Below are 72089 nucleotides of genomic sequence, written 5' to 3' on the forward strand. Positions count from 1 at the left end.
TGGGGATACCAAACACTGGAATTTCTATCCCACATGCATTGCTTATTAACTATTCTAAGAACACCCCTATCTAAGATACTATCTCTGTTGACCAGCATCGTGAAACAATTCAGGGTCCTTGCTCCCAATACTTCTCTTTCATAAGAATAAAAATTCACTCCTCTACTTGTTAGAAAAAGACTTCTAATTTACAGTCTATATTTCTTCATGACCAGTCTGTATCTATTTGATCTTGTGCCAGTATTGTTCTTCAACTTAAAATGTTCTCTCTCACTTATATTCATCCCTTGAATGGGTAGTTAAATTGCCATGGCTCATTCATTCCCTGACATCTCTGCTGAGAATGCCAACAAAGGTGTCAATTTACAGTGTTAAATAATTTTATAATGTCCAAGGGCATCAATTTGGCAGGAGATTACTATTAAGAAGAACTGTTCTTATGTTCTTTCCATAGTGAAAGCCATTGTACCTCCACTGCTAATTTAGCTCATTTTGCCTTCAAAATTCACTGAACTGGCTCAGATAACTTCAGATACTTGATTGCTGTACTATTATTAAATAGCTCCATGATAATGTGTTCAGATGACTTGTGAGCTGCACGTAATCAGAGACCAGCTGAGCAATCAAAAAGTAGGTTGAAAGAAGAAGGAAATTAAGTGCAAATTCTGCCTTGCTTCCTTTGGCCATTTCTTAAATAAAACAAAACACAATCCCCCTCTCCTCCCCCCCCAATCCAGAAGAAAATGAAATGTAATTTCTTGTTGATGGGAGGTCCTGTACTGACAGCCCTGAGGACTGGTGTTCTCTATTTAGCAATATGGTCAGTACAGCCCAGGAAGCTTTAAGATAAACTTCTTCCTTCTGCCTACATTTCACAATCTTCTCCTATGTGAACTATATCTCGCAACATACAGTAGAGAGTGTAAAGGGTCATGACACATTGCCAGACTTAGATATTCAGAACTCATTAATCTGGTCCTGAAAATACATGATATCGTCTTAAAAATCCAGAGGTTTTTTTGGTTAATGATACATTTTGGATTATTTTCCTTTGTCTTTTGCTTTCTGAGCCTTTGGAGTGCCCTTGATCCCCATTCTCAAGCTGTTCTCCATGAACTACTGTTCAAAATAACAGGTGAGATTTTGATGCAGTGTCCTGGTGCATACACTGGGGATTGGGAAACCCCCCTCCCAAACTGAGAAACTCATGGCAAAAATGTGAAAGCTGACAATATTCTTGCTAGAAGCAGATACACATGTGCTGCAGGTGCAGCTTTCAGAGAAAGGCAGGATGTAGAAGAATCAGACTATCCAAGGTACGGTAGAGTAGGCTGCCTGGGCAGGATGAAGATCCAGGAGCTAGCTGGGAAGAATGGTGGGGAGTAGTGAGAATGGGATGAACTCCACCAGATTGGTGGACATACACCTTAATCCTCCTTTAATTCTAAAGGCAAGATTGAATAAAGGGTCACTGAAGGCCACTGATGGGTGAGCAGAGGAAAGAGTGACAATGTTAAAATTACAGAACTTGTCATGTAAGGACAGTGAGACAGTTTGTCATGAGTCTACCATGTTCCAGTACTGTATTGTTAGTTTAGGCTGTAAAATGGAAGCTATGACGCAAGCTGGAAACAGTATGCCTGCATTCACACAGCGCTGACCCCAGACAAATTAGCTCTGGCTCAGACTAACAGAGCTAATTTATCCAGGCACGGTGCCACATAAACACAGCCATCCTGCTTCTGGTTCAGAAAGTAGTCTGCACCTAACTCCCGAACCAGAAAGAAAATAGGCATATTCATGTGGCACCAGGCAGCACTATACTGCTTCCTTTCAGCAGACACAACAGCACATTGTCTGGCACTGTAGAAGCACTCAAGGGAAGAGTGATGGAAAAGATCAGCCAATTCAGGACCCTTTTTTCCAATTTGGGACAAAAGTCTCATTTCAAGTATACTCTGAAGACACCAGGACACAATACTGAAATTTGGGACTATTCTGGAATATTTGGGACATTTAGCTGCTTTACTTGAGTCTGATAATGAAATCATAAGCATTTGAAAAGCCCTGTGGGCTGTTTCATGAGTCAGTGAAGTAACTAGCTGGTAGAGTTGTTAGAGACCATTACTGAGCATGCCTGGACTCCAGTACTGCGTGTTGAGAAGCCCATGTTTATCTACTAACAGTTTAACTCCAGGTGCATTCCAGAAACAATGATGTTGCATCAAACTACTTCCCACCAAAAACCTGTCATCTTTCTCCAGTTCCATACACCACACCATCGCAGCTGTTTTCTTTTAAACAAGGTGCAAAGGCAAGTTGCTCCAGATGATGATTACCACTGTTACACAGTTGCATGGCATTTTCTACCAGTGTAAGAGCACTTGAATTTACATACATCCCTGTAGCGTAGCAGAAAGTGATTTGCTAGAGCACCCATACTATTTCTAAGGAATGAAAAAAAACCCTTACTGCCTCTTGCTGGAGAGAGGCAAGAGGGTCTTGGAGAGGTAAAGAAGGATAGGATCAGACTTGTTCCCCAAATGGTACATGGCATATTTAAGTTACTCTGTCATCTGCTCATGGGTGACTGGCAGAAGAAGAACAGGAAGTGAGGCTGTTGATCGTAATCAGCTAGCCTGTTCCATCCAGTTTACATCAGGTGCAAAATCCTGATGAATTATAATATGAATGCATAATGTTTAACTTGTGAAACATTTCGAGATTCTTTGGAATGAAAGACACCATAAGATATGCTAGAATGATGATGGAGGTTCTATACAATGTTCTTCCTATAGGGTTCCTACTGAGGCTGTTTGCCATCTCCATATCGCCCCTTATTTCAACCTCTTGTTCTAAAAAGCTTTTTGGATCCATCCTTCTTTATGACAGTAATTCCTCTCACTGATGGAGCTGCATGTCTAATTCTTGGCAGAGATGGGGAAGCACTTGGCTGCATTTGCCTGCTGTTCATCTTTTCATGAAGTCTTGTGGTGGATCTTCATTATTTTCAGTCACAGCCCAAAGAGAAAGAGAAGCATTGTCTATTTAAAAAATATTGCAAACGAATTTTTTATTTTACTCAGTTAACAACCTTTGTTTGATAGTTCTGTTTTGTAAACATATGGAACCTAATGCATTGCTTTTAAGACAGAGTTGAAACCAGGCATACTAGTGATATACACACATATGCACATTCATGTTACATACACACTCCATACAGAAACTGGACTTAAAGACTAGTGAAGAACTCAAAATTAAAGAAATGCCGAAGTTAAAGTTGTCTGTGTGACCTTAACTCTGCCACTTTTTGTGCATGCATTATAAAACAGTTTTTAATTACAGGGTCAAAAAGTCTACCTTTACTGCAAGGTTGATGCTGTTCAATATCTAGTGCAAATCCCTAGTTGTTAGAAACTGGCATAGCTCCATTGATGTCAGTGGATTTATGCTGATTTACACCAACTTAGGACCTGGATAATATATTTATTACCATAATGTTAACATATACTACAGAACAACCTACCTCTGCCTCAATGGGTCTTGCAAGGCTTTGCTTCATTTATTACACACTATCTAAATTCTTCAGCAAGTGAGATGGGTATTCTTGTCCCTGCCATATTCACTCCCTAACCTGCATACCAGATGAAGCTAGGGTCTTGCAGAGAACAATGATTGTAATATAAATGAAACCTGTGTTGCAATGCATGAAGTAAAAAGGGCAGAATTATATTAACTGAGATAGGGTTCCACAAATGGCCAGGACACTGGTTTTCCTGTTCATTCCAGTAGCTTAGTTGTCTCATCTTCTGATGTGTATGTCAAAAGCCTTTGTGTAATGAACTGCATGATTGATATGGCTTGTTAAAGCCCTAACTAGAGAGCCCTGGCTATTTAGTTCAAGTTATGGAAGCTCATGTTTTAGTTTTGGAGATCTCCAATTCAGTCTATATATATTAACTAAGAATGTGGCTGACTCACTAATATTCCAGTGCAGCACTGGTTTAGAATAATCCCAGGTGGAGGTCTCGCTGCAGAAATTCATTCGCACCATTTCCTGGAGCATCTAGGCAGAAATGATCTGAGCAGGGTGCAGGGCCCAGGGCAAATCAGTTTGTATGGGGCCCCGCCCTGTGGATTCAAGGAAGCTGGTGGCAGATTTGGCAGTGACAGGGTGGCTGCAAGTGGCCAGATGTGCCGATTTCAGCAGCGGATTCAGCAGCAGGGGATGGCATGCTGAGCGGCTGGATGTGAAGCTGGTGACAGTGCAGCATTGCCACGCCACTCCGCTCAGCTTCATGGGGCCCCCCAAAGTGTGGGTCCCGGGGTGGTCACCCCGATTCGTCCCCCCCAAACTAGGGATGGTTCTACATCTAGGTATATCTTCTATGTTAGCTCATGGAAATGGGTCGCTCCATTCAGTGTTCAGGTCATTTTAGAGTATCCTGCTGTTTAAACCTCACAACTTAGTCTTGGAGTTTAAGCCCTTATTGGCAAAGAATATAAAAGAACATTTCAGAAGACCTGTATAATACCTTTGTGCTATAGTTTGGGGACTCATTTGCCTCTAATTTTGTTCCTAATTGGCCTGTTCTCTGATGGCACCTGCTATGATCTCCATAGGTGGGCTTCATTACAGATGTGTTAATGTCTTAGAGATTTGCTGGAATCAAACTGTGAATTTATGAATCATGTGTTAACTAGCTGCTTGGAGTTTAATATTTATTCTTTTAACAGTAAGAAGCCTTGGCCCACTGTGGGAACTGACATGTTCTATCAATATTGGAAGGTATATCCTGTAGTGTGCCATATCATGTCTGTGTAATAATCAGCAGGGCTGTGCAAAGCTTTGGTTCATGATTTGTTTGGAGAAGATTCAGCCTGATTCAGAGGCCAAATCTCCGAATCCAAATTGAATCACTAGAAGCTTAAAACTTTCCAAATTGATTTGGAGCCTTTCAATCGATCTGGTAGAGATTTGGAGAGGAGGTCTTTTCAGGGGAAACAGAAACTTAGAAGAGGGAGGGGAGGGGAAGCAGGGGGGAAGGACTGACATCTCTAGCTGGCCAGTGAGTGTGATTTTCCCTGAGTGCCCTTCCAATCACAGTGTCTGGGGGAGGGACACAGAAACAGCATAAAAGTCTCTGTCTGCAGGCTTTTCTGTGCCTTTTGTGAGCTGTTTCTGCCTGAGCAACAGCATCTGAAAGGTACTGAACTACTGGCTTGGCTTCCTAGTCAGTGGCCTGCTACTTTTTGCTCTTAGAAAGGATTGGATAGGATATAGCTTACTTTAGCTTAGAATCCCTCTACTTTACTATCCAATTCATTTCTTTCAATTTATATTTGTTCTCTTTTTTTCCAATACTTTTGAAAAAAAAGCTCAGTGTTTTCCTGGCAGTGTGATCCATCACTGTGCAGGGAAGCACACATTACACATACTCACACACATCATAGAAGAAGAAAAATAAGAGATCATAGAAGAAGAAGATTCAGATTATATATAGTTATTAGTTATTAATATTATTATAGTTAGTTTACATACAGACTAAAGACAACACAGAAGAAGTCAGATAGAGATTCAGATTGAGATTAACACACACAACACACAAGTCAGAGTCCTAGAAGAAGAAGGAGATATATTATTTTAGGTACACAACACTACACAGTAAAGACAGGAACAAGAAGTAGTCACACATTCACATTCATAGCACATCAGAGAAGAAGACACCATATATAGTTATTAATAATCAGTCATAATCAAGAATCATCATACCAGACTCCAGTACACACACACACAGAGGAAAAAAATCACACAACACAGAAGAAGAAGTAGTAGTTACACATTCAGATTCATAGTACATCACAGAAGAACACACCAACAACACAGAGTAAACAAAAACACAACACAGAAGAAGAAGACACACACACACCTTTTCCAGCACAGGAAAGATTAATATGAAGCGTGCTGGAAAGGCAGGTGCCAGGTCTTCTGGCAGGGGAGGGAGAGGGGCTAGAGGAGGCAGGGGGAGAGCTAGAGCTGCAAGTTCCCCCCCCCCCAAACATAGATGCATCCTCTTCCCTGAGCAGCCATGAGGCTTCTGCTGCCAGTGGAAGCAAGGAGGTGGGAGCAGTACCTGATGTCCCTGCACCTGCACCACCTCCCCTAACTCCAGAAATAGGCACCAGCAGCAGAATGACTGTCTCCTCCACCCCAATTTCATCTCCCAGCATGAGCCTCCCACTGCCAGAGGAGGAGCTGGAGCTGGAACCAGGGGACCTGAGCACCCTGGCTAAAGCAATTCTGGGGACTGAGGGGAATCTGAGTTTGTGCTCCACACCCCTCAAAGTTCCCCTAGATCCAGGTCTCCTTCTCTGGAAAGCACCTCAGAGGAGGTTGAGGTTGTGGAGGCTCAGGCAAGTGGCTCAGCTGAGTCAGCTCCTCCTGCTGTTGTGCCTCAGCCTGCTGAGGAGGGGGATAAGGCAGGATCCCCACCCTCAACCCAGAAGTGGGGGAGTAGTGTAGTGTGGGATCATTTTGAGGTGGCAGATGATCCCAGGTTTGCTATCTGCCAGCACTGCCAAAGGCAGATCAGCCAGGGCAAGGAGGTGAAACACTTCACCATGGTGATGCTGCTGCATCTCAGGAGGCAGCACCCCCTTGCCCTTCTTCCTGCTCAGCCTGGCACCAGTGGGAGCATGCCCAAAGGGAAGTCCCCCTCTTTCCAAAGCCCCCATCCCCCCAAAGCAGAGGCAGGCCACCCTGGAACAGTGGGGGAAAGCTGCAGACAAAGAGGGGGCATTCCCAAGGCAAGCAAGATCACCCAGAGCATTGGGGAGATGCTTGCTCTGGATAGCCAGCCCTTCTCCTTAGTTGAGTGGCCAGGGTTCAGGTGGCTCATGCACTCATGGCCCCATCTTACCAAGTGCCCGCATGCACCACCTTTAGCAGGACAGTGGTGCCCTCCCTGTATGATGCATGCAGGGAGTACTTGAGGGAGGAGCTGCACAAGGCAGGGCCACAGGTAGCCTTTGCACTTCACCTCTGACATCTGGAGCAGCCGGGGTGGAGATCACACCTACCTCTCCCTCACAGGGCACTGGTGCAATCAGTCAGGCCATCAGTGGGCTCTCCTCCAAGCCAAGGTGCTGGATGAGTCCCACATGGCAAGGGAGATCATGGTGGCCATGAACCACATGGTACAGGGGTGGCTTGTTGGGCAGGTGGAGCTCACCCATGGGTTCATGGTCACTGACAATGAGGCCAATATGGTCAAGGCTGTCCATGATGCCAACTTTGTTGGCATCTGCTGTGTGGCACACAGGCTGCACCTCATAGTCAGGGATGCCTTGGAAGAGGACAGGGCTGCCAGTGATGGCACCGCCACCACTACCACTACCAGCCAGCTGATTTCAAAATGCAGGAAGGTGTGGGCTACTTCCACTGCAGCATCAAGGGGGGCAAGATGCTGTGGGAGAAACAGGCAGAGCTGAGCATCCCACAGCACAAAATCATGCAGGATGTGGAGACTCGGTGGAACTCCACATACCTGATGCTGGAAAGGCTGGTGGAGCAACAGAAGGCCATCCATGAGATGGCCTTGCTTGGGGAGATCGGGATCAGTGGTCCCCTTAACAGAGCTGAGTGGGGTACCATCTCCCAGATCTTGGTGGTCCTCAAGCCCTTCCTCAAGGCCACAAGACCCTCAGCACTGCTGGTGATGCCCTCCTTAGCCAGGTGATCCCCATAGTGAGGGAACTGGAGAACCAAATGGAGAAGTTCCAGGGGATCAATGTTCCTGGCTGGGGCAAGCCACTGTCACCAGACATGCAGGCACTGGTGAGGTGGCTGAAGGAAGAGCATCAGGAGATGGCTGGATCCCTTGCAGTCCAGTACAGTCCACATGCTGGCAGGCATGTGCAACCCAAGGGTGAAGGGGAGCATGTGCACTGGCAGCACCAAAACCCTCAATCACTGGATGCAGGTGCTGGTCAACAAAGTCAGGGAGGCAAAGGGCAGAGGTGAGGGGATGTGGAAGAGGGGGATCCACTTTCCTGTGCCAGCACTCCCAGCACCAGCACTGGTACCAGCCAGTCTCCTCCATGCCAGCCACTGCCAATGTGGGCCAAGGGCATGGCTTCAATGCTGGGGTCCAAACGCACCAGACCCCAGCCTTGGGCAGGTAGTGCCGAGGCTTCAGTGGCTACCTATCTCACCGAGGATGTGGAGCCACTGGACTGTGACCCCTTGGCCTACTGGGCAAGCTGCAGCCAGATGTGGCAGGATCTGGCCATGGTTGCCCAGCAACACCTGTCCTGTCCACCAACCAGTGTTCCAAGCGAGAGGGTGTTCAGCATTGCTGGGGATGTTGTGACACCCCACTGTACCTGCTTGGATCCTGGTTTGGTGGAGCAGCTGGTGTTCTTGAAGGTGAACCTCCCACTGCTGGGGTTCCCCAAGCTCCACCTGCAGATGGACTGAGTGCCACCCTCCTCACTCCATCTGCACCTATTTCCTTTTTTTTTTTTTAAAAACCAGTTAATGCCCTACTCTCAGCTGGAGGGGGCACTCACTGCATCACCAGCCATGCAGGGGAAGAACATGTCCCTGCTGAGCTCTCCCCTGTCAGGACAAACTTGGAGGTATGAGCTGGGGCTATGGGGAAGGAAGAGACCCCAGGTCCTGGGCATGACCACTAAAACTGCACCCTGCCATGGTAGGGAGGCCTGGTGAGACTGCTGGAGGCATGGCAGCCCTGTAAATGCCAGGAACAAGGATCCCCTGGTGAAAGGCAGGTAGGAGGTGCCATAACCTCCAGCTAACACACATAGACATGCACACAGTCCTGGCTGGGGAAAGCTCAGATCTGTCACATCTTTGACAGGCCTGAGGCTTTCTGGTTGCAATGGAGCTGTGAAGGCTCCATGTGAGCTCAGCTTGGCTCCCTGGGTTGCTAGCTTTTGCACTGAAAACCCCTTTGTCAGACTGAGGACGCACCTGAAGTTGGTGTGTCTGCTGGTCCTGGATGGAAGGAATAATAAAGAAGTCAGAGGTTGACCTGGCACGCAAGGACATAATAAAGAAAGCCAGTCAGGTTGAAAATGGCATGCAATACAGGCAAGAAAGTCAGTCAGGTGAAAATGGACATGGAGGCGTGGGGTGGTAGGGATGTGGGGTGTGGGTGGGGATGTAGCAGCACAGGTAAAAGTGCAGAGGTACCTGGGGAGTCAGATGTCCAGCAGGTTGCAGTGTGTCAGAATTCCACTGTCTAATCTATATTGAGTTATACATATTTCATTGATTTCCCACTATACTCTATGGCTGAATCTTTCCATTGCTGGCCTCTGAATTGGCTGAATCCAAATCCGAATCAAATAGCTCCCTATTTGCACAGGCTTAATAATCAGGGATCCTGGTTTTCCCTGATAAAAAATTGTAAATTCTCTGATAAAACCCCCAAATCCACGATTAAAATGAAAGGGTCCTCACACTCCCCCACACCCCTCCTCCCCTTCTGGTGGCCCTCACTCCCCCGCTCAACCTCCCCCCCAGCCCTGCTGGTGCCCCATGTCCCCCAGCTATAGTCCCTTGTCTCCCCAGCCCTGCTGGAGGGTGCCCCCAGCTGCCAGGTCCACAGCCTCCTGTCCCAAGAGCAGGTGGCAGCTGCTGCAGAGCAGAGCAGAACCTGGCTCCTCCCCGCCACCCACTGAGGGCTCAAGCAGGGAAGAGGGCAGCTCCCTGCTTCTGTGCAGACTCCCAAGGGGCAGGGGGGATCCATGCCCCCGAGATCTGTGCACAGGGTGGGGGCTCAGGCTTTGTGGGCTCAGGCTCCTGTCCTGCTGCCTTCCCCAGCCTTGGTGCTGCAGGGAACAGCAGGATCATGCAGGGATCTTCTTGCCACTGCAAGCCCTGCACTGCCCTGGCAACATGTCCCCTACATGTGTGACAACAGCGGGGGTGGCAGCGTGGGGTTGTGCCTCTCACTGCTGCTGTCTGTGCAGGGAACGCCTTGCCAGGGCACTGAGGGCAGCATGGCTCTTGCAATGGGAAGTAGATCCCTGCATGGCCCCGCTCTGCCCTGCAGTGCCAGGTCACACCCATTGGGCTTTGAAGGCTGGGAGCCTGGGCCTGCAGTGGGTAGCCTGCCCTGCCCCCACACTGTACACAGATCTGGGAAGGCCCTGGTCCCCCCCGGCCCACTAGGAGTGTGCACAGAGGTGGGTAGCTGGCCCCTCCCCACCCCCTGGACGAGTCACTCATGGCATGGACCATCCCACTCTCCGCTGGGGCCCTGAGGCCACCCATTGCAGCCCTGGGCCCCAAGCCCCATGCACTGCCCAGCCAGTGGGCAGCCCTGACCAATTCCCTTCCTCCCTCCCTATGGGGGCCTCAATTCCTCCCCGCCCACAACTTACCTATGGGAGCTGCTCTCCAGGCTGCCTGCACATGGCACCCCCTGCCTGACCGCTCTCGTCCTGCTCCCTCCCAGCTTCCTGAAGGCTGGAACTCTGCCAGCCTGCAGAGGGCTCTTTGCAAAACTGCAACATCCATGGGCTTCTCTGCTAAAATGAGAAATCCACATTTTCCTCCAGTAAAGAGGAAAATCCATGGTTTTTTCTGTTTTCCCCATGGGAAATGGAAAACCCTGATCCCTGGTAATAATATCACAGAAGAAGAATGCAGTGGTGCCATGCCATTACACAATGATATTGCAGCAGTGTGGCAAAATGTGATGACATATGGTGTGTTCCTGCTGATGGTGCAGCGGCAGCATAATATAGCCATAGAATCATATGGTTAGAAAGTATCTCAGGTAGTTGTCTAGTTTAATCTCCTGCTCCAGGCAGGGTCAGCTTTGCCTAAAATATCTGATACCAATGTTTTTCTAACCAGCTCTTAAAAACTTCTGAAGATGGAGATTCTGTAAGCTCTCTAGGTAAAATATTATATTGAAGTGACAATAGGTCAGGTAACTTTTTCATCCTATGCAGGTCTGGAATCCTAAATCCCTGGTTTAGGATGTCAGAGATGCATCCATTAGGCCTTTGGGACCCAGCCCTGTTTGATAACCTCATGGTGACATGACACAGTGTTACTATGAGATGATGTTGCAGCATCATATTGCAGTGTCCCTATGTAGTTACCTTGGTTTAATATGACACAATAATGTACTAGTTGCAATCTTTCTAAAAGTGAATAATGAGCTATACTCCTGAATATGGCAGGGTTCAATGTCACTCAGGGTTCAATGACAATGATACTACCCACAATGGTATTTTATAGTATGAGAATTTGTTATCACATTACATTGCGATCTTGGCACCTATCTCTCTTATGAATTTGTACAGTGCCTTACACAATCCTGACTGAGGCTCTTGAGCAACAAGACCACACAAATAACAATTAGTAGCATTTCAATTGCTTCTTTCGTTTGAGGCCCTCAGATTTCTCTTGGTAAGTTTAGTTCTCTCTTAAACCAACTTTGTGCCTGGGACACTAATAAGCACAGCTTAGGCACCAGGATTAATGGAACAAGGTGAGACCATTCAGCCTTGTAGCTAGTGTTTTTATTTTGCATTATCTTAAAAGCTTTATTGCTTCTTGGGGGATGGAATATAGTATGTAAATCTATGCACGCTTGTGGTAGCAGACAAGTTACAATGGAAAGTCCATAGATCTGAATACTGTATAGAGAGGTAGAAAGGGAGGGGAGGGGAGGAAGGATCCTGTTGCATGATTGATCATTATTAAGAATATTAGCAGGTAGGTGGTGAGTTGGAGAAAAGTTTACTTAATGTGCTCCTTCACTTTAGTGCTTTTTCTGTATAAGAAATCTTTGGGCTGACATATTTGTAGTTAAATGAGTGATATAAAATAATTAGAAGTCATTTCAGCCTGGCTATTAAGTGCCCAGTTAATTTCACAGTGTGAAATGGATAACAGTGGGATAGGCCACTGTCCAGGCTGCCCAGCCTGCTCCCCCTCCTCCATCGTGGGGCTGAGGCCAGCAGAATGGATGGATCGTCTGTGCATTTGATCTCTGACATACATTCCTGTATTAGACCTGGGAATCAGAATGCTCACCGGCAGTCTTGTCCCAGGCACCTGCAGAAGGAATTCAGAGCCTTCACTTGGGTATCTGTCCCAAGCAGGGTGAGGAGGCCTACCTCGGTATTCACAGGAATCAGAGACTCCACACATCCAACATGACATCTAGATCTGTGGAACTTTAGCACTCAGCCTTGTGCCACAGGAATGGAGGGACACACGTTATAGGGACTTATTGTTATGCAATAGAATTCACTTTGCAGCAGTGGAAATTCCTGACATGACAGGTAATATTTCTAGGTTACAGGAGAGGTTTTCACTTTCTAAGAGGCTCAGGAAGACTGTTACCTACTAGAGATCATCTAAGTCACAACATTTGGATCCAGATCTGGATATTGGGTTTTCCTCCTAAACCTGTCTGAAATTATTTAGGCCCATGGCAGACATGATGTTAAAAGATGCAATGGGATCCAATGTTCAATCTCCATAATTGCATTTCCAGCCATAGCATATGTGCATGGCAGGAGGCATGACTGTGGGATCAATAATCAGATCCTATCACACCATATTGCTGGTGGAGGGGGACCCCAGGATCCTGATCCCAGCTCTCTGTGCACCAGCAAGTAAAAAGCTTCTGTGGCTGGGAGCCTAAGTCAGTTAACAGCTCCAAGTCTCAGGGCTGCACCAGTTAATGTACCCCTGAAGCTGGAAACAATCACCTGATCTGGGCTCCCAGCCATGGGGGCACACCATGCAGTCCCAAGTCTGAGTGTTAAGATTGACCAGGCCATAGGCAGTCACTTAAATGACTGTAGGCAGGCTGGGGTCACACTGGGTATCTGTTGCAGTCCAACTTGTCAGATGGAGGGTTGAGGCAGTACTGCGGTCAGGGCAGATAGTAGATCAGAGCTGAGAGGTCCAAATAGGGCAGGGGCAGGGACTGTAGTGAGGCTGGGATTAGATGGGAGCAAGGCAAAGGTCCAAGAAGCATACACAGGAGTGTTATTGCTGGGACAAATCCCACAGTCAGTAGGAGAGATTTTATAGTCCCACTGTCAGACGCTTGCAATTTCCATAGGTTCCTCCTGGTCACTTGACTCCCCATCAATGTCCTCCTGGAAGGACCAGGCTGGGCTAGGGCTGGCATCTGACCAGCTGCTTAGTAGCACTGTGACTTCGCCTCTGCCCACTGGCTCAGCCACTCTGGGTTTGAACCCTGTGCCCTACTACCGGGAACTATCAGATGATTTGGGCTCCCAGCTGCAGAGGAACATTAACTGGTTAATCATGTCTTAAGTGTAACGTGTGCCAAGGGCTTCAGATCAAGAGCCTGGATTTCATCTATTAAGGAACTGAGGCTGAGCAATTCTGACCCTGACCAGAGTTTGAATTCTCCCCCTCACCCCAAGTGTTGACCTCAGGGCACTTGGTCCAGGCCATTTCTGTTCTGTGAGGGCTGTTTTGTAGGGCTTTGTCCAATTCTGGTTTAAATGTCCTGTGACATGGAGCATCACTGCTCTCCTGGGAGGTAAGAAAGCAGTGGGGTGGTTAGCTGTGTTGTCCTTGTTCAATTCTAATCTGAGTAAGTACATCCTGTCTCCCTACTTTCCATCTTCAATTTAGGATATAGACAGAATTGTATTCTTCATTCCTGCTGAACAGTGTAATGTGCTCTGTGAAACATCCCCCATACTGCGCAAAGATGGTGACTGCCTATCAGTGTAAAGTTATTCATATTGCTTTATCCATCTGTTTGCCCACCTGTCCACCCTTCCTTCTATGCTCTTTTTTTGTGTGTGGGTATTTTGCTGTGAAGGATGCTGTAGATAAGATAATATTAACAAGAAAATATTAGGTCCACTGATTTTTGGATCAGTCATCTTGCACAGTAGTAGACATGTCATGCTTGAGTGGGATAAATAAATTAATTCTCCCTGTCTCTCTCTCTCTAGATTATACACATACAGCATCATCATATTTTGGTCCTTCCTGTCCCAGTGGCTCAGCTGTTACCAGTTTTGCTTCAGCTGCCTTGATTGTTCTTTCTGATGAGGCATTTGGCTTTCTTCACTTACCTCTGTCACTTGCATAAATGTAGGTGCCTTCAAGGTGTCTAATTAAAGTCACAGGGAAACTGTAAACAAAATGCTGACACTCACAGTGTTGCCATCCTTGATTACTGCTCTTATCCCCTCATCACCAGTGCCAGTGCTCCCGTGTGCCTGACTCACTCAGGCAGACTAGCAGGCCTCCTCCCCTCCTCCTAATATGATTACCTAGCATAAGCTGATGTTGCATCCAGTGTTCTTACACAAGTGGCTCTTTTTCTTTTGGGTTAATATTTTCCCAAAACTGCCTTCCATCCTTGTAGTTTGAGGTTAATTCTATTGGTTACAATGTTACAACCTCTTGCTGCCAGCCCCTGCATGAAACCAGATGTGTCAGAGTGATCTCTGCATCTTAGCTGCTGCAGTATCACATGGGAAGACAAGCAAGTCTTTGAGATCCCTGGAATCCAAAACACTATAGCACATTAAATCCATCCCTTCTATAATCAGCGCAGAAATATGGTTATATGTAGATTGGGCCAAACCCTGAAGATCATGCTCAGTTCTTAGTTGATTTTTTTCTTAGTTACAAATCCCATTGAAGTCACTAGGAGTTTGGGATGAGTCAAAACTGTGCCCATATTTCACAGTTGGCTTTCATTGTTTGAAAAGTGCTTGGTGATCTTTCAAGAGAAAGCAATGAAAAAAACATTCCCAAGTCCTGTCCCAAGGAGACTGTGATGTCCTTGTTTCCTGCATACTTAATCTTAGGTTTCTAACAGCTCTGCTTGTGATGCAGAAGCAGCATCCATTTTGTTCACAGAGATATGGTAGCCTGTTAGAGAGGGGAAGTGTTCACTCTGCTGTCCCAAAGCACCTTACCAATACTCTTTTGTTTGGTCATTCCCCTTATCCCAATTAAAAGTTATTTGGAGAAAGTATATGGGTGCCCTTAGGGGATGGAAACTATAAAACAGATGGATGTAAATCTGCACTTCCCCATGGCTCCAAGGGGAGGCTGTGGAGCCAGTGCTCCAATTCAGCTTTGCAATTCCTTGTGTATGAAAAGAATTCTGCTGCGTTCTAATGAACGGATCAAGCTAGGGGTATTCACCGTATCACTAGCCCTCCCAGGCCTGCTCAGCCGGATGCTGTGAGAAATGGCAGAATCTGGTTTCTCGCAGATACGCCATGTCAGGGCATATGCATTCCTTTGTTGACTGGCCAACAAGCGACTGTTCTGCCAGCCCTCAGCCCCCCGAGCTGAAACTTCCACACTTCTCCAAAGTAGACGCACTTCACAGTCTGTCTGCAGCCTGCTGTCAGTGTTTGAACATTTCCCTCTGTGCCCAGGAGTTAATGGGAACATGCTCTGTAACACAAAAACCACATTTGGTCTCATAAAACATGAATAATCCCACCTGGCGAGGACATGTTCTCATAATTTGTGTTTCAGGTTCATTTCCATGCCACTTACCACTTACCCAAGCCTCTCGCCTGAATTCCATTGGTTAAAGGTAAGCAGGGGAATAATTTAGGTTTTAAAAATTAAAAAATGATCTCAGACTGTTTCCTGTCCTGGCTGAACTTAGCAACGGGAATACAAAAGTGAGAGAACCTCCATCATCCCCCCAGTAACATCTCAGCAGCCACTCTTCTCGGAGCTAGCCATTCAGATGTGCTTGTGTTGCATGCCTTAGAGCTAGGTATATGCCATATGCATGAGAAAGGGCTGCAGCTGGAGTCCCCAGAAAAACCTCGGTCTCAATTTCCCTTCTAGGCACTGGTGTAGCACCTTCTCTAGACCTAAAGAGGCTGTGGTGAATTCATTTCCTGTGCTTGGGTGGCTCTGCAAGGCAAAGCAATACCTTCACTCCCTTTCAGGCACAGGCTCTGAAAGGGGAGCACTTCACTTTCCAATGAAATTCAGATTAGCACATACATAGGGACATAAACTGAGTAAATCTTCTCATGCAGCCATGGGCGAACATGTGGTCCCTTGACTGTAAAGTATGTGGGTTTTAAATAGAAAGGCAAAAGGGAGAATGTGCCCTGTGGCATACCTGTAAATTGCTGTGTTCATTTGCAGCACCACAAAAACAGTTTTGAATAATTCACAAGTAGTAATTTCTATGCCAGATTTAGCCTCCTTTTCAGTCTGAAGAATGTCTGTGAGTAGATGGGGATTTCTATGTCATTCTAGTTTATTCAGCCAGTATCTTTCCACAGGTTTGAATTTGTGGATTGACTGCAGCTCTCCAGAATTGCTGTGGTATTTGGCTAAGTCGCATGGCTTTGCTTCATGATCAGATGAAAGGTGCCTTCTACCAGAGATTCCTGCCTGGGACTGTGACATATACTGGCTGTGAACATTTGTATCAGTAGCTCAAGATTTCAGTACCTCTGCCTGTCCAACTCTGCACCCATATTTGCGCTGTACCTTTTTAATGTTATAGTATTGCTGCTTTTGCACATTTTCCACTTGGTGGCAGTATAGCAACACTAATTACTACAGAACCCAGGAGTACAGACATTTTGAGGCTCACACCATAGCTACAGTGAAAATACATTAATTATGGTAACTACTTACTTACATAAATGTAGCCAAGTTAAACAAGGTAGATGGGAGCTTAAGTTCTACCCTCAGGGCCCCAGTTGTGGGATTTCAGTAATGCCTGCGTCCTGTTTAACTTGGCCAACAGCAAGACTAACCTTTTGGCTACTTGGCTGTTTTTGTAGCTCTTACACCTCTGTACAACAAACAGGAATCATTACTAAGTAAAAGTGTGCATCAAGGTCCCTGGGTCTGTGAAAATGATGCATCCTGCAAGGTCCTCTGAAAACCTGGAACTTCATCTTTAAGTGCAGATCTGGAGAAAGCATTGAAAAGCACCTCTTGAACTAAAAGGAGTCAACAGTACAGTACCTATGAGACAGCTGAGCAGTGTCTCCATGTGGCAGAGCTCAGTGTCACATATGCCCTGCAGCCAACTCAATGCACTTGAAGTATGGCTTATTATGAAAATAGGCTCTTGCATGCTCGTGCTCTCCCTCTCTACAACTTTTGTTTTGGTCCTCAAAAGCTGAACTTCTGACTACACTACCCTCTACCACTTTTTCATTATTTTATTTTAAAAACTGGCCCCATGCAGTGGATAAATAGCAGTATCCATATTTTTCTGCTCCAAGGGATCTTTATATAATTTGAAACTGTATACACTTGTCAGCACTAAAATAAAGCTACTTCTGGCATGGATACTAGACTGTTTTTAGCTAAGAACATACAGGCAAATCCTGATTTTTATTAAAAGTGTCCTGGGAGCATTCATGTTCAAGAAAGAAAACCAACCTATGTTTTGAAGCTATCATCTGAAAGGCCCTAAAACAAAACAAACTGCTTAGACCTCAATTTAGTTGCTTCAGAATGATGAAAGGCTGAGGCAGCCCTGTCAGCATCTGACACTGACTCCAGGAGTTTAATTATGTCAAACCTGATGATTAGACTCTTAAGTCATCCCTTCCGGCGTTTTAATTAAAGCAATCAGGCATAGTGCTGATAGCAAAACAGCCAATGGAGAACATTTCCAGCTGAGACTGGAAATTAAAGGGCGAGTGGATGGTGTGGAGCAATGGAGAAGAATTCCAAATGGCCAGAGCTGCAAGGAGAAGACTCTTGTATTGGTGGGGGGACTATGTAAAACAAAGAGGAGGTGGCTGGTGGTGTAAAAGGGAGACAGAAGTGAAGTTTTCAAAAAGAAAGAATTGTTCAAACCAGGACAATGATGAAAGTGCATAAAGAAGGGGCTGCTTCCCTCCCTGCCTTTTGCCTGTTTTTAACCTACCCACCTACCTGCTATCTCCTTATATCTCTTCTTTGCTGACTTCTTTGTGGTCTCCTTTCCAGGAGAGGCAGGTGTTTTATGGCCCTTTTCTCCACACTAGCAACTTTTCTAGGGAAACAAATGTACCAGGCCTACACCTACGAAGGCAGGAGCAAAGTTTAAACATATATTTGTATCTTAAGGACATGCGGTAATGTTTGGAGTTGGCAGAAGCAGCATTCACATATATTTCCTGTAGCACCCTCCAGTCTAGCTTCTGTGCTGTGCTGGATGTGAGGGTTAAAGCATCCTACCCTCAGTCTCCTTCATTATTCTTCCCTGCCACTATCCTGCCTCTGACCTGTCTCTCTTGGCATCTTTCTCCTCAGCTCTCCCCAGCCTGCATCCCTTTTCTCTCGATTCCCTCAGATGCCCAGACTTTCAAACACAGGGTAGAAACAGATCATCTGGTAGAGAAAAGATACTGAGGCATTGTACTTGGCTTAGGAAAATTGGGACTTAAGTCTGGGTGTTGTGGATGAAATGATGGCTTATAATAGATTGAATTGAAAAAATTGCATCCAGCTGTGCACTCCCAGAATTTGTAAAAATGTGAATCTGGATCCAAATTTTTCAGCTCAGTCCATTTCCACATCCAACCAATGGAACTTGGGCTGAAACGTGAATAAAGTTGGGCTGAGTTTCCAAATAGCTCATTTATGGTTTCAGGCGGAAACCAGGAAAAGCTTGATGGCTTTGGATAAAATTTGCTTTAGGTTTTGGTTCAGTTAAACCCAGAAGCAATATTGCCCACATGAAGTATTAAAAAAACTATCCTGGCATGACATTTTAAATAAACAAGGTTATTATTTTGTCTTGGGTTCTTCTTGACCCTTTCAAATGTGCTCCAGATGTTTTTCAAGCTTTATTCCATGAGGACTAGAAGCTTCCTGACTATTAAAGCTAGGATTCTCACATAGTCTTGATTCCAGGATGCTACACAAAGGGACATTAGATATCATACGACTCTTGATAATGTCTCAGAAATTGACAATAGTATATTTCAAAGCAAAATTAAGGCCATGATAATCCTGGGTTTTCCAGGAACCCTTGCAAGTTGAGACTCTTAAGCTTTGTCCAGTCCCTTGCTTTATAATATAGTAAGGTAAAAACTATTCCTCATTTCACTGTGCTAAGGTCAGTAGTTTTCTATTGGATGTAAGGCAGTGTTAGAGCAGAATTTGCCCAAAGCTTGAACTTCCAGTTTTGCTTGTTTCACAGGGTGTTTTAATCTTACTAGAATGAAGAAACAGTCAAACTAGAAATAGTAAGGACCAATAAGTGTGCTTTTTGATTGTATGTTTCTTCTTCCCTTCAGTGAAATTAATAACATATTTACTTGCAACTTTCACATCATTTTAACTACCCAAAAACAAAACATCATGTACTGCAATTTTCTCTTTGCTGTTCTTTACTCTCTGAGTTTGCAAGGGACACTTTAAATATGTTCAGTTCCTGAAGAACCCATATCTCAGGATCACACAAGAAGATATAAGTCTGGAATTTGTACAGATGTTTTATTAGAGGGAAATTTCTGTGAATGGAAAGTAGCAGTAATCACCAGCTGCCCAAGGTGATAAGCACATTACAGAGTTGGCAACTTCTCTAGTGGGTTTAACAAATTGCTGCCCTCTCCAAGGGTCTTCAAGTTCAAAGGAACTTGCTGAGAGCCAGATGCTGCCTTTTTAATTTAAAAGTGGATCTAGGGCTGTAGAAAAGGGCAGTATGGAGAGCGCCAAGGAACGAAGGGTTTTTTCAAACTATTCAACAGGTAACTGTGAATCAGAGACAGTATAAGCTTTCATCACTCTGTCCTGATAAATGTACCTCTGATCTGGAGCTGGAGGTAGCTTCATTGTGTTTATGTGTCCTCACTGAGACTTCCACTAAGAATTAGATGGAAACCACCTGCATCTTTTAGACAGGTGATAGTACAGCCATTAGACCAAACAACACACATGCCTGGGATAGATCTGTACAAGTCATAATGCAGTGAAAGGCTCTGTAGTTTATTAACAATCACTTGAGCTGTGTAAATCCCTTAGCCAGATGCTGCCTCTTATTTGGATGATCTTGGGTAAAAATAAACGATTAAAAAAAGAAAGATGTGAAAAAATCGTAAGGGGAGATACAGCTAGCCAATAACCATGAATAAGTCATCAGCTTTGCTGCTTATTGTGCAGGTGGTTCATCCAATGTCAGTTGAATTTGTAGACTATCTCTCAGCATGTAAGTATAATTCATCCTTTCTGTGCATCTATTGACATATGTACACACTCAGGTGTTCCAGGAGTGTTTCAGCTACACTAGAGCAATGTCATCTGTACATCTGATTTCCCCTTCTCACCAGAGCTCAGCAGAGAGAGGATAACAGTAGGTCTTGGCATAAAGCAATCTATGTATGTTTCTGTAATTAAAATACCTTCCCAATTTGCAGACCATATGTTTGAAGAAACTTCAGGATAGAGATTAGACTTTCATGTGGAAGTTACATGACTTGCTAGTTTCTTGCCTGCTGGAAACACAGTAGATTCCACTTTGTTCCATATTGGTTATTCACATATTTTGAGTTGTTGCATACTTTTTCCTGTATTACAAAAACGTTTGTGACCATTCAGTAAAATTTCACCTGGTTATTTGCATATTTGCCTTTAGCATATTTCAGTTTACTGAATATGCCAAAATTAGAAAAAGGAAGCCAACAGTGAGTTAGTGGAATATGGCTAAAATTGAGCAGTGCAAAGAAAAATTTCTGCTCACAATAGACAATTTCTCATAATGTTTCAAGTTATGAAACATTTATGTAATCTGGCAAATGATTACATATGGCTTTTCGTTGTCTTAAATTAGTGAGCATTGATGTGTCCTATCAATAATTGCTGTATTGGCCATATAAGTTTCAAAGATATCTAAGGGAAAGAGGACTGGTTTATTATGTATGGGATTTTGCTTTCATCATTTTCACAGATGTGGTCATATAAGAACATAATGGGGTATAAGATGTGATTGAATGGCAATTGCCATAATTTGTAATTTATTTACCAGCAAGCAAGTATTTAAGAAATGGCAAAAACATGCATGTAGCAGTTTGAAATGTAATGATATGATTGGCAATTATGCTACCCATTTCCAGTCTGCTTTTTTTAAAAATCCCATTCCACTCATCATCGAAGCACACTTAGTTGCATAGTTTTATTGGCAGAAAGGGTATGCAAATAACAGAACTAATGGTACAGAAAATAATGACCCTCTTTGCCATATATTGCCTCTCCTTCTTTAAATGTCTTCCCATATCTTCGTTTAATCTTTCTGTCCCCAAGTGAACAACAAGTCTGGATGTCAGCTTATTTCTTTTTTATATTTAGTCTTATATTTGTTTTTTGATGCTAAATATAAGCAAAGCATTTTTTTTGCTTATATTTAGCATGATCTTTGTTTTCATGTTCTGTACTGATCTCATCAATTCATTCTATGTCTGTTGGCCTTGAAGGCACCTCTGAAACAAAGGAGCTATTTTTTTAGCACTTCTGTGTGAGTCATATATGGTATGCCCAGTTTTGTTTTTATTGGGGCATACTTCAGTTCATGCTGTTACCAGGGCCTGTGTGTAATTTATACATGTACTGATCAATTGCTGTATTAATTCATACTTGAGCAAGGCCTACACAGTGACTTTAACTGATTAGCCTAAGGTCACTCAGTGAGTCAGTGGCAGAGCTGAGAACAAAACCTGATTCTTCTGACTTCCAGTCTTGGGTTAATCACAAAAGCATCCATGGTATTTTTCCACTTGCACATAGTCTTCTTATCCTATTTGTTATCTATTTCCAAATAGCTCCATTAAAATCAATTTACACTAGTTGTTAGAAAAAAGGAAAATGTGACCTTTCCTCCTAACTGCCTTCTGTGCACTTAACTGACTCTACACTGGAGGGTTGATGTATTTCTGCAGCCCTGAGAAATTCAGTTTCTCTTCAAAGCTGGTTCATACAAATATTTTCTTTGGTTCCAACTCAGGTGGTTTCTCAATTCTGACTTCTTTGTGAGTTTCAAGTTTAAAGAATTTCAAAATACCAAAGGAAAACAAGGCCAAGACCAAAGTGTTTCAGTCAATGAAACAGTGTGAAAGCATCAACTTTGTCATAAAACAGCCAGTATCCCTTTGAAACTGGACCCAGGTTTGTGACCCTTTTAATAAACATAGTCTGAGTTTTGAGTTTGTGCAGGTGAGTCCTGTGTAGCTCAGAGTTCCATCAAAAACAATCCACATCAAGGAGGCGTCACAGGAATGTGGGATCTGCTTCCAAAGAACCATCTGGGATAGATCTACAAGTGATCATCAATGTTAACAAATATTTTGCTGTGACCTGCAGCTCATGGAGCCTTGGATACTTGACTGACACATGTGGAACCTTAAACGTCTACCAAGTAGATCAGCAGCTAGAAAAATTAGTTGCTTAGACTGAGGCTAAACACATGACTATGATCAAGTTCAGAACAGACTCAAAATCACACTCAAGCAGAATGATCTGCATATAACCTTGTCCAGGCAGTATACCAAATGATTAACCTGCACCTGGAGTGCTAGCAGAATCATGAAATTAATTCACAGGTGTTTCCCTAATTGCCAGATTAGCTTTTTCTTCTATTGCTGTATGTAAGAAAAAATTTGAACTGAAAAGGAAAGGCAACATGTCCCAAATTCACTGTAATCTGATGTAAACTTCTGTGGTGTAGGGAGACTGGTCATAGCAAGAAAGGTAACATGGGAGTGTAAGAAAAAGTAAAGGAGTGGTTGTCATTGATTTATCTGGTGTCATAGCTGCATCTTCTCCAGGGATTTTTGATGGCTTAAAGCTGAAGCCCAGAGGAAGATTCGAGAAATTAAGAACAAATGGTGAAAAGAGAAGGTGAAAGAAATCCAACAATTTGTTGACACTCATGATATGTGGAAATTTTCAGTGCAATCAAAGCTGTGTAATGCACCAAATTCTTGCAGACTTACCTTGCTCAGATCTGAAGATAGTAGTACACTCCTCAAAAATGATAAGTCCATCAAAAACTGCTGGAAGGAGCACTAACAAAGTTCCTGTACTGAGAATCAATGGTGACTGATGAAACCATTGACTCCATCCTGTAGCACCCAGTAAGAGAAGTATTGGCCAGTCCACCAACCTTTGAAGAAGTCCACCAGGCAGTAAGACAGATGAAGAACAACAAAGCATCTGGCCCTGATGTCATACCAGCTGAAGTCTTCAAAGTTGGTGGGAAAAAGCTCCACACACTGTTTCTTAAAATCTGGAACACTGAGGAAATTCCCACTAACCTAAGGAATGCCATTTTTAATAAGGGAGATAAGTCTCTCTGTGGAAACTATTGAGGGATTGCCCTCCTCAGTGGGAAGATCGTTGCTTGAATTCTGCTGAACTGACTGCTGAGGAAATCCTTCTTGAGTCTCAGTGTGGCTTCCGATGATTGCAAGACACCACAGACATGGTATTTGTGGCCCAGCATATCCAGGAAAAATGCCAAGAACAAGACCAGGAACTGTATATGGCCTTTAACAATTTCACCAAAGCCTTCAACCCTGTAAACCATAAGACTCTATGGAAGATCTTATTGAATTTTGCCTGCTCAAGGAAATTTATCACCATCATAAGACTCCTTCATGACCAGATGACTGCCTCCACCCTAGGCACTTTCAAACTGGCCTCAGTCAGGTCTGCATGATCATACCAATTCTGTTTTCCATTTTCCTCTGGTCATCAAGATGCTCATCTGTGACCATCTGCCACATGGCATCAGCATCAAGTACAGGATGAATGGGAACCTTTTCAATCTTTCCCATCTCCATGCCAAAACCAAAGTTACATTGGCCTCGATTGTGGAATTCATTACTCTCATGATTGTGCTGCCATTGCACATACTGAGGAGGACCTACAGATGGCCTTTAGCTGCTTCTCTCAAGCATACTAGTGCCTGGGACTGACCCCTAACATTGGAAAAACAAAGCTGCTTCCCCAGCCTGCTCCAGGCCAATTATCTTCCCTGACAAAGATTGTCATGGACAGGCAGGAGCTGGAGAATGTTCATCAGTCGTCTCTCAAAGATGTCAGTGGTGTACTGATGTGGGGGGCGGGGAAGGGAGCGGGCCATGCCCCCAGGTGCCGGCCTGGTGGGTGCTGGCCAGGTCCTCCACAGGGTACTCAGTCCCCACGGCACTTCCAGTTTTGCTGACAGCATTTTCAGTTTCGCTGCTGGCATTTCCAGGCTCAGCGATCGGCCGCTGGGGGACCCTCCCACCCCGTTTGGCGATTGGCCGTGGATGGGCGGGGGTGTAAATGCAAGTATTGCCCCCTGGGTGCTGGAGAGCCATGGTATGCCTCTGAAGAATGCTAGGGTCGATGAGGAGATAGGATCCAATATGTGTAGGATTCAATGTGCCAGCTCTGTCTTCAGAAGACTATCTGTGTGGACATCATGATCAAGATCAGTTGAAAAGCTTGGAATGTCTCCCCCAGTGCTACCTCCAGAAAAGCCTTGGCATAAAGTGGTAGGATCATCATACAAATGCCAATGTCGTTACCAATGCTAACACCACCAGCACAGAAGCATTGATTATTCAATATTAGCTGCAGTGGATATTGTGTGTGCATGCCTAATGTACGTTTACCAAAACAATTGCCTTACTCTCAACTCAGCCAAAGGCAAAGGACATGTGGGGGCCAGAAATAATGCTTCAAGGACACCCTCAAGGTGAACATCAAGAATTGTGGCATTGACATCACAAATTGGGAAAAATTAGCCTGGGACAGGGCTACGTGGTGATGCCTTGTGAGAGCGGGTATATCTTACTTTGAGAAAAACCATCTTACTAGAAAAGTGACAGAAATGGGAGGAAAAGAAACAAGACTGAAAAATCTGCAGTTCAACCCTCCCTTTAACTACCACCTCTGGTATCTTTCAGAGAGTCTGCGGCTCTAGGATTGGCCTTCTTAGCCACCAGCAGACTCATCTATAATCCTTTACTTGACCCATGGGAGTGATAATCTTCAACCATGAGGATCACCACCACATCATAGTTTGTGTTTGTGCTGATAACTTTTACTGATACAAACCTGCCCTTCCACTCCTTTAATATATGAATTCAATCAGTGTACTAATTTGTAACACAGCCATGCCAGTTTGGTCCTGTATGTTGGCTCCTGCTTCTCTACTTCTAGCTCCTGTCTATATTGCTTTTGGTCAACTGTGTAGTACTATACATAGGGTGGAGGACAGCATAGGAATCCATTCATGACCATGCTGTGATAAGTTTGTGCTATGAAGCACAGCACAATGTTAGCCCATCAGATGTTGAATCATTTGGAGAATGTACCATGTACCATAATTTTCTCTCTCAGCCAAGAAATTGGTTTGACTGATGAAATAGAGCAGTTGCCCTTCCAAAAATCTCAGTTTTGTATTTGAATTTCACTTTTCACTATTATAGCAAATTGGTCAAAATAGTGAAAAACTTGTAGGCGAAAGATAGATCACCCCAGGTGTGGTAACAAGGCAAATTTGTATAATTTTTAGTTAAATAGTTTCTCAAATGTTCTCCTCTTATTTTTATCTAATCCTTCCAATGATTTTTAGAAGATGCACACATTCCTTTACAAGATGTTCATCTGTGATAGATGGAAGATTTGGCTTCTGATTGATTTCAGTAAGGATGAAGTTTAAATAGTCATTTGCCACAAGTAAATTAAATGTACCTGCCAAAGCACAAACATATTGTGTATGCTCAGCAGCTATGAGATGGAGTTTTTTCTTTTTCTTTCTATCTCAGTACTTAATGTCATTTCCCTAAAAGTTTAAAAAATATCCAAACCTGCAGTCATTTTATTACATAATGTCATATAATTGCTGTACTATATGCATGCACAATTGTACATCCTAGATTACCTAAAAGCAAGATAAAACCATCTTGTGTGGAAGTACACAGCATGCCAAATGTACTTGCTGCCAAGACATTTGATCAGTGTTGTAATAAATGAGTTCTCCTCTTCAATTCTGGTTAATACTGGAAAAAAGGTTGTAAAAATGGTGCCTTCTTATTCATCAGACTGTGGGATTAATTGTACCCTGGCTTGCATTTTTGTACCATTGTTCATGCCTGCACAAAGTGGTTGTAATCATCAATGGAGCAGAACGCTCCACTCCATTATACTTCTGGTAGCATTTGAAATCCACTTTGCACAGTATAAATCATAACAGAAGATGCAAGGAAATCAGACCCCATTCCAGTGTTTGCTTATTGTGATGTAGAGTACCAATCTTTTCACTATCAACTCTCCACTACTTTTACATCTAAAGACCCAGGACAAGGTAGGTTCTCTTATGCCCTGTGAATAATTCATCCATTGTTCTTGAGGAATCTTTATTACTAGTAATGAAGAAAGGCACAGGAAGAATAGAAATAGATTTTCAAATTCCAGGTCAAATTAGAATAATTATCCTGTAACATGTAAACTCAGGTAATTTGCTCAGGAATGACTGAGATACTGGAACCCCTCATAATGTTCTGGCAGTCACATTCTTGACTATAGCCCAAATTGAGTACTGGCACCAACTAGCAGAGAAGTTGGCAGCAGAAAGTTCAGAGGCAGAGAGTCTGAAGCAGCAATCCATTTCCAAGTTGGATTCATGAGGGACCGTTTTTTCCTACCATGGAGGGAAAAGGTAAATGCATGGCCAGCTGTTATAGCTCCTACAGCTCAAAACTCTCCACTCCACAGTTACAGTTGTTTCTATTCACAGCCCTTTTGCTCTCTGCGTCCCTGTCCCAAGCTGTCAGAACAGAAAAATACCTGCATACAACAAGCCTGGATCTTTGCCCTGGGCCATAGGGGATAAGATGGTTTTGGGACACAATTGACAACTTGCAATACACTGTCAAAGTCACCTTTCTCATGTCCTCTCAGTGCACTTACATTAATCATTGGCAACGGGGATCTCCCAATACTTGCTCACATCTGTTTAGGTTTTTTAGCCAGAAAAGAATTAATGAGTAATTTGCCAGGAAAAAATTAGACATAGAGTTCACAGGTTCCAACAAGACAAGTGGCATCACAGCTGGTGCCTGGGAAACCCACTGAGATTCTAGGCTGGACTGGAGAGGAAGGTGAAATTTTAAGGAATGGGAGAGGACCACCAGAGGCTCAAACTGGGCACTGGTGCCAGGGAATGGCTTTGACTACTAAGAAGAGCAGAGCTTAAGATGCCAGCTGGGACCTCACACCAGAAAGTGGAAAACCCAGCAATCAGTGGAATAGTTGCAAGGTCTGAAAAAGAGCCTGGAAAGTGTAACCCCCACTTCTCTACCACACCTAGAGTTAGTTGAGAAAAGATCCTGCCAGTTTCTGGATGGAAAATGTTGTCTCATTTGGCAATTCATCTGTCTAAATCGATCCACTGTTAGTATCTGGGAACAATCTTTAAGCATTGTCATCTTGGCTCCATCCAGCCCTTTGGGACAAAAGCCTGGGCTGTGTGAGCACCTGCTATATGCAAAGAAAAAAGTCTGTGTGCAAGAACATCATCTTTTCATAAAAAAGAACGGGGGGTTTGGTTGGTTGATTGAAGGAACAGGAGATTTACAACTAGGAAGTCTGAGTATTGATTATCACCTCTGGTATTTCTTAATTGGGGGATCAATAAATGAGGTTGATCACATCCTTATTACAAGCAGCAGCACTTGCAAGCCAGACTCTTTTGACTTTGTATTTAACTCCAAGGACTCACAGTCTGGATTCAAATGAGCACCTGGGTGAGCATCATCAATACACCTAATACATACCAGTGTCATTGACATCAAAGCTCTGCCAAAGCTGCTGTCCTTGGTGCTGGTGATTTTTCATACTGACAAAGAACTGCGCTGCCTTCCTTGCTATCAGAGTAACATTTCCAGCTAGGCTTCCAAGCTTAAATACTCTCCCTGAATTTAGATAGGAATTTTGATTAGCATTATTTTCTTCCAATGTGCCTGTTTCCTATATTGGTGGTATGAATGAGTTCATTTCTTTGCATCTGTGAGACAGTGATCTTTATTTTCAAAGGATGTATATGGGAAAGAACATCAATTAAAATGGTACATTTTAATCTATGGGCAGGCTCATCTGATAGAAGAAATGATGTAATTAACAATTAATGAGATCTAGACCAAATTGGGTTAAAGGAGTTGGAATTGTATAACAAAGGGGAGGTAGGTGGTGAGACTTTAGATGGCCCTATTTCTACCTCATGACAGCAATGCCAGTTTTCTTTGCACTAACTTCTGGGTAGAAATAAAGCCTATAATTTATCTGTACATTTCACAGAGTGATTAGCACTCACAACTGAATGATTACTGTGGACACAATGATTCAGTCTGTAGATCATTGAGATCAGTGGGGTTGTGAGTGCCAATGGAGGTGCAAAGGTGTAGAACTCTTTTGACCCTGGAAATAGGTCCAGTTATTTCAGTGATCAGATACCTTACTAGCAGTATGCAGTGACATGCCACAGGAACAGACTGATTAAAGAAAAATTGAAACATGATGAGTGGAAAGATGAAACAAATTCAGTGCAACTGTCCTTTGCCGATTAGTTATTTGAAACACAATGAATTCTTCTAATCAGAACATTGATGCATACAAATCCATAGCAATATAGTTGTTATTATGGCCCAAATAACGTATGAATAGAAAAGATATCACAGATTGCAAAAAACATAAGAAAAAAGGGAAATAATTAGCTCAGATGTAAACATTTTCCTACAGTGTTTGTAGCTCTTATGCAAGGTGTTGAGAAAGTGAAATTAATTAAAAACATTAGTGAAATTGGCTAGTCTTTCTGTATTATTAAATATGAATAGAGTGAAAAAGTGCACAAGCAGATTAACTAGAATAGCAAATCAAATTTTTAAAAGCTCTCTTTTAATAATCAGTCTTATAATTATGAACCAAGGACATTTTATTTTTAATTTGGAGCTCTCCAAGGAAACCAGCATGTATTTCCTGAATGGAAATACCTCCATTATTGATTTACTGGTAATCTCAAAGGATAAAATCCATTCAGGCTTGAAGAGTCTAACCTGTAACTTATCATACTCTACTGCTAATAGCTGGGGTAGATATCTCTTTGGTAGCTAAGTCCATCTCCCTAAACAACATTGGTAACTAAATTGCCCCTGCCAAAACTCTTTTTCTTTATGGCTTCCTTTGCAAATTGCTAATGACCTGGCAACCCATATGCCAGACTATTCAGTGACCTTCCAATTACAGTTGGTTAGACATTTCTGGTTTTCATGGAAATTTTTTTGTTGAAAATTTGGTTGAAAACTAGAAACCCCAACACTGAAAAATTTGGCCACAAAGAGATGAACCCCCCTTCCCAGCCACAACAAAACAAAACAAAATAGTATTTGGTCCCATTCAATATTTTAGCTTTTCTCTTTTCTCGTGAAAAATTTCAAGCATGGTAGATAATTTTATGTGAAAATTTTCCTGTAGTCAAAACCCCAATTCTCCATTGAAACACAGCTGTGAGGGACCTTTCAACTAGATTTTATACTAATGTTGAAAAATCACTCCCTAATGCATGGACTTCTTTACAAGGAGAAAGCCACCTACAGCAGCTTTTCATTCTGACAGTATCTCCCATGTATCTGTATCAGTTTGTCCTGTGTGTCTGTCACAGTTTTCTCTGCACTCAGATGTGCCTCAGTAAGTGAAAGATTGAAAAGACCTAATAGTGTAAATGGTCTCCAGGGATGATGTAGTTCCCAGATTCAATACTGATGGCCTTTTGAGACTGATAGAACTGATCTATCATCCAGGGATTTATTTTTATCACCTGTCATGGGCTCAGTAAGATATTGTGATGTGTGCACTTGGGGTGTCTGCTTGACGCTTTTATGATACCTCGCCTCCACAATAACCACCCTGAACAGGATGATGCATATCTGTACACCAGCATTCTACATGGGGGAGAGGAGCTGCCACAACACTGATTTCTACTTCCTTTTTTGTGTCCTAGTGACAAGGGATTTAGCAGAATTCACAGATTTATTGGAATCTGATAAGCCATGCTATGAGTGCTTCTGGCCTTGAACATGGGACCCCTGGGCTGTCAACTGTGTGTTTTAGAACCTGCACCTGCACCACCCCAGCTTCAGCCCAGTGATTTTTATTGAAATCTATGAAGTCACTGTAGTGTAAACTATCTGCAGGTTAAAAGAAAGTCTGTCTTGCTCTGTGTGGCTTAGCAGCCAATGTAGAATAAATTATGTGATCAACATCCTGAAGTTCTCATCCTGGCTCCTTCTGCTGATTTAGGTGAAAATTCAAACCTATTTATAACCTGCCACCTTCGTATTCTGTTTTGCCTCATGATCTCTGTATTAGTGAGCTTATGCTTTCAGGCACAATTTCCAGGAAGATAAGTTGCACACAAGAGATCACACAGACACACATTGGACTCTGACTTGAGTGCTACCCCTCTCACCTTTTTGACCTAAGGAGAGAGGTTGAAAATAGCTACACTTCTGCCTTTGTCTTGGAGCCTCTTCCAGCAGCTATAGTCTTTTGCAAGCTTTGTGTATCTGTGTGGGTGGTGGTGGTATAGCATGCATCCAAGAAGCACTGTGACATTGTTTTATTATTTCAGCTATTTCACAACTTTGTCAATAACATCTGTTACATGAGGCCAGCTTGAAGCCAGCTCACTTATCTCACATACAGTGATATTACTCACACAAAGCAGTCATTTACTGCATAGGGAGTCACACTGCCTTCATTAGGGCTACTCATAGCCTAAGGTACTGTTCAACATGAGTGAGGATATCACAGTTTGATCCTTTGAAGAGGCCCTTTGTTTTTCCTCAAAGTCAATCTTAAAATTACTTACTATGACTGTATTATGATAGCACCCAGAAGTGCTAATAAAGATCAAGGCCCCCTTATGCCAGTGAGCAGATATTGAGTAAAAACAACAGTGGTCAGTTTGAACATAGTGGAGGGAGAAGAACACAGTCATCCAGGTGTACTTTTGAACATGTGTAGGAGATCAATCCAGCCTCTGCATAACTGGACAGCTTCCACTGACTTTGGTAAAGTTGTGCCAATTTATGTTAGGGATGACCCTAGAAGAATGATGATTTTTCAGTTAAAGATAACATCTTTGTTTCTGTGCATATAAGGTAAGTCCCATGTTAAGTTACAATTGAGCAGAGACCTGGGAGCAGAAAGTAGCTGACTTTGGGGCCTCTGGCATATTTCCCCCACAGAATAATGAACACCTCACATTGATAAAAGGATTCAAACACTCTTAGTCATTGTAGCCTCATTTTTGGTTACCAGCTAGAGTTGGAACATAAGAAGACAATCTGAGAAGTCAGAGTTGACCTTTTCTTGATTAAAGCATTAAGCATTAATGTTGTATAGGAGGATAAGAGTACAAGATAGCCAGAAGCAGAGGACTATGAAGGTATGAGAGAGAGATTCTCCTTCCAACAACCCATCCTATCTGTTGAACATTTTCATGTCATCTCCAAATTAAGGCAAACTTAACTGAAGCCCAAATGAAACATTTGATTTAAAGCAATAAAACAACTTTCCATTATATCCATGTTATATCTGAAATGCCTAAGAGGTGACTTGCTCTGTGGAGGAAAACTTATATTTAGCTGTACAAAAATGGCAGAAAGCTCTTGTCTCCACTGGAAGTGAAACATGAAACTGTTTCTGTCACTGGATGTACATCAAATAAGCATTGGTGTGCAGTGCTGGAAAGTGCTTTGGAGACATTTTTTACATTAAAAGCTGGGCAAAATCCACAACACGTGTGGGTTTTGGTATCTCTTCCTACAAAGTCAAAGAAAACTGTTCTGTCTGTGTGAAAAGGTCTTCAGCAAAAGAAGATCTCCTGTAAATAAATCTAGATGAAACTGAATCAAAGTCTCATTATGATACTGCCATAAAACTCCAGATCAGGGATTGGTACCAGGCAATGTGCAACTATATAATAAAGGCAGTATGTGCCCTGAGCTTGAGATTTAAATAGAAGAATGTTCTTCCATCTTAGACAGTACTGAATTAATTCCCCAGCATGGTTTTATGGAACACTATGCTGTTGGCAGTTCCACCATCGTGTGCAAGCTCCAGATTGTGGAATCTCCTTCACTAGAGGTTTTTCAAGAGGAGCCTGGATAAGCATTAGACAGGAATGATTCAGGAGCAGCATCCCTGCCTTCAAGCAGAGGGTTGCACCAGATAACCCTTGAGCTCCCTTCCAGTTCTGTGAGTCTATGATTCAAAGATATAACAAATGAGGTCTTGACTAGCTGTAATTATTAATGATCCTGTGGAATTTACTGTAAGACCCAAACTCTTAGCTTGGTTGCCATGGACCTTTTAATTTTATCTGGCAAAGTTTCTCCTTCAGTTTAAACTGGATTGTCATGTACTACAGTGAACACATTTCATTTCAAAAGTGGCTACAGTATAGTTATTGTTAAAAGGAATCTTTATATCTTGCTTGATGCTCTGGGTTGTAAATTCTTATAAAAATGTCCTTGGAGACATTTACTTAAATCTAAACTTTACTGTAGATGTATTTCAGATCATTAGATAAAGACTGAATGCAAGACTGAATTTCTTAGCCTTTTCAGTTGTCAGAATGGAGTGCTCTTCTGGAAACAAAAATGCTCCACCAATAGGAAGACATCATAGCCCCATTCCCGAGCTGGGATGCATGGAAGTCTCATGCCCATTTATACAGTGGTAAAGTCACATAATGTATCAGGAACTATATTTAGCTGGATCATTTTTCTGATTAGATAATTTTACCAGGCTTTTTTCATCACACGCATCAACAAAACAGCCAGAGCACTAGATATGGTTCAAAGTCTTTTCATTAAGGGTCCTTTCATCTCTAAGATTTCTGGGTTAATAACTGTGACTAAAGTGAACTTTCCCCTAGGCAAGGAACACTGGCTGAATGGCCATTTATTCTTACCAACTCCATGTGGGAAAAGTTAAGCTTAACTAACTTGAAGCTAGAAGAGGATAAATACGTTGAGATGATGAAAAATTAATCAGCTAGTGCTGAACTGTGCTTAGCATCTGGGATGTAGGCCAGATTCCTAGGTGCAGCTCTCTCCTCTGCCATCCTGTCTGAACTAGTGGTAATAATGAGATGGAGAAAGAGAACCAAATGCTCCTTCATGCTGCATGGTTTTCAGCTAATTTCTCCCCTTTAGCTGGTAGGGGAAGTAAGGGCAATGACTTTTGCTTATTTTTCCCTTGGTTTGCTTTCTGTATGTTTATTTTATACCAACCTTAGCACAAGCGCCATTCCCATTGAAGATGTAGCATCCGTTGACTTCCATAAGGAATGGAATGGGCCCCACATAGAGAAGAGGTGTGTCACAGGGTTGCAGGAACAAAAGACCTGACCCCATGTTGCCAGGGAGACACTGGAGAGTGCCCAGGCAGGAGCATTTCAAATAGGAGGGAAGCTGGAGGGATTCAGGAGCAAATATTGAGAAAATAGCTCAGCTTGCTTCCGCAGTGACTGAATGGAGGCAATGGTACTAAAGAAAACATCTGAAGGGTATAAACTATAAGGAGGGAAAGGAGTGCTTATTTTGATGTAACAGGGTGCAATGAGGAGTAATTGGTAAAATTAAGAAAGGGGAAATGTAGGCTGAGTATCAAGAAGTGACAAGGAGACCTATTAGACCGTGGAATAAACTCCCAGGGGAAATGATAACTACTTGACCGAGACAATGAACTGTAAAAAATGTGTACAGTGACAGTTGAATAGGCTAGATGGGACATAATAGACCACTTTTGTCTAATTTTGTATGATTCCATGGAAGAGGAATAGGATGCTTACATGAACTAACTCATTTCTCTGCCTTATCCTTTGTAATAACCAATACATTCCAGGTTACTCTGAGGTTTCTGGAGCATGTACAACTAAAAATTCTAAAGATGCTAAAGCAAATGATGCAGAACTTGAATCCAGATTTCAAACCTTCTCCTAGAGTTCTGAGATGTTCAGACTCCAATAAAATCTGGGTCCCACTGAAATCAATGAGAAACTCCCACTGTCTTTAATGGGATTTCATCCCAGGTATGGCTCAGTGCTGCGCTGGGCACAAAAGAGAGATATCTCCTGTCTTCAAGAGTATTCAGGTGAAGAGACAAAAGAGTGAGGACTATTGGGTTTGAATTCTACAGCTTTCCTTCCAACGTTTAGAGCTGGTTAGATCTATTGTCTCAGCTGAGCTATAGCTTTAAACTCTGAGAATTTGAGAGGTTGCAGCACAAGATCATTGATCAAGCCTGGAAAAAAATAGCTCAGTAAAAAGTTTGTTAGTTCATGAGCATCCCAGAGCACATAACAAAGGAGAAATCCTAACTGGGTAGAATACTTAAGGGAAAAAGAAACACCAGAAATATACATATCATAGATTGCAAGGGGCTGGAAAGGAGCTTGTAGATCATCAGGTCCACTAGGCAGGAAAAGACAACTGGGGTCAAGTGACCCCAGCAAGGTGACTGTCCAGTCTCCTTTTGAAGATTTCCAGGGTAGGTGACTGCACCACCACTGGAAGGAGTTTATTCCACAGTCTGGACACCCTGACTGTGAAGAAGTTTGTTCTGGAATTGAGCCTGAAGCCACCTTCCAGGAGTTTGTATCTATTGCTCCTGGTCTTCCCCAGGGTGCCCCAGTGAACAGCTGTTCATCGAGTTCTTGATGTACTCCCCTGATGTAGCAATAAGCCACTACCAAGTCACCTCTCAGCCTTCTCTTCCGGCTTGTTGAGGGGGAAGCCCAGACATGTCTTTGTTGAAGTGCGGTGTCCAGAACTGGACGCAGTACTCCAGCTGCAGTCTCACCAGTGCGGAGTACAGTGGAAGTATCAATTCCTTAGTTCTGCATGATATGCAACAGTTAATGTACACAAACATGTTGTTTGCTCTGCTGGCCACAGTATCGCACTGCCGGCTGATGTTCACGAGATGGTCGATCACTACCACTAGGTCCCTTTTGGCCATTGTGCAAGTCAAATTGGTGCCACTGAGCCTGTAGGTATGTTGGGGATTGTTTGTCCCCAGATGGAGCACCTTACACTTCTGAGTGTTGAACTTCATCTGGTTCTGGTCCACCCAACTCTCCAGCCTGTCCAGATTCACCTGCAGCCTACCATCTGGCCACCCACTGAACTGTTGAGCAGTTAAGCCCACAATCTTCCAATTTTTCCACAAGGATATTGTGGGATACTAGATCAAAAGCCTTTTGGAAGTCTAGGTATATAATGTTGACCTTCTCTCCTATGTCCAGGTGGCAAGAGAAGGTTCGTAGAAGGAGATGATATTGGTAAGACAAGACCTACCTGCAACAAAGCCATGCTGGCTGTTGTTCAGAATCTTACCCTCAATGAGCATATTGCACATAGATTCTTTAAGGAGTTTTTTCCAGGATTTTCCCTGGGATGGGGGTTAGGCTGATTGGTCTATAGTTGCCCAGATCCTCCCTCTTCCCCTTCTTGAAGACAGGCACAATGTTGGCCCTCTTCCAGTCCTCATGGATCTCCCCTGTGTGTCACAATTTCTGAAAGAGTTTTGCCAGGGGTTTTGCAATGACCTCAGCCAGCTCCATCAGCACTCTTGGGTGAAGTCCATCTGGTCCTGCTGACTTATGTCTAGCTTTTCTAGTTGGTTTTGCAGCAGCTCAGCATCCACAGTGGGAAGGCTATCATTCCCAACATGCCCCCTGTGATCCTTTTCTTTCTCCTTGGTCCAGTGAAATACCGAAGCAAAATGGGCATTCAGGAGTTCATTTTCATTAGGCCAAGGCTGAATTTGGCCCTTTATTTAGTTAATTGTCACTACAGCCATGTGAGATTGATAATGTGATTCTTGTTTTACTGATGGGGAAAAGTGAGGCTAAGGAGGTAGGATTGCTAAGTCAATGGGAAAGCTTGCCCTGGCTTAGATTTCAATTGCATAAGTCACTAGACCTTCCTTGCCATGAGTTTTAGCAGTCAGATAACCTCCATGGCTATAGCCAGGTAGAATTCCATCCTGTTCAGCTTTCAAAGAACTCAGGCCTAATTTCCAAAGGCACTGAACAGCCTTAGAAGTTAGGGGAAGCTGAAGATGCCAGCACCTTTAAAAATCAGACCTCTTAACTTCTGTCTCTTAATTGGCATTTCTGGGAAATAGGAATCAGTATACTACTTCACATCCAAGACCTGCTTAGGCCTGTCTTTCATAGTGGCTGGTACCAAATGCCCCAGATAAAGATGTAAGAACCCTTAAGCAGATATGAGATAATCTATTCTGTTCCCCATTCTCATCAGGACACATCTTGATCTTGAAGCCTAAGAGTTCCTGAAGACAGCTAGCTTTAAAGCCACCTTGATTAAGAAGTACTCAGATTATTCCTTTGGTGAAAAATGGAAACCTATTGAAATAATATCAAAGCTCTTAGCTTGCCCTGCTTCTGGCATACATAGTAAAATGCCATCTGCCTGCCACACAAGGAGAACAAAACTGCTCACATGAGGCATGGGGTAAAATGGAAAAAAAAACAGGGAAAGGGGAGGGAGAGGTATGGAGGAGAAAAAAATTCAATCCTCAGCTTAGAAAAATCTAATTCTCTCAAGGTATATCGAAGTCTGCACAGCAGTTATCTTTCTGAGTGGCTAGAAGTGACCCAGTAATGTATACTTTAATAGCCTTGGTGAGATTAAGTGAGGTTTCAGTGATTGTGGTGGCATGCCCAGGTCACAATGTTGGCCCTTGTCCCTGTTTCCCAGGCCCTTGCAGCACAGTCCCACATGAGAGTTTCCCCGTGGCTGTAGGGGAAAATGAGCCTGACAGCTTTGAAGGAAATGTTTAATAAAAATTGATAGAAATGCCTGAGAAGGACACCATTCCATTATTCTTGCCTGGGGTAAGGTTATTAAGCCTCGATGGAGTCAAAGTTTCCTGTTGAAGTAGTTTGTGCCTGAGACACCAATGTTTACTGGGCTTAAAAGGGGAAGGGGTGGGATAGAGGAAGGTGCACAAAGGGAAATTGCAAGGGAAAGTAATTTGAATGGTAACTGATGGGAGATTGCTGATGGGAGAAAGCACAGATATCTGAGGAGGATCTCTCCTCCCAAAGCCAAGGCACCTTCCTAATAAGTAAAATATTCTTCTGAGTTGCACACAGAGATCTCATTGACTCCTTGACATGAAGCAAGAATAAGACTATCTGAGGTATAGGGGTAACCACTCAGAGAGGTTTTACCCCCAATTTTTACTGTCCCACTGATGTGCTCAATAATGTTATGGATTCATTTTTGCCTGACATTCAAAATGGGCCACCGAGTCAGATGATACGAATAATCCTGATACCTTTTTCCCAGGTGCAGAGCCAAAGCAAGGACAGGGCTGGGACAAGCCTTAAGTAGGAGCAGACATAGCTAAGATGATCTTAAAATTTAGTAATTCCCCATGCTTGTAGCTATGACAACTATCTTATTTCAGAGCCAATCCAGCACACAGTACCCCTTAAACAGAAGTGGCACATGGTTCTTCTTTGCTTCTGAATTCCCAAATAGCTGCAGGGGCCACTCCTGGTTCCACAACCCCATGTTTCTTTTTGTGTATGGCCCTCTTTTTCCAGTGTAATATGGGACTGAAGAATTCACCAGTACTAATGGGAGTTTGACTTGATAAAGAAAGACTCAAGAATCTACTGTAACATCCATTAATTTAAAGCCAGTTTAACCTCCCTCTTGTTCATTAACATCTATCATGTTCTATTTACCTACAACAGTAAACCCTGGATTTATTATCATCACATCAGAGGCAGCTTCATTATTTTTAGAACTGTTATGGAGTCTGGTTTTATTTATATGGAAATAGACATACAAACAATTCACTGTGAAGTACCAGTCAGACCTTTACTGGACATCAACCACTCTGTAGTGATTGTCCATGTGCACGCTTTTATCCCAAAGTAATTCTTACAGGCTACTTCAGTTTACTTTCAGCTTACTACAGGGTAAGGAGAGATGCATGGGCAGTTACCACAGATCAACAGAAGCCTGGTTAAGCCGTACCCCTATTTATCATATTGTAAAACATTTATGTGTCCCTCAAGAGTTAAAGGATATTGTATATAACACATGTTCTTCAAATGTTCCTAACATCACTACCTCTACACCTGGAAATTAATACTAAGCAATGAGGGGAAGGGACAGTCAGACATGTAGGATAACTCCTTAACTTGAAGCGTGAAGTTTAATATCTTTGCAAAGTTTGTGATAGCATTAACTATTAGAGTGGGATATTCCTGATATCTCTAAATGGGAATGTTCTTTTGGAATCTTGCTAAGTTCTTAACCTCACTAGTTTCCTGTGGCAGTAAGTTCCATAGTCTAATTCAGTGGTTCTCAGCCCTTTTAGACACCAGGCAACTCTTGCTAAACTTAAGGCACCCCTTGAAAAATGCCAGCTCTTAGCTTTCATTTGCTTTTTGACTATGGAAACTTCAATGAGCCCTCTGTTGCAAAGAACTCATAGTAGTTTCATAGTTCCATAGTTTCTAGGGTCGGAAGGGACCTGAGTAGATCATCTAGTCGGACTCCCTGCCATGGCAGGAAATAATACTGGAGTCAGACGACCAGTATTATGGCAAGATGTTCATCCAACCTCCTCTTAAAAACCACCAGGGTAGGAGCCAGCACCACTTCTCTTGGAAGTAGGTTCTAGATCCTAGCCGCCCTGACCACAAAGTAGCGCTTCCTGATATCTAGCTTAACTCAGAAAGACTGCAAAAGGCCAGAACACTTTTGACATTATGGATTCTTATTTGAAATCTCTGGGTGCATCCAGACAAGCATGCCTGTGTGTTTCCCCAAAGACAAACAGCAGCGGCACATAGTTTGTCCCTGGGGAACACCCATGCACACACACTCTGGTGTGTGGTGCATCAGGTTGCCCTGGGTGGGGTAGGGGAGGCTGGGGTCAGCACCGGGGCTGGCCGCAGCAGCCTTACCTGTCATGCTGAGGCCTTCTGGGCAGCAATCTGGGTGCATGGATCCTGGCTGGCAGCTGGAGTGTGGCTCCAGCTGGCCAGGCTCAGGTTTTGGGTGACCCACGCTACTGCCACATTCCGCCACTGGATCTCCTGGTGTCAAAAAACTCCACTGTGCTGCAAATTAGCAGTGTGGCAAATGCCTGCATGTGTGCCACATGCATTTTGCAGTGCCACAGATGGGTCTGGAGTGCCACAAACCACATGTGCACACTTGTCTGGATGTACCATCTTGTAAACCATTTGTAGGTGTTTGCACAGCTCACAGAGCTAATATTGAGCAGCATCCCAGAGCACCCTTAAAAGGATCACACAACATGCCAGGGTGCCATGCCACCATAAATGAGAATTAATGATCTAATTACACATTATGTGAAAAACCTCTCTCCCTTAGCTAGTTTTGAATATGCCACTTTTCAGCTTAATTGCATATCCCATCTTAGTAGGAGGGGAGAGAGAGAAAAGATGCTTTTCATTGGCTGTCTCCATACATTTAATTATTTTATAGGCTTTAATCATGTTTCCTATTATTTTTTTCCTTTCTGATATAAAACATCAGATATCACATATTTTCAAGCTCTCACCACAGGGGTGTTTTTTCCAAGCCCTGATTAATAATCATCAACCGTCTTTAAATATATTCTAAAGTTCTGCACTGGGGAGACTAGCACAGTACACTGTATTCTTGTCCTTAGCCCTGCTGCCCTCTATGTGGGAACATAGAACAGAGAATATGATGGGGTATCCTGAATCATAAAATCAGGGGTGTCAAACTCATCCAGCCCTGTGGGCTGGACTGGACCCACAGACCAGTCTTGCATTCAAGCATTTGTCCTGGAGTGGATAGTGTGGGCACCATGTGTGGCCTGGTCCTTCTCTGGCCACTCCAGGGCTGCACTGCACAATGTGCAGCTGCCTCCACATGCTGTATGGCTCTGGAGTGGCATGCAGCCACTCCAGGGTTGTGCTATATGCAGTGGCTGCTCTGCCACTCCAGAATGTGGACTGGAGCAGGTGCTGCATGTGGCGTCAACTGGTGGGCCTTGTGTACTGCCTTTGGGTCACTCTGAAGCCCAAGGGTAGCACGGGGGGCTGGATAATACCACTCCATAGGCTGGATCTGGTCTATGGGCCACATCTTTAACACCCCTGCATTCAATCAAGTTCCCTGCTATTGCAAGCAAACATATCAGGTAATTACTTTAATAAATATATCATTTTAAGTCTTAAAATCACTTTGGTTTCTTGCCACTACTACTCCAATTGGAAAGCTTTTCCAGAACTTCACTTCTCTTTTGATTAGAAGCCTTCTAATTTTCAGCCTAAATTTATTCCTTGACAGTTTATAACCATTTGTTCTTGTGTCAATATTGTCCTCTAGCTGAAATAGCTTCTGTCTCTGTTGAGTGTTTACCACCCTGATATATTTATAGACAGCAATCATATTCCCTTTCAGCTTTCCTTTGCTAGGCTAAATGTGCCAAGCTCTTTTAGTATACTCTCATAAAATAGTTTCTCCATTTACCTGATCATCTTAGCAGCCCTTCTCTGCACTTATTCCAGTAAGGATAAGTCTTTCTTGAGACTGGATGACTAGATCATATTTTCATTGTTAATGGCCAAAGAAAAGTCCTTTCTTCTCTTACAGAAAGAGGGCATACTTTTCAAGGGATTTCTTATGGAAGTAAAATGGCTCTTCCACAAGAAAGTTAGATCAAATACCCACCACAAAGTTCTGCCTCTTCGCAATATGACTTGAATACCTGCACTTCTCTTGGGTCTTGAGGACACCTAATATCCCACAGTTTTTTGCTTTCCCATATTCCTTCTAAGGGAGAAGAAGAGAGAGCACTGGCTCCCCAGTAGCCTGCCCCATGGGGACCCTGCCTTGACTCAGTTGATTGGCAGGAGAAGGGGGCATTCTTCTGTGGTGGAAACCTTCTTGGAATGGATTCCTGCAGTGGAAGAATGCCCCCCATCTTCCCCAGAACTGCTCTAGATTGGCACCACGGGGAGGCAGGCTACTGTGCCATGGTGGCAAGGCTAAGAAAGCCTTGCTTCTGCAGGAGAATGCCTCCCCACCCCTGTGGTCCTTTGGGTCGGCCCAGAGGAAGGAGCGCACAGAGCGGGGGGTTGTGTGACCCACCAAGTCTCCTAGATTCTTCTCTGTAGTGCTGCCATCCAGCCAGCTGTAACCCATATTGTATTTGTCTTTTTGATTATTTTTCCTGAAGAATAGCATCTTGCATTTGTCAGAATTGAACTTCATCTCGTTGGCTCTAGCCCAGCTTTCCAATCTGTTAAAATCCTTTTGAATTACTTTCCTGTCCTCCAGTATGCTTACAATCCTTTCCAGTTTCATGTCCTCTGCAAATTTGGTCAAAAAGATGTTTATTTCAGCATCCACATTGTTAATAAATGGGTTGAACAGCAACAGGCCCAGGACAGACCCCTGTGGGGCTCCACCTGATACCATCCTGCCATTCTGGCATGGATCTTTTTATAAGTACCTTTTGCTTGTGGCAATTACCTATCCACCTTATAGTAGTTTTATCTAGCCTACATTTATTTGTGTGAAGGTCATGTGGCACTTTGTGAAAGCAGTGCTGAAGTTCAGATATACTGTATCTGGCACAATCCCTTCACTCACCCAGCTACTTACTGTGTTGAAGAAGGTCAAGTTTGTCTGGCATGATTTGTTCTTAGTAAATCTATTCTAGCTGGTTGTGATCAGGCTTTCCTTCTCCAGATGCTTGCAAATGACCTTCCTTATGATTAGGGACCTACAGAAATTGCAGCAGAAGTGGGCTGCATTGCAGCTCCTTTAATTTTGCTGTTTCCCCCACACACTCCCCCCTGAGGATTGGGGATGAGGCCCTGCTGCCCACCACTTGCTGCTCACTCCTGATGGGTAGGGAGGCAAAAACCACGGTTTTAAATATGGCAAAGTTTTTTCCTTCTGCCACTGATTGGCCAAGGGGTCCTGGTGGCCCCACTGCTCACTGTTAACCAGCCAGGAGGTGAAAACTGCACCATATTTAAAACCATGGATTTTGTCTCCCTACCATTCAGGAATGAGCGATGAGTGGTGATTCCTCTCTGCCAATAAGCGGCAGGGGGAACTGCAAGATTAAAGGAGCTGTTGCACAGCCCACTTCTGCTGCAATTTGATTAGGTTCCTACTTATGATATACTCCAGTAATTACTTGGATATCTAGGTGAGGCTAACTGGTCTATTTCATGGATGCTCTATTCTGTTTTTTTAAAAGAGGGTTGCTATTTTCCCTTTTTCCAGCTATCTCGCACCTTGCCTGTCTCCCATGTCCTTGTAAATATTTTGTCAATGGCTCTGAGATCTTGTATGCTAGTTCTTTTGGTACCCTGGCATGAAATTCATCACCTGATTACTTGAATTCATTGAAACCAGTCAAGAGCTCTCTGCCTCTTTTGTTATCTCAGCCCTCAGCTTGTCCCATTCCTTGTCCAAGTAATCCTAATTAGCTGGCTGATTGCAGCTTAATTTTTTTGTGAAGACTGATTTAAAGTAGCTGTTGAAGAGTTCAGCCTTCTTTGCATCTTCTGTTAAGAGCTCACCCTAGCTATTTAACAGTGGAACCATACCTTATTTTCTGGCCAGCACATTTATATATTTATGGAACCTCTTCCTGTAGTCTGTAACTTCCCTCATCACATGAAGCTCATTTTTTACCTTTACCTTCCTGGTTTTATCCCTGCATGATCTTGCTATTTCCTGACATGTTTTAGTGGTACTTTCCATTGCCTACATGGAAATGGAAGTCCATTACATTCCTTTGTAATTTCATTACATTGCTTTACTTTTGCATTGAAGGCATTCTAGAAGCTCCTGGTGTGGCCATATCAGTCTCTTGCCATTCTTTTTGCGCTTTCATTGTGTTGGAACAGCTTCTTGTTGGGTTTCCAGTACTGAGCTCTTTATGAACTTCCAGCCCTCTGGCACACCTTTTTTCTTCAGTCTGTCCTCCCATGGCACCATGCTAATTATTTTTTTTAGTTGGTTGAAATTTAACTTTTTAAAATCATTTTGCAGTGCACAACAGAGGCAGATAGAGAGCGCACAAAAATGAGAATGAAAACTGAATATTTAGATACATGGTAAACAAGCGCAATGAAAGCCACAGCTTCACGTTTTTTGAAGCTTCAGTTCTGCTGACCTCATGCTTTCCCATCTCAGGATAATAAATTCTATCATATTGTGATTGCTTCTTCCCAAGTTTCTCATTACCTCTGCATCTTCCAGCAGTTCTTCCCTACTAGTCAGGGCAAGATCAAAGATAGATGATTCTTTAGTTATATCCTCAACTTTTTGGAATAGAAAGTTGTCCTCCACACAAGTTAGGAACTTGCTTGACACCATCTGTTTGGCTATGTTAGTCTTCCAGAAGATATCTGGAAAATTGAAGTCTACCATGAGTTCCATCTAGTAACTGGTACATAATTTTGTTATCTCTTTGAAGAGTGCCTCATCCACCTGTTCCTGACTTAGTAGCCTAAAATAAATTCCATTGTATCACTCTGAATATATCACTACACTTTTTATCTTAACCCAGATACATTCTAATCTGTTACCTGCTTCCTTCTGAACTAAAAAACAAGTGTATGTATTTTTGACATACAATGCAATGCCATCACTTTTTCTCCCAACCTGTCCTTCCAAAATGTAATATACTCCTTGATGCTGATGTTTCAGTTGTAAGAATTGTTCCACCACGTCTCTGTGATATGATCACAGTTCTTTGACTACAACTTCCAGCTCACCTTGTTTGTTCCTCATACTTCTCACATTCACATTTTGAAATACTTGTTTCTGTTTTGCAAGTCTTATTGCTTTCCTGTGGCAGGCAAGAAAATCTACAGAATCAGAATTCCCAACTGTGTGTCATGGGCACTATAGTGTTCATAACCTATGTAAAGGCCTGGGTAGCTATAATATCTATCACAGTGGCAGCTGTGAAGCTCTGGCTTTGGTTGCTTTTTTTTATCATGTGTCTAAATAGCCAGTTTGCATTCTCATTTTCACTCTCTCTTTGCCTTTTTCTCATTGTGCACTGCAAAATAAGAGTAGATTTTAAAAAATCAACCCTTATTCTAAATGGAGGAAGAAATAAAGATGACAGAATTTCAATAGATGTCAAAGTTCCTGCAGAACAAATACATTTATAATACAAAAAACAAGTATTAAAGCCATAATTTTGAAGCAGGGAAAATATACATTCAGAAAGCACTCTTAAAAATATTCCCCTGCCCACAGGCTCTCCTGTGGAAGGTAGGGATAAGTGACACAGTTTTAACTTCTTGATTACTGGCATTGGCTCTTGTGGCAATGTTCAAAAAGTGATTATGGTCTTATGCAGACCCCTTAACAGAGGGTCATATGAGCATAACTTTGATATGTAGAAAGGAAGAACTAAAGCATTACAGGTATTGCAGACTGGCCTTGGTTGCTAGGGTGAGAGTAGAGTAGATGATCATTTTCACCTACTGCTTTTTGTTAGGCTCCAAAAGTGGTACTGCATTTGTTTAAGAAAATGAGGATAGAATAAGCCTGCCTGACCTTGCAGTACATGTAAATTACTGATGGAGCAATCTCAAAAGGGCTGCCTTCTAGGTGAAGGTTTGGGTTAATGCTTATTTCATCTGTGTGTCACATTAAATGCATTTGATTTTGATGGATCTGATACTTTCCAGCCTGCAACAGACTTGCCAGTTTGATTGGAGTGCAATTGATTAGCCTGAAGTTGAAGCCCGACCCTGGCTGAACTGTGGAGATTCCTTGCATGCATTTTATACATTATTAATATGGGAGGAGGGGGGCAGGGAGACCGAGCAATAAAGATGTTTAAAGATGGTGTTTCAGGACTCCCAGTCTGAACACTCTTTCAAATGACAGGATTCCATCCTACTGGATTATTGACCTCCTGGATGGCAGCTAATCTTTTGGAGCCATTGCATCTGATCCTGTAAAATCCTTACACACAGAAAACTGCTTGCAGCCCCAGGTCAGCACACACATTCACTCTCAATATTAAAAGCCTTTTCAGAGGACCCTGTCATGGAATCCTTGCATAGGCAAAATTTCCAGTGACTTCTGAGCAAGGTCTGTTGGCCCATGGTTTGTTTGAGACAGGTTTATTGAGGAAATTGTCTTGGTGGCCCTTTGACATTTTCTTTCTACAAACCTGAGCTGGGAAACTGATGGGCATCACAGCTAGGATGAGCATGTAGGTCTCATCATTGCTGTGTATCTTCACATCACTGCATGCTTTAGTGCAAGCTGCTATCTAAGCCAAATACAGTTCAGCACCAAGGTACACTGGCAGATGTATATGAAGAACAGAAAGAGGACTGGAACAGCAGAGGGGCTGAAAGTCTGTGTGCAGGTATGCTGGTACAATGGTGTGTGACAAGGGCATTGCGCTTGGCAATGCAAATCTTAATATATGTCTCTCAAAAAAGGAAAGAAGTCAGTGCCTGGGCACTCTTTAAAAGAATTCCAGTCCTTTGGTATTGAAATGTATGTGAATTCCTTTGGCTGATGTACAGAGAAAGGTCAGGGAACAGGTGCAGTGAAGGGTACCCTGGGATTTCTACTGGCCTGCTTGAGGTCTATCAGTAATTTAGGAGGCAACAAACAAAACATATGGAAAGAGGAAAATCTGCCAAAGAACAAATTCATTCCTAACAAAAAGGGGATGTAATATTTAATTCCTAGGAGTGGAAAAGAGAGTGAGACAGACGGAAAAGAAGACAGGACAACAGAAAAGCCTGGCCAAAAAATACAAATCACTGGTGTGGATTATTCTGTAGTAAGGGCAACTTTGCGATCATTAATCCTCATTAGTGTCTGCAGCTCAGTTGGCTACATTTATTTAAAGGCATGGCTGTGGGACTGTGGTTATGAGTAATTCAGATGTCACTTTCTAATGTTAAATATTGTTAATACTTTTATAGCAATTTCACCTTTGGGTTTGATAGTCAAACTGTAAAGCATACCGGGCCAGTTCACCCTGGCATACACCCAGTATCCCAAAGGAGTTATATCCAGGATGGTTCAGTTGACTTACTCAAAAGCTGGCTCCATCACTAGTAGTTCCTTGATTACTGAATCTCCATGCATCAGAGAGCACTATGCCAATTAAAATGTCTCTCTCTACTGGTATTGGGCTTATCAAACAATGACATCAAGTTTGTATTTCCTGCAGGGTTTATGTGCTGTAGGGGCTCATTGGAAGAGTTGTGTGTGGGATGATTTGTTTGTGTATAAAAAAGATGCTGAACATCAGGTAAGCAGAAAGTGAAAGCCATTGTGTTTTCCAAGTGTTTTCTGGGTTTGCTCTAGATTGATTTTATTAATTAAAAAAGCCATTTTTTTTCATGCTAAGGACAGAATCATTCTTGAGCTGAAAAATTATGCAAGACTATGCATGAAGGAAGCATAAACCTTTCTTCTTTTAGAGGCTCCTGGGTGTTTTATTTGACCTCTACCATCATCCCCTGGAAATAGCCCTTGTTTTACAGCTGTTGGTGGTGACAGAAGCCAATTGGTGTAATATATTCAGAGAACAGATGTAGCCAGATGCACTTTGAGGATGATGATTTAGCTACAGCTTATTCCCAATGTCTAAAATTTGGAATGTATCCAGTATGATCATATCAAGCTGTGATGAGGCTTAATAAACCCCACAATGATGAGAAAGAGTTAATGGGAACCTGGGAGCTCAGTTAGTCCTGACTGCTGCAGCTGGGTCAGATAAATGAGTTATCAGCTGCACCTGGAGAGGAGTAACAGTTCTTTAAAAATGCTGTGCAGCTATTTAGTTGGTGAGGATTGGGATGTATGTATGTATGTATGTATGTATGTATGTATGTATGTATGTATGTATGTATGTATGTATGTATGTGGTGTTGGCAGTAGCTTGGGAGCTCTAAAAAAAAATGGGAAGCTAGAGTAGTCTTAGATGGGAATCAAAGCTTTGAGTGGGTAGAAATGACTGAAATTTAGTTGGGGGTTTTGCTTGACTGTTGTTAGGGGAATCTAGGTGGGAAGTCTTTGGTCTTTTTACTCTGAGAAGAAAAGTTGAATTCATGAAGTAGCTGAGACTTGAGGAAAACTTGATCTTACAGACCTTTAGTTGGGTGTAGTCCTTCTGCTCTGCAGTACATAGTCTTATGAACTCCAGGAAGGGGAGGGGATAAACATGACCTGGCTGGAGGGCAGAATCTGTAGGTACATGGCTGCAAACCAAGAACAGCAGACTGATGTGTGTCAGATGAGGGTGTAATTTCCCATGCTTGACTACTATTTGTCCCATGAACCAGTTAGCAGGATTTTGTTTTTCCTATTCCTTTTCCTATTTCATTGTGCTGAATTTGTACTGGTCAGTAAGGAGATTGTTTGAGGAAAGAGGTAACTGAGAAGGGTTGCTTTAAGGCCTGGAAAAGTATAAATGGACCAGTGCAGTAGGACTGACTGTGCTAACTGAGGAAACCTTTAGTGAAAATTCAGGGGCTGGATGGGGTTATTCACATCCCACGCAGTGCTGCTAGCCTCAAGTGCCACTTTTCATGGTATATCTTGGACTGTAATTGTTTATCATCCCAAACAGACAAACCATCTTCATGCAGGCTGTTTAGGTCATAAGATGTCACCACACCTGACCATCAAATCCATCATGTTGGGCTAGCCAACAGGCAGTGCCTCGTATTACAAAGCATGTCAAAGTGGCAGCACTATTTATCTTTGTTAGATGTGACAGATCACTCCTACAGCTTCAGATTAGTCTGCATTGACACAAGCCCTATATATTATGATCCATCGGGGAGATCTCCTTTTGAAACCTGACTTACAGCTTCTGTAGCTTGAGGATTTTTGTTTTTGTTGTTGAATTTGGAACATGGTGACCATGTACAAGAAGGAAAGCATCTTTTGAAATGCTAAACTATAGCATTTCATAGCTATACTGCTGCTCTGTATTCCTAGCAATTCTCTTTATTGCTGGATGGTTTACCCTCCCACCCCCTGCCCCATTATTTTTTTTTTTTTAATATCTTTGAGTGAATTTCATACTGGTAAAAGTTGTAGGCTTGACAGCTGGGGGAGTGACTGCCTCTGTTTGTTCAGTGATACAGCCTGGTGCTAAGTTTCTGTGTGCATCAATTTTCTGTTTCATGTTGTTAAACCAGCCTGGAGGGGCCACCAAAAAGCAAAGAGACAAGTTTGGTCTCCACAACCCTTTCAGTGTTTAGACTCCCTGCTGAGAGAGACAAAGTTTCTAATTAAAATTATTATTTTAGTGTAGAGGATGCTTTTCCCTTGGGACTTAAACTAAGACCTATTGAACTAATTTTAAAGCAGCTGTCACATCTTTATCTGTTTGTAGCTGCCTTAAAGGAGCAAACTTCATTTAATGACCAAAAAAGGAGAGTTTCTTTGCTACATTTATGATTCAACTTTCTTAGCTAAGTATTTTGGAATGCCTAGCACAAGGCAAAACTTGTTCCCTTTTTTACTTCGTTTTTCTCACTCAACTTCCATTGATGAAATGGCAGCTGGAAGGGTTAATGGATCAGCTATACTTACATTTCTGGCTTAAGAAAAGCATGGACATAGTTCTCTTAAGGTAGTTAGCATTTTACAAAACCTGAGATGGGAGCAGAGCTGCCGCCTGAAGCAGGTTTTTAAAGAGCAGTGAATGCCTGCTGGGGAAACAGAATATTCTGTTTGCAGGTTATTTTGCTTATGTATCACATACTCCTTGTTCAGTAATGCCCCCTCATCTTATATTACCAATTCTGTGTGAAAACAGAGTGGTTGGTGCAGCCACAATCATCCACCTCAATCCAGAATAATTCTACCATGATATCTGCAATTCCCCCAGATTTGCACCAGTATCCCAGACAGCCAACTCTGACCTGACTGAAGAGTCTTTCATCGGTTGCCCACTTCTGGTATCTGCGTGTGCACTTCTTTCTCTCTTCATCTGCAAAAATCATGCAACAGTTTTACAAAGTGCCAGGGATGCCTATGACACTGATGCAAATAATATGAGTATTTAATACGTAATAGCCTCAATCTATGTAGAAGTCAACTGCAGTACCACAAACTAAGCATCTTGGATCTTAGCTCCTAACTGTTTGAATTGGTAAGAGCCAGTGAGCCTAGTGGAAGTGGAACAGAGGGAAAGAGGATGTGCAGAATGTGCCACATTCTCAATGTTCCTGCAGGGTATTTATGTATTGTAATCTCCATTTTGCAGGGAAACTGAGGTAAGGAGGTCAGCAGCTGCAACTGTGATTAAATAATCTCCTCCTCCTCATTTGTGCACTGTTTTCAACACCTGTTTATTACCTCAGGGTGGCTGAGCCATTGATTCTTCATTTGTTTCAATGGTGACAGGTTGATATGATGTGAGAGCTTCACTGGAGGCTGGGGAAGAAGAAAAGAAGGGAGAACAATGTTTTATTCAGCTACGAATGCTGCTTGATAATGAGGGCTATGGAGAAAACTGCTGCCAAAGTGAATGGGACAGTGGCAATGCAGTGAAGAAGGAGGAAAACTATGTTAAAAACTGTGATACCATAACTTGGTCCAGGATGGGGGTGTCAAACATACAGGTAGGATCTGGCCTGTAGGGCTTTCCACCACAGCTGCCAGCAACCAAGGTATAAATACCACTGCTACTCAACACCCAGAGATATGGCTGCTGGAGCCACAGTATCCCTAAATATGCAGCATGCATCCCTCTGATTGCTGCCTACACTGATACCTTAGTTCTGGTTGTTGTGGCTTTTGGGGGTTGACTAGCAGGGGTGTTAACTCCTTGGCTGCTGGCACACAGCAGCATTGGTGGCTGTGGCTAGAAGCCCCACGTTCCTGATGCAGGGCCAAATGAGTTTTATATCTCTGCTCCAGACATGCATACTGCTGCATTCTCAGTGTTTCCCTTCCTCACAACAAACAATCCCCCATTTTTTGTGGCTTGTGCTGGATGAATGGTTGGGACATAGGATTTTTGGCTAACTTGGCTAAATTCAGGTGATTTTTGCAAAGATGGCCAAGGAAGCATGTGAGGTACAACAGCAACAAATTTGCTGCATTTCAAGTCCCTGCTCCAAATTGCAGCAGTGTTTCAGTTTTTCAGACATTTCTAAAAGTTTAGTATGGGCAAAACAAAGTCCTTTCCTTAACTCTGAGAAATGACTGAATTGTTTAGATGAGTCTTTTCCTAAAAAATCAGCCCGAGGCTGACACTTGACAGAGAATTTCAGCCCAAATAGTTAGTTTGGCAAACTTAAAGGCAACTGAAATTGGGATCTTATAATGGAAAATGTTGGCACCATCATCTCCACCTATAATAACAGTTTGGTTTAGGAACTGGTTCTGGTACTCCCGCAACCTGCCATCTCTTACTGTTTGTTCAGAAAGAATTATTTCTATTCAAGAGGAGCTCTTGTTCCTTCCTATGGTGGGGGATGTAGTCATTAACTTAGCTAAAAGGTGTCCAACAAGTGAAGCACAGAATTATTCACTGGAAGGTGGTTAAATACCTGAATGTTCATTAAAGTGAGGTAGCCTGGTACACCTCAAAGTACTTACCCGGGCTGCTGACAACTGGCTTCCTGGTGCACTCATCAGTGCTGGCATGTGTGTTTCTGCTGAGGCATATGTAGTACTGTCACCATTTTCTTGAAAAGAAAAAGAAATTTATAAGCTGTGAAAGATTTCAAGGCAATTTTTAAAAATATTCTGTTTGGAGGCAGTTGTGTTCCTCTATGTGCATGAGATGAAGGGCAGGGGGGTGGGAGACCTGGGTGTTATTTTTGATTTTTACTATAGGCTTTTGTGATACCCTATATGTGTCTCTATTCCTCACTCTTAGAGGAGCTGAATACTCCTCTTTGAATGCTCCTGGTCTAATTTAGGTTCAGTGAAGCTATATGAAAAAAAAAGTAGTTGGGAGTGTGGCGTAATGATTCAAAGATGAGGGTAATAACCAGGTCTTCTCCTGATGCTGACTTTGCCACTGGCTTGTTGTGTACATTTGGATGAGTCACTTTACTTCTCCTTTGTTGGCAAATGCATGGCATAGTTGCAACAGTTTCTGGTCCTTTATCTAATTACCTGAGGAAGTGGGGGAATCGGACAGCTTAAGTGGGTGATGTATAACTGTGTGATGTTGGGCAGGTGGGCAGACTGCTTAAATGGGCAGTAGGGGCTCTGTGAACAATGCAACCCATACCATAAACATGATAAAACTCGTGAAAACTGGGGATGCTATAGGTCCAACAAATAAAACATCCTGAAAGGGATGAAAACAATACCTGGAAGGGGGGAGAAGGGGTGCAAATCATCCATAGAAGATCAAGCAAAGAGAACTGTGAAACCTTTGCCCCACCTGCCAAGAAGAACTGCAGACCCCAGAAAACTCCTGAACACCTGGCTGCAGGGAAACACTCTATCCTTGCGACTACATTAGACTTGCATAAAGTTTCTGTTGTGTCCTAACTTAGGCAAAGTTTTCTGTTGTTTCTTTGTCTTATGCTTAAAATTGTAAATTGCTATACTCGATAAATACTTTCTTCAGAGAACAGATTATTCTTGTCCAAGCTGTTTTTGTGACTTTAGTGCTATCATCTAAATTCTGCTCTAAGGTTTGGTAGCATTTTTGGGTTCAGTTCTGGCCCCCATCTGTAAATAATGACTGGCCCTATGAAACCGCTCACATGCATAATTTATTTGTGCCTTTGTTCCCATAATCCACGACTATGCATAATAGAAATGCAAATTCTCTTCAGGGAAGAATTTTAAGATAGAGGATTAGGTCAGAGTTTTAACCAGGAAATATATGAAAGTTTATGTAGTGGTACAAAAGTCCTTTAAATTTAGATTAATTTGGCCTTTTGATAAACAACCACAAAAGGAAAATATTGCATTTCTGTTGTACTGAACTGAACACAAAGTGAAAGCTTAATGGGTATAAAGGCATCAAAAGAATAAGGTGGAGAACTAACTAGCTTTCTTTCTTTTTTTGCTTGAATTACAACAAATAAATGCTGTTCCTGATTTGTGATATCTTTTAAATGTTAATGAAAAAATCAGCTAATTCCTGATTTGCTTCTTGAGCCTTATTTTCCTATGAGGAGAGAGATATGGTATTATCTGTGGATATACAACTTTTTCCCCAGAGTAGAAAGAATCAGACACAATTATTAAAACTATTGGACTCATTTCTGATTCTGAGTGATAAACAGCTCTGTGATCCTTTAACTCTAGGCTATTAGTCTGAATCGAGCATATTTAGGTGGTAACGCTAAGTTACAGACCACTAACAGCTCTTTGGTAGTCTATGCGATATGATTTAATGCATCACAGTTCATTTAGGTTAGGCTAGAAACTTTTTCCTGAATAATAATGGCAGAAAGGAGCATGATTTAAAAAAAAATTTTTTTTTAAAGCAACATTTCTATACCATCAGAAACCTGGGTAATTTATACTGGCACAACAGTGTGTTCATCTCAACGCAGATACTTGTGCTCTGAGAATCCATATAATGCTATGGCAGCAAAATCAATTATTATATTATCCTCCCCCCCCAGGATAAGCAACACCTTCATGGGATAGTTACACTGGTAAACTTTGCCTAAGGTAGAGGTGGCTGCCTGGAAAATGTGTTCATGTTATCAGCACCACTGTTTCAGCTGGTAAATGTGCTCGCAGACACAAAAGTAGGGACAGAAATGACACACAGACTGGTATAAGTGATCTGAAACCTGTTTAGATCTGTAACACAACAGAAGTTCAGTGCATGTCAGCTGCTTTCAAAATGGCCAAAACTGGTTTAAGATAAACCTGGATGGATGTAGTATCAGCCTTAACTGATTTAGGTTAAATTGGTTTATTGAACTTCTGTCCCAGATCAAAGAGAACTGAAAGTGCCTGTTTCCTATCCATCAGGTTGAGAAGGAGGTGTACATAGGAAGATGTCACTCAATCCTTGACACACCTACCAGATTGGTAGACAGCTATCATACTGTCTCTTAGTTATTCGGCCAGCTCCCCCTATTAGATCATACTTCTAAAATGTCATTGACATTTGGCTGAATGACCTTGTTAAATGTTTGTGTAACTCACTTTTAAACACCTTCTTAAGGTGCAGCGTTTCCTTGAGTTTCTTCTGTAGTGAATTTGTGCATCAGATGCCCTTTAAAGGGACATATCCAAAACCCAGTGAAAACAGGGGCAAGACTCCAGTTGAACTCAGTTGGGTATTTAGAACTAAAATGAGCAAGCCCAAATAAGGCTTTGTGAACAGCTTTACAATATGTGGAATAGTCCTGGATCTAAATGCTATTTAACACAATGAGGAAAGTTGCATGTCTGTTCAACCCTGGAGACCTGAGCTCTACTTTAAAATCTAAAAATAGCCCATACCACAAATTAAAAGGCAGTCTTTGCACTGATTTTTAGAATGGGGCTTCTTACCTTTTTCATGTCATAGTTTAATGACACTTATATAGGCTTTTCTATGCCTGCATAAACTGGTGGAAATAATTACATGGTGTTAATCTCTACCTGAGCTAACTGTGCTGGAAATATTGATTTGTATGTTTGTTCTCTGCAATAAAGCTCATCTTATGAATTACATAATCATTTATTATGGCCACAGTTTCTGGTTAGAACAGTGAATGTAATGTAACTGACTGGAAATGCTTTAAATAATTTACGCCTATTGCTATGCATAAATACTAAGTAAACCTTAGTATCTTTTGCTACCTGAAAATCCCACATCTTTATCGGGGCTGGACATCTTAAAATTTTGCCCTGATGAAACCTGTTTTTCTCATCTAGATATTTAAGCACTTCTCAAGTAATCAATAATAATCTCTTTTTTCTTTCTCTGCAGCTTTATCTAGATTAGTGTATAATTGCTATTGTATATATGCTCTTTGTGCCGAGATCTTGTGTAATGAAGGCTAAGTCAAAATGTACTTTTATATGAGTTATGAGATCTATAATGGGGCAGGGGCTAACATCTGCATAGTGATGTAAATTGTGTCTAAGTGTGGCATAGTAAGGCTCTCTGATCATCTGTCCTAGATCATTTTTATGAGGAGTCTTTTCCTTAGTCCTGCCACCACCTCCTCTGTTTCCTGCTACTTGTGAATACCCACATCCAAGAGCTGCTTTGCAATTATACAGACTCTGATGTTACTCACAGTTTACAATAACCAGTTCACTAAACTGCTCTGTCACTTTGAGCCCACGTAAGAAGCAGACTTGCCAAATTCTTCTTATGCCTATTGTATTGCTATATGATTTATACAGTTAGTATAGCATCATCCAAAGATAGGAAGAGTGCCTAATCCATCTGATAGGCATATGGGTGACTTTATATGCTCCTGAGGTATAAAAGAACTTGTTTTTAACAATTATAAACTGTTTTAAGGACAGGAAGTGAAGCAGAATACAATAGCCATCTGAAACTGGAGGGACATTTTTCAGAGAGGTAGACTGTTATTCAGCTGCAATCTGCTCAGCACATACAGTTCACTGCATTGAGCTTTTTTAAAATTGAAAACATACAATCAAGACTTCAATGCAGATCCATTTTTAGACTTTCTGAACAAATGGTCCCAGGTCTGTGGTCTCTCAGACTTTCCAATCCAATGCATTCCATTTACAAGTAAAAAAAAAAAAAAAAAAAAGACTTTTCTAATCGCCAGTCCTTCAGTCTCAGTCTGAGATGAGATTCCCCCTGCATGTTGTCACGAGACATAAAGGTTCTGCTGCCCAAATTTCTAGCTTCAGTGACATCTGTGTAACTCCATCGGCTTTGGTGAGGTCGCCCAGGTGCAAGGGAGTGGAATTTAGCAAATAAACCTGTTGGTGTAGGATCTGGAATGCTTCTGGCTGTGGTGATTCTGCAAGACTACCATCAATCCAAAAGCATTCATACCATATCCATATTACTTACTCGGCAGATCTAAATCAGATGTGCCCAGGGAACAGATCTATTGGTAGAAGGAGGAACCATTTTTGCATAGTAACTTTTCAGGGTCCAACTTCACTTTTCATCTAAATTGAAAGGCATAATTTTGGGGCACTGGGTCCAATGGACTCAGAGCCATTTTCTTAATTTTTACCACCCACTTCTGCAGCATAGCAGATGCATCAGGATTTAATAGTAGTTCAGTCTTTGCTCAGAGGTCCTGCCTGACGGGTTCTGTTTAGTTAAGTGAAAAGTTAAAAAGAAGAGACATGACAAAAGTTCAAAAACTAGCGAGGGAAAAGATGGTAAATCTAACGCTCAAATTTATCCTTCCTCCTAATAACAGAATAAGGGGACAGTGATTCCTGTGTGTGTGTGTGTGTGTATCTATATATAATTCAGAGTCTATTCATAAGTTCTGACAAAATAGGTTGTTACCTACCAAAGATGAATGAATTAGTGTCTAAGGTGTCACCCTATTCTACTGTCTGTCTGAGGGGATACTTTTTTAACATTAATTGTTAGAAGGTGCTTCCAGGCATAATCCACCAATTAAAATGATGGTTGTGAGAATGTCACAGATTCCCTGGAGGAGCACTGGCTTAGGACATTCAGCTTTACACAGTCTGTTGAAGTACCCTTGGAAGCCGGCCCAGCTGTAGCTTCTAGAGAAAGTGCTCCCTAGGCTTCCTGGATTCCAAGACCTGAGCTGTTGTTTCTTAATGCCTCTGGATATCCATAGCCCCCTAGGCCGTGTCCAGATGACGTGGCCATGCAGTATGTGTCTCTGCAGACATGTCTGTGGTGCTATGCTATGCACTGCACATTCAGCTGTTCTCTGTGCTGCAAGGTAGCAGCACAGGGTTTGTTTTTTTTTTTTTTTTACCGTAGGCAATCCTGGGGTCAAAAAAACTTGTGCAAAAAAAAAAAAAGTGAAGCTATGTATGTGGGGGCAGTGCACAGTACCCCAAACTGGACCCTGGGTGGCTGGAGCCACTCTTTGGCTGCTGGCTAGGCTTCAAGCTGCTGCAGCCCTGGGAGGCCTCCAGAACCCTGGTAAGGCTGCTGGGGCCAGCCCAGTGCTAGTCCTAGCCTCCCCTACTCAACCTGGGGTATGCCTGCATGCCAGAGAGCACGTGGTACAGGCATTCCCTGGGGACAGGTACTAGCAACATAAGATCTGATGCTGCATCTTGTCCCTGGGGAAACAAACATTCATGCTTGTGTGGGCATAGCCCTAGAGTCTTACCGTCTGGCTTAGCTCCTGGAGAGAGACCTCACTTCAAAGTGCTGGAGTGCATCTGATGTCACATTAATCGAAAAAAACCTTTTATTGGTGAAGAACACCACAACAGGAAGAGTCCTTGGGCCCTAAAGTCCAAGCAGTCTCTGTCAGCAAATCCAGTCCCAACTGTTCTCAAGTCTCTCAGGCTCGTCTTCTGCCTATTTTTCTCTCTCCTTGTGTCTAGGAGTTTCCTTCCTGAAGACCCTCTCTTTGCACTGTACTTCTCTGAAGTGCCTTCCTGTTATCAGAAACAGTAGGATGCTGAGTTAAAGTCCACTTGTGCTGGCATAGGCAAATAAGTTCATTATTGCTTTATGGCCCATTCTACCCTAATAGAGCATGCAAGCAGGTCCCCACAGGTCTGCCTCCAGATACAGTTTACCACTTCTGCCTCTGTATACAAGATAGTCAGGGAAACAGGCATGCAACATTATTGTAATATACATAAACACATTTCACCCTGAAATATTATAATATTAACCGTCATGGTATGTCACAGGAATAAACCTCCCTTGAAGGGATCTCTCTCCTAGTAATTCACAGTGGGCTCATGCACCTTTAAAGAATCTTGCTGCTCCTAGTCAGAGACAGGTTAGATGGGCCCCAATTCTGATTTAGCATGGCAACTCCTGTAATGATACTTAATCTTTAACGTCAACACTTGCAGGAGTTCAGGTTCATTTTACTTGGAGGACTTGCCCCCAAGTACTTACTAAGGCAGCCTAAAACTACTGAACCTATCTCATTTGGACATATTCATAGCCAAAGTGATAGGACTTGCCTATGGGCTGATACAAATCTATTGGAAGTTTTCAGAGGGCTTCAGCTCTTGTGGAGAATGGGGGCATGGAGCTGACAATGGTGAGTTTCCTGAGGAGTCTCGGTGAAATGCAGAAAAGGAAAAATATTTGGTTACAGAAAGATAAATGGCATGAAAAAAATCTCATGATAATACAGCTTAGGAAGGAAAGTTTAAAAAAAAAAAAGGTTTTGATTATCCTTTGTGCTTAGTCAATGTCACAATCATTCCGTCTACTTGCGGTTAATGTCCTTGGCCTTACGGAAAGGAGGACAGAAATCTTTTATCTAGAGGCTATTGCATTAATTTTAAATAAGTGCTTCTGAACAGAGCACCTCTCTCCTAACTCATCAACACAGTCATCATGGAAACCAGAGTCAAGTCTGAACCAAAGTAGAGATGCTCCAGGTTTATAAAACAGTATTATTCAGTAAGTGCATATGTTACACCCCCCCCGCCAGCTACACAGTTTACAGTTGAAGTATGTGAGCAGTCAGGAGAAAAAGAGCAGCCATCATAGAGGCATAGCAGATGGACTTTATTGTGTAAGTGTGTTTTCAGCAATGACTTGGAGAAGGAAAATGCTTGGTTTATACAGGATAATAGCCTTGTTCCAAGCCAAGGCATGGTGTGGAGCAAGGGGTGAAGTCAGGAGATACAGGGCTGCTTTACAGAAAGAAGGGGAGGGTGTTAAATAGAAAAGAACAAAGAGAGAAGCAGTGTCCATTGCAGTGGGAGCCAACCTTTTTGGCATGCAGATCACAAATTATCCTTGAACCCTCTTTGCCTCTTTTGCCCAATCTGCTGCTCTGCTTTTGGTTCCTGCCCTGTGCTCCTGGCTTGATTTCTTGCTTTGCCTTCTGCTGTCTGCTCTATTAGCTGCTGTGCTGCCTGTTCCCTCCCTGATCTGTCAGGTGCCACACACAGAGGCTGCCCATGTTTCTTGTGGCACTCATGCCATAGGCTAGCCACTAGTCTGTCAAAAGACAGATAATTGAGACAAAAGTAACAGTTAAGAGTTTGGATTGAGAGGAGTATGGATGTTGTAGGAGGAAATGACAGCAGTTGAAATTAGAGCAGGGGTGAAACTATGCAAATTTGCCAGAGGTTTACAGGCTTAAAAACCTGATGTCGTAAGGGACAGGAAATCAAAGGAAGGCTTAAAGAACAAGTGAGAAGATCAGACTGGTTGCAGTGGAGATGACTTTATCAGTAGCATTACTGGGAGGAGAGTGGAGATGGAAGGCAGGGAGGTTTTCAACAATGAATAAGAGTTGGTGACTGAGATGGAAAATGTGAGGTTCCACATGGAGTAGGGGTGGCTATCCAGATGGTAAGTTCAAAGAGATGTGAAACCAGGAAGAGTTGGGGTAAAGAGGTAGATTTGGAAATGATTGGGCTAGGAGTGGCAATTGAACTTATGGAAATAGATGAAATCACCAAGAGAGGAAGAAGAGGAGACTGAAAATAGGAGGCTGGAAGTTGATAATGTTAAGAGAAGAATGAGGAACCAAGAAATGAGATAAAAGGAATGATCAGAAAAGCAGGCAGAGAACTAGGAGAGCTGCATAGGCCAGGAGGAGAGAAGATGAATAAGGAGAAAACAACTGTTAAAGGCAGAAGCGAAACATGGAAGGGATGGGACAGAAAAGCACTCCTTTCCGTTGTGAGGTTAATGAAGATTTGGATCTCACGCATTCCCTGGAGCGGAGAAAATTCCACTGCTAGAGCTGGGGAGGGAATGGTATATCCATTACATGGCTGATTTAAAAAAAAAAAATTCCTTTCTGCTGGTCCTTCAGTAAAACCCTTCAAATGAAAAAAAATTCTATATAAAGGGCCTGAAATGCTGGTCCTGGATGGAATCTTTCTGGGGAGTCATCTTGGACCCAACCATCCTGGAAGTGGAAGAATCTCTAACTTGGAAGTAGTACCTCAACCAGGAATTTGAAGAGCTGGGCAGGCATGTTGTCAGGAAACCAGGAAAATTCAAAACCTGCATAGCAGGTAAGGGTCTGCTGGGCTGTTGCTTGCAGTTCCATGTGGACTCTATCAGAACTGATCATCTTTGCAACCTCTTTCCATTTCAATCAAATGAACTTTTCTGACTAGGTCAACACCATCCTTATTTGTAAACTCCCAGACAAGGCTGACTATAATGTTGTTGTCAAAACCATAGGATGTTGACCTCATTTGGGTAATGAGCAACAGGAGCATGTGAAACTCCTAAGAGGCAAAGATCCTGTTTTCATATAAATGTCCTTGATACAAGAGGGAAGAGAAATGCAGAAATTACAGGTTATGGGAAACAGATTTTTTTCTAAAGGGAAATGCTTTTTATGGGTCCCTGAGGCACCTGCGGTTCTTTAAATTGCTATTAACTAGCAAGCCCCTTTTATTTTTATGCACAGAAAAAGTGCATTTTTTTTTCCTTTTCTATTCTTTTTAAAACCTCAAAGTAACTTGGAGACAAAGATTCACCATCTTCCTTCAAAGATCAAGGGTGGTTCTTTGAAAGGGCCATGCTGGAGATTTAAAGTGAAAAAAGGAAAGAAAGGAAGGATTTTTAACTCCACTGAATTGACTATTTTGTTCATTTTACAGTATCCTGCTTCTCTGACATGTTTACTTTACAAACACTCCAGCTTCTGGCCACGACTTGCTTATTTTGAATGCTAAAGTATATAATTAATGTCAAGGTGAAAGGCGATTATGTTAGCGAATGCTGCTCTATGCCCTCCAGAAACCACTTATGAAGCCAATTTAGGTCACATATGGTTCAATCTCTTAGAAATCTTTCTTAATAAAGCCCCAAGGCACTCTCTTTTACTGAGCAATTAGTAGAAAGTCAAATCCTTGAGTTATCCTGGGGAAATAATATTTGGTGGAGGGAGAAGGGGGATAGAAAGGGAGTTGTGTGATGGACAAGAATGTTTTTGAAAGCCACACATGCAGTTTAATGGGCAACCAAGGTGGCATACACAAGGCCTGATCTACACTAAGGCTGAAATAACTTTATTCACTACTGTATTTAAACATGGTGGTTCTCACCAACTTCTAGAAGAGGCTGTTTTACAGGCTGAACAGAGACTTTTCTGAGAACTGTGCTAATTGAATCCTTTTATAGAATCACAGAATTGCAGAAAAATAGGGCTGGAAGGGACCTCCAGAGGTCACTTAGTCTAACCCTCTGCATGATGCAGGATTATCCTTATGTAAACCATCTTATACAAATCCAATGTCTAACTTATTAGCAAAAGAATACAGCCAACTCTCACATAACCACAAGACAAAGCATTCTCACCTACCACATGTGAAGCAGCAGGACCATGGCAGCCAATATCCTGCTATGGCATGGTTGTTAAAATATGCTTGAGAGATCTCAGGAAGAGGGCCACGCTGCCTGCTACAGAGAAAGGCACAACTCCCCCAGGCCATGCTAATCTGACCATGGGGTAAAATTCCTTCCTGACTGCAAATACAACAATTGGTCTGACCCTGAGCAGAGGGGCAACACCCTCCAGCCAAGAACCTCCAGGGTTAAGTCCCAGCAAAAGCATTGGCATACTGCAATCAGAATCCCCAGCCAAAATCCCCCAAACTTCTGAGGAAGGCAAAAAAATCCTGCCTCTGATGCATGTAGCAGCAAGAGGGGAAAAAATTCCCTCCTAAGACCATGTAGTAACTAGCAAAACCCAGAAGCATGGGAAATACTCATAGAAGAACATAGGCATAGCTACACCTAGATCATCCCTGATGAATGCTTATCCAACCTCTTCTTGAAAACCTCCAGTGATGGAGATTCCCTCCTAGGCAGTCTCTTCCACTGCTTCACCATTCTGACAGTGAATCACTTTTTCCTGATATCCAATCTAAACCTACTTTGCTACAACTTCAAGCCATTGGGAAGCATCCTATGCTATGCAGCAAGAGAAGTAAATGTTTTCCCTCTTTTTTATGGCAACCATTCAGATATTTGAAGATTACTATCAAACCCTTTTTAAGGGACTTTTCTGGAAGCTGAGCATACCCATTTCCTTCAATCTCTCCTTGTATGGCTACTTTTTCATTTTTGGGCCCATTTCTGCACCCTCTGTAACTTCTCCACCTCCTTTTAAAATGTGCATACCATTCTCTGAGGCCTCAATAGATTGGTGGTTCCTAATATTTTTCATATAATCACAACCTACTGCATACTATAAAGGCTTGACCTTCCCTATCCAGCCAGGATTTAGTCACGTGGGTAGACCTTGGCCATGCTGATCAACTCCTGGTTTGAGAAACCTTGCCTTAAACCCCCTAGGACAGAGGTGTCAAACTATTTTGGGCCTGTGGATCAGATGTGGACTGCAGGGCTCCTCATGGGCCATCTCTGGGCCCACCTCCAGTGGTGGGGTGAGTGGTGGCTTTAGTAATGCCCATGGTTGTCTGAGTTACTGTGTCAGTTCAGGGACTCATGGAGTTTAATATCAGTGCTGCTTTTCGTGGAGTTTAATATCAGTGCTGCAACCCTGGCCCCTTCAGAAATCCTATGGGCTAAATGACATGGGATGTATGTTTGAGACCCCTGCCTGGTAGGGCAGTTGTCCCCAAACAAGATATCACTACCCCAAATAGGATTGTGAACCCCGGGGTCATTCTATTGAAAAGTCTGGCTTTTAGATGTGGTGCTGTGGACCCAGAAGTTTTGGGAACTGTAGCCCTAGGGGGCACATCCAGATGAGTGCACACCCCAAACTCCTTTGAGGCAGGGCAACAGGCACACATGGGAATGAAAAAATGTTCCCCGTGGGGAGAAAATTAGAAGTTTAAAAAACTTCAAAAAAAATTGAAGTTTAAAAAAGCGGGGCAGGCAACCGGAGGCAAGTAGCCCTGAACTACTTGCCAGGGCGACTTTTTAGATTCCTGGGGCCAGGACGAGGCAGCTTTTTATACTGCTGGAGGACAGCACAGGTGCTGGCCTCAGGCTCTATCTCCCCATGACTGCAGATCCGGGAGGAGCTAGGCAGGGTTATTTTGCCCCATGAGGCACAATTTGCTCCACACCAAAGTGCATGTCCGAGCATGTGCACTGAAGCAAAAAGCCCTGGCTCAAATTCGCACCGCTTTTATTTGAGCTGCTGCAAGCGCATGTGCTTGCATGTGTGGATGTGTCCAGGGAGTCTAAAACCAGGTTATTTTGTTTTCACTGACAAGAAAGTCATGTAGTAACCATATTATCATATGACATTTCAGCTCTGGATTTGCAACCTGATATATGAAAACACATCTGTTGGTCTTACCCAGTTTAGCTACTTAGAAGGACAGGTAGTTTGTCTGCTTAAGCAGTCAGTATTCACGTGTGGGCCAGGGCTGAAGCTAAAGATGCTTTGGCTGGTCAGTCTTAAGTGGTTCAGGCAGAGACATTTTAGGTAATTTGAGACTGGGATAGCAGGGGTCAGTCTATGCCAGTGAAAGGACAAGACCGTTACCCTTGAGATACTTAAGTAACAACAAGTATATGCTTCAGCATTGAACTAACAAAGGCCTTGCTTGGCCCAGTACTAGCATCATATGTTAACTAATGAAGCTGGAGCAGTAGATTTGTAGGGATGCAGCAGCTTTGCCATCTGCTGGCTGTACTCCAGACTGCCACCTGGCCTGACAAATGCTTGACATGAACATTGAATTGTAATACAAATGGGACTGCTGATCTTGTACTGTGGGAGCACATTTCTGGAGAACATACAGAAGCTAAGATAGTTACTGGTCCAGTTTTATGGAAACAGGCTGGGTGAGAGAGAAATCTGGAAATGAATCAAAGGCTTTTATCCAGCCATCTCTTTCCTTCATTTTAGTTGGTCTGCATTGCTACTCATAGCCAATATCACCCAACACCTCAGTGGTAGGTACTCCTCAGTTCTTCTGTTGATTTGGTTGCTGACCACTTAGTCAATCCTTTCCCATCAGTGCTGAATAAAAGAAAAAACTAAGGAAAAAAAGATAGATCTGAGAAGCCATAGTCAATTCTGGGTCTGACATTAGAACAACTCACTGATGGACAGTATTGACATGTTTGGGGTCGGTTTGGTACATTATAGCAATAGAGACCAGTTGCAAAATTCAGATCAGGGTTTAGATTTTCAAACTTGTAAACTTCAGTGATTTGGGGTGGTTATATGAAGAAGGGACCTTCAATACCAACCACAGCTTGAGAGTGAGCCCTGATCTAATGCTTCTAGAAACTGAATGGGAGCCAAGGATTGATGAATGGCACTATGGTACTACCTCAGACAAGCCACTTCGCCTCTGTCTGCCTTGCTTCTCCATATCTGAAACTGTTTATTCAGTCTACTGTGAAGGATAAAGTGCTGTTCTTATTGGATTTGGATATATAAGTAAGGAGGGAACATAGCTTCAGGCTCTTTCAGCTTCTTTGTGTATAGGCTGTTCTGGCATGCACATTCAGTCAGTCAGGGCAAGGAAGGGAGATGGGCATGGAGTACTACTTCAGTACTTGACAGGCAATAAGTCTTCACACTTTTTGTTATTGCCAGTGATGAACACTGTATGGAGTCTGTATTAGTATGAAGTGGATCTCTAGGAGGAAACAAGGATAACTGGATTAGTAAATTTTATACTACTAAGTCTCATGTTGCTGCTGAAATGTAGCTTGCTCAAGAGTCTTTCTACAATCAGAAGGGACTGTGGATTCTGAAGGGCCTATAACACTCTCTCTGCTTCTACAGAACAAGTCCCAACTCTGCCGCCTTCCAAGACTTCCTTAAAACCCATTTCTGGGATGCCTACAAGAAAATAGTCAATGATAATGGGCAAGTTAGGAGGCAATGAGGTAGTGAATAGTATGTTTATTCTGCAAAAGCTAAAAAATGCCTGTATTAAATATCTATGTAGAATCATCAGGGATAGATCTTCATAGAAAATAGGAAATGGAGCCATTTAAAAAAGGAAATGGAGCTATTCTGATGAAGATCTGTGCTAGCAGAGTCTCTCTGAAGTCTCTTCTTGTTATATGATGAGTGCCCTGGAACTCCCCATGCATATGTATATACAAAACATATCAGGGATCCTGATACAAAACTAGTTGGTGTTGTGTTGAACTCCTTTCACTTCAGTCGGTATTTCTGTTGGTCTACTGAAATCACTAGGTGTAGCTAAAACATTTTGCAGTACATGAGGTGTATTTAAACTTGATACAGCTGGGGTATTGTGCAGTACAGCAGATGGTTTCCAGCTGGAGATTCTGGGACACGTGGCAACACAACAGCTGGATTCAACCTGGTTGTACCTGGGACAGTAGTCAGCAAAGAAAGTACTGGGGCCTTTCTGCAGCTGTCAAACACTAATGAAAAGCCAGCAGAACTTGATGTTTTAGCACTGCCTGCTCTGTGTGAAACTTTCCCAGTAAGAACATTTAGCAAATATTATACTCTGTGTGTTCCTCTGCACAGTGGATTCTCCATTAAATTTGTAAGGCCTGCTGCTGTGGAGATCATACCAATAATCCATCATTAAAAGAACTTAATAATAGCACGGCATGTCACTGTTAAAGGGACATGTTCTGATTTGTTCAATATAACACAAGTCTATTTTCTAAGCCTGTTACAGAACAAATTGTCCCATAAATGGACATGCTTTCCTAAGCACACTATGGTATCACCAGGATCCCAAATGGACATGAAACAAAATTAACCCCATCACAAAAGCATTTTTGGTACCCTCCTGCACTGAAATCCTATTTACATGTACCGACCTTGCTTCAAAAAAAAATCTTGCCATGTTACTCACTTTAAAAAATGGAGAGAGTCTTCAGTTCTAGGTCCAACTTTCTTCACGCCATTTTATTTTCAATCACTTTAAAGGAACTACATGGAGGTGCATGAAGAAATGGTAAAACTTTTTTTATGAGGAATCTGGGACTGGTCAGCACCTTTCTAAATGAAAATCCCCTCACACTTAATAATCTGATTAGAGGAAAGCTGAAGAGCCAAAGCAATTTCTTTCCAAAAGCTGCCTGACAACAGGAGTTGTGGCTGATTAAATCTGTCTGTAATAGGCCTCCCTTTGGATTTTTCCCTTTTCTCTTATAGGGAACACAATATCTGCTAGCTAAAAGTGATTGCTCTAGGTTGCTACTGCTGTACTACTGTGATCACACTCTGTACAGCATATTTTGAGGTGGTGTACCTTGTTCTTTTAAAGTTTCTTTTACTCCTTCTTTGGTGTAGGTTTGTTTTTTTATTTTTTAATTCGCTACAAATATTGAACAGCTTCCCTCTACTCCTTACCAAAAATGACACTGACTTTGTAAAGAGAAGCATAAAGGAAAAACAGTGTCTTGTGATATGCATGGCTTTGGAAAACTAGTTCACAGGCCCTTTTTTGCTTGTGAGCCATTAAACTTAGCCCAGCTCAACAGCAGTAATAGTTTATTACCCTCTGATGGCTGTTTGTTGTTGGCCTTTGTGCTTGTGAATAAGTTCTGGTACAGTTAGAAAAAAGGGATCCTTATCACAACTGGTGCCTTTGCTGGTACTTTCAACAGAGGCTAAAATAGAAGGGGGCAGGGAAGCTGACCTCTGTTCTCAGCCAACAGCTGGTCCCATCTTTGTCATGGTTGTGACTGCACATGGAAGAGGAACCGTGTAGGAGATGCTTGCAGGGCAGCTGGCTGTGCTTTGCCTGTATTGTGAATAGACATGCTTGGTCTTCAGGGCTTTTAAGCAAGAGTGAAAGTTGCTTTTAATTGAATCAGCCAATTTCTAGCTGTCTGAGGATTTAATTTCATTTGAGAGCTTTTGTCAGTACAAAGGTCAGCTGTCCAACTGGTTTCAGGCTGGATATACTATATAACTAAGTTTTCAGTATCACTGTTCCTAGGGAATCAGATACTGTTTCTGTCAGGGGTTTGTTCTGGAAATTCTCTGGCTTGGGAACAGATAGCATATGCACTTATTTGAGAGGTACAAGGGTGCGTATAATCGCGTGATTTTCAGGAATGCTAATGAAAGGGCAGTGAACTCCCTGTTTAACTGATTAAAAATTAAATGTTCATCTTTACTAGTTGGGCAACCCATTATGATGGAGCAGAACATCAGTCCATGCAACCTATGACCATAGTCACAGGGTTTTATGTAATCTATTCACCTGCCCAAACAAGCTCCTTCTTGGTTGCTACACTATATCAATATCATGGTATCTGAAAGCAGGTCAGCTCCTCCAGATTAAAAGAGTTGTAGCTAATTACTACATGACTAGGACACTTCCAACATTAACTGATATTTTGCAGTAGGTTGCACTGCTGAATTACTAGAGTGATCTTTCCAAAGCAGTAGTGGGCCAGTGTCAATAGCAGGACTAGTACAGAGCTGCTGCTATTACAGTGGGATGTGAAACTGAGGATGGTTTGGGGGGGTGTCATTTAGCAATCCATCTAATTTTTGGAAATAGGAGTTGGGGAGGGGATTAATCTCAGCCTTCCAGCTAAATTTCAGTGCCACTCTTTATGTTCAACCTAAAATCAATCCTTTTGCATTTTCAGTTGGATATTGCATTATTCACTTCAACTCTTAAACTGGTACAGAGGGTTGCTATGCACTGTTAATCAGCTGTGAAATGGTGGGTAAAGTAATCCTATTGTTTGGTTCAAGCATCCATTTGTAAAGTACATTTAAATCCATTATCAAATAATAAAAGGGTCAGTCAACCTGATGCCCACATATGAATGACGAGCCTCCTACCTCTCCAGCTTTAAGTCTTGCTCCCATTTTCAGGCAAAACACTGGTAATCTACCTTGAAAAGTGTTAAAAAAATTGACATGGAGGGGGAGGACAGAGTTGTTGTTTGTTTGTAAATCTGACATCTAAGTCATTCTCAAGCAGAGAAATGGCCTAATACAGTTTAAACTCCCACATGCCTCAGCCTGCTGTGGAGGCAGTCATATCACAGAGCTTTGCCATGGGAGACAGGCAGAAACTATTAGATTTTCCATCATTCTGCCAATGCAGTCAAGCACGCTGAACTTTTCATAAGGCTTCAGTTTATGAAAATCTTATGTGGGGTGGGTGTGTATGGATGAATTGAAGTTTTACACCATCCCAGCAGGCGTGGCTATGTTAACACAAGCAGAGAAATCTGAAACACATTGCCTTCAGACAACTCGTTGTCCTTAGGTTTATTTGGGCTCCCTTGTGTCAGCCCCACCTCTTTTCATGACATCTTTTTAAAAGCATTCTGGCCTCACAAGCACTACCCATGCTGCTGTATGTTCTGTTCAAGGATGTGGAATAGTGGGTGTGGAAAAAATATTTCTCACGTCTTGTTTTAGAATGGAAACTTTCACAAAATTGTATTCAGAACTGGTGCCTGCAACAGAACCCAAGCGCTCTAGGTCAGGACATACCAGAACTCCAGGCAAGTTCCTGCTTAGCTAAGGATGTCCAGTTCTTTGGCTCTTGGCAATGGATCTGCATGCTGTCACCTTTACATTATGAAAAGTCTCTTTCTTTTGACAGTTGCCATTTTATGAGGCAATATGTACAGCATGTTACAAAGGGGATGCCTATGCACGTGCACATGCACTGTGTTCTCTCTCATGGAAACTTGTATTCCTTTACATTTGGTGATTCAGATTAGTTGTATTGTCTTTCCCTCTGCAAATGGAAGCTCTCTCATGTATTAGTATTGCACTGAAATATGCAAACAACAGACAATGGAGCCTGTGCCTTGATGGTTCAGCAAGATTCTTATGAGTGTCATCCCAAAAGTAACTGTATCTGTTAGAGAGATTTTTATCTCCATGTTTTTCACCTTTGACTCATACTAGAAGGGAAGCTAAGGTCTCTGGGTCTGTTAAATCCTTTCCACCTCTTCCCCCTGTCCTGTCCCACTCTATATCAGCTCCCCCTGGGAATTCGTGTATACATGCATCATGGCATTAGAAACTATTGCAATAAAAAAAAGTGCTTGTGACTCAGCCACATGTAAATACCAAGAAATCAAACTCTTTGGATCTGTAGATCAAACAATATGGCTAAAGTGGAGAGATACATATTATACTGTCACTTAGCTTTAAATGGCAGAGTTTTATTATTATATTAATTTGCTCATAATCCTAATTTTCTTGGAGGCTGCACAGATCTCAGTGACAGCACCAGAAGAAATTAATGTTATACACAGTAAGGAATCTAATAATATGCACAAAACCTACCTCCAGGCTGAAATTCTGTGGTTTTGACACAGTTGGGGAGAAGCAATTAAGACTGCGTATTGTTGCTAAATAATTACCAGTTACATGGTATCCACTTACGGTCCCAAGTAGAAAAAAAGACCTGAAGGCAGTTTATTATATATTTGATGAGTACAAATTCTTTCTGTCAGTTGAATTTCTGCCAGAGCTTTTGAGCTCTCTGGTGAACGTGAGAAATGCATACAGGGATGTGTACTTATCCTCAGATGATAGATGGCACCTAAGAGATCAGCTAACAACTGCAAGTGGATTTCCACAATAGAAGGCCACAATTCATTGAAGTAGAGGCTTTCCTTTTGCCTTAAGGGAACTCAAACACATATGATGCATAGACTGCATATACTCATTTGTCAAAATACTGTCACTTCAGAACCTGGCCACTGTTTAAAATCAGAGGGAGGAAATGTACGTCACGAGCTGCAAGGGAAATTTTGGTGGGAGAGGACAATCTGTCCAGGGCCTCCAGGCTTAGTATCAAACCTATTAGCCCTTTTCATCTGAAAAGCATTTTTGATTCCTTAATGATCATAACAGATCAGGGACTTCAGGTTTACCATTAATTATTTTTCTTCACTCGCTGTAAGGGCAGATCCTGCTCCCCTGTGCTTGGCTGAAGATTACAAGCCCAGTACTGTGGAGGCAACATATGGAGGAAATGTAGAGAAAAAAGGATCTGGTGGCCAATGTACTAAACCCAGGGATGCAGACTCCAGCTCTGTGAATGTTTCCAGTACATCAGGGCTTAGACATAAGAGCAGAATGGGCTGGGAGGGTTGCTTCATCTACCAATAGTTGGACTATTGTCCCTCTCACAGAGGGGTCCTGTACAGACAGTGGGGCTGTGGTTACCTCTGGACTACAGTGGTGGTCACAGAGTAGCCTTGCCACCATTCACTGTAGGTTTACAAAAAGAGGCTGGATAAACCATCTGCCATCTGCCTGGGATAGCTTAGGAATAGTGAATCTGGGCAAGGGCTGAGACTAGATGACCTTGAGGTCCTTTCTAATTCACTATTGGTGTTGGGAGTAGGATTTAGTTCAGGATTTATTTTTCTCAGAATTTAGGGAGATTCTGTGGGCCTAGATTTAACAAACGTTTTCCCTGGAGCAGCAGAGCCTTGTTTAAATCATGGCTTTCTCCTTCCCCTTGGACGTCTTCACATGGTAAGAGAAACCTGAACACAGTCTCCATGCTTTCCTCTACCACCCGTCTCGGAAAAATAAGGCCTCATCGGCTGAGCCTGCTCAGAGGTCCTGGTGAACCGGAGAATTTCACAGCTGTTCTGGCCAAGCCTCCCTTTTAGCAAACCTTATATTCTCCTCAGCACCGGACCACTTCAGGGATGAAATTCTGATTGTACTGAAGTGAATGGCAAAATCTCGCTAACTTCAGTGGGGCCAAGCTATTATACCTGGTCTGTCTGAGGAAGGCAGGTTGCCTCTGGTTCACCACTGGCAAAAAACGCTCCTACAGTGGGCTTTTTGCCACCTCACTGGAAGCTTCCATCCAGGACTCGGCTGGCACAAACTCATGCAGACTCTAGGATGCATCTGGGCCATGATTTTTTCTTTGCAGTATCCTTTTCAGGTCACCACTCCCACAGCAGCGAGAATGGCAGGAGGCCAGAAACTCATTCTCTCTCTGCATCTCTGATCTCTATGGAGAAGTCACGCAGGGAAATGATCTTGTGTTCTGACAAAGAAATGTAGTGTGTTCATTTCCTCAGCTGTTTTCTTTTATCCCCAGAAGCAGCTGTGACACCAACCTTAGAAAGAACATAAACCCTTTCTTGTACTCAGAACAACTGACAGCTTCGTGGCCAATTAGGGCCTGATCTTGCCCTCCGTATGCCCCTGTGGCTCCCTTGGCATTTGTGGATGCTTGAGGAATGCAGGATAAATGCAGAAGAAATAACCAAGATGACTTCCAGGTCACTGACTTGCCTATTTAGGCACCAAAAATAAAACAGGAACACATTTGGCTCAGTTTTAGCATGAAAAATTCAAAAGGCAGTTGAATGACTCTGTGGTACAGGCTTTTCCGAACGAGCGGTTTGTTTGTTAAGACGTATTTACTGTTCAGAATGACCCACATTTGTCTTTCCAGGCGGTCAAAAAGTTTCTAGTAAGAGACTGCTGCAGTAAGTGCTGGTGCCCTTTTCACCACAAGAAGAGCGAGAGCACCACAGTGCCAGCATGGTAACTTAAAAGGGGAACTGGTTGGGCTGAAAGGGCCAAACTGCAACTCACCTCTAATTGTATTTATTTTTCCTTTCTATCCATTGACACAGTTTGTCTAAGCTGAAACAAAACCAGAGCTGACATCTCAGCATTCAGAAGTTTTCAGGTAGGCAGTACTGAGGCAAGCTCAACCATCTTGGCCAACAGGTACAGCAGTAATCCTTGACCTTTTTAGACTTAAAGCAAGACTCAAGGTGCCCCCCTCCCACCCCAGAAAGGCCAGCTCTTAGCTTTCACTTATTTTTTGACAACAGAAGAACTGCTCTATTATTTTGTTAAATCTTTATTTTATAAAATCAAATTGCAAAGAACTCAGAAAGAACCCAGCACAGTATAATGTTTTTAATGCTATGGATTTCTATTTGAAATTTCTGGGTTATATTATAGTTTCATAGTTAGTAGGGTAGGAAGAGACCTGAACAGATCGTCAAATCCGACCCCCTGCCATGGCAGAAAAGAGTACTGGGGTCAAACGACCCCAGCAAGGTGTTCATCTAGCCTTCTTCTTATGAATAATGTTTGCATACTTAAGGGTGTTATCATTGTGTTGTACCCTTCAAGGCACTTGAGACTCACTGAGCTTCTTTTGAAACTCTTGACAGATCAGTTCCTTTGAGCCTTAGAAAGCAGCCAGGTGATCACAGTGCTGGACACTAACCAGCTTGATGTCAGCCTGGTAACTAGAGATGGTCAAACATTAGGAAATTTGGGGTGAAAGTTTTTGTCCCTGTATTTCATTAAAAAATTACAATTATTTTTTTCCAGCAAGTTAGTCATGAGTAATTCATACAGCTCAGTGCTCCTGTCAAACTGGCATGCTCAGCCCTGTGCTCTTCAGCAAACTTAGAATCTATTTGTACAACCTGGGGCCTCTGATGACGTCCAAGAGGACAAAACAGCACACACTTTTTAGCACTTCTGAACATGCCTATAACAACAGAACAGTTTGGGCACAGCTGAGTGCTCATAGCCAACCAGATATTGAGTAACCCCATATTAAAAAACAGCCAGCACTTCATTCAGCCAGCACTTGAAGGGAATCCTTCTGTAACAAAGCAAGAGAAGGGAAAAATTGAATTAAATGTTTCAGGAACATAATGGGATGTATGCTATATATAGGAACATACAGATTTTAGTCCCACATTTTCAAAGGTCCCCCAGATGGGAAATAAACATTTAAAAAATATCAAATCTAAGCTAATCAGATATCCTCTTAAACTGAAAGGGTAAGTTGGCTCATTTCAACCCTATTCCTGTTGATAAATATGAATCCATTATTCCAGGAGCCCAGTAAAGGATTAATGCCAGGTTCATCCAACTAAAATCCCTCTCCCATCGTTTAGCGAAGACATGCAAAAAGTAACTTTAGTATTCACATAGGGTACA

At 42.6% G+C, this 72089-nt stretch overlaps 1 long non-coding RNA gene across 1 annotated transcript; it reads right to left on the reverse strand.

Annotated features, from left to right (window-relative positions):
- Positions 1-22149: 22149 nt before the first annotated feature.
- On the reverse strand, positions 22150-56519 carry LOC149872098 (uncharacterized). The gene is made up of 5 exons (XR_016440578.1): positions 56379-56519; positions 50737-50825; positions 49489-49566; positions 49053-49120; positions 22150-22301 (listed from the first exon to the last, which is right to left on the reverse strand). It is a non-coding gene; the product is annotated as an uncharacterized LOC149872098 (long non-coding RNA).
- Positions 56520-72089: the final 15570 nt, after the last annotated feature.

Source organism: Crocodylus siamensis, chromosome 2 (genome assembly GCF_052110815.1).
Source record: "Crocodylus siamensis isolate JL-2025a chromosome 2, ASM5211081v1, whole genome shotgun sequence".
NCBI classification, from domain to species: Eukaryota; Metazoa; Chordata; order Crocodylia; family Crocodylidae; genus Crocodylus; species Crocodylus siamensis.